Below are 60,948 nucleotides of genomic sequence, written 5' to 3'. Positions count from 1 at the left end.
ATTGGCTAAATTAGATTTTTGTATTTTGCTATTTGATGTTTTATAGCTGACATGTAGGTAAAAAAAGTGAGCTTTTACCAAAGAGACATTATTTTTCCAGTTTAATGAATAAACCATTTACTATTTGCCAGATTTTGGTTTTTACTTTTTATTTATTTATCTATTCATTTTTTCATTGTTCAATTGTTTGCCAATTATGGTTGTTTGTGTTTGTTTACTGGTTTTTATGAAAACGCTGAATAAAACGAAAGGCCTCAAAATAATAGAAACTGAAAGCAGTTTTGTTTTTCTTTTGTGTCCTCTCTACAATGGGGTGACCTCACTTGATTGTGAATGGTTGAGGGCGGCCGCTGTTCGCCAGAATCAACAGGTCTCCTCGCAGCCTGACTGTGCCCTCCAGTGGACGCGCGGAGCCTGATGCCGCCGGGAGATCAGCCATGTTCCTCTGGCGTCACTGTGGGGATTAAAACCACGTTTTTGTTTCTTTGATCGGGAAGCTTTGTGGAGGGAAATAATACAACTGCAGGGGGTTGAGCTCACTTCGATGCGACATGCGTGGAAGCAGCCGCGATCAGCTCTCCAGGATGAGGACACAGCGAGGCGGCGGCGCGTCTTGAGCCGCGGAAGACACGAGGATTAAGCGCAGATCTGAAGTTTGGAGGGATTTCTTCTTCAGCGTTGAGAGGGTTTGTATCTGTTTTTCTTGTTTGTTTGTTTTTCAAATCACAGATGTGTGAGCAAAAAGTTGAGTGAATCTTACGCGCGTTTGGATAATGGATGAAAGTTTGGCACAGAGTGACCGACATTTGGACGCGCACAAACAAAGATGTAATGTTTATTTGTACCAGTTTAGGTGTTATCAAAATGACAATTTCAACGTTTTCCTCTTGTTTGGTCGCTTTTCTGAACTCAAAGGTGATCCCACATTTTAGTTTTTATCAGCTGGGGGACACATGTAGTGTCCAAACTCGGCTTCCGTGTAATTTAACCCTAATATTAAATATATTTCCTGCCAAGTAAATAGTGTTGTGATCTGCATGTAAACACTCCAAAAAAACCTTTAAGTCAATCACCTCTGGACTCTGTAGTCGCTTCCTCAGCTTGTGTGGAGCACCAACTTAGTGGATGTTCTGTGCGCATGCGTGTAGGTGAGCTGGACCTGAGGCACCTGCAGGGCCACATCACTGCAGAATGGGCAACTTTTCAAGCAAGGACAACCACGGACCTGTAGGTAAGTGAGCAGCACACCCACATCATCCTGAGTAGTATTCATTTAGAGTCATTTCTGCTGAAATCCAGTGTAACTAGTTTTTTTTTAGAACAAAGTTTGGGTCTTTCTGTTTTGAGGTAAGTTCTTTACCGCTGCATCCGAATAGTCAAGAGAGTGAAATCCAACCCAGGAGTAAAGGAGTAATTGTGAAACTGAAAGCAACACAGGAGAAATCAGCTGGTGTGTGTGTGTGGCTGCAGGAGTCTTGGCATCCCTCCTCAGTGACTGGTCATTCTCCTCGCGTCCCTGTGCGAGCTGTTCTTGGCCCCGCCTGGCCAGCTGTGATGAATCGGCAGAATTCCCCAGCTGAGTACAAGGGCAGCAGATTAATCATACGAAGCAGTCTGACACACACTCGCAGAGGCCATATAGACACACACATACTTATTCTTTCTGGTTAAGTTTATTGGCCACCCATGCAGATCTCTGGAAGAACACTTGGGGGTTTGGAGTGGAGAAAAGTGGGGGAAAGAGTAAGGAATAGCATTCGAGCAAGAGGAAGAGTTCGTTTTTTAGGGCCTTGAAGCGAGTGATGCATCGTTCTGTCATGTTCGACTGTTGCTCAAACATCACTCATAAGAAATTATGAAAAAAAAAAAAAGAGCTTCAGGGATTTTGACCAAACAAGGAAACGAAAAGAAGGAGACAACATTCCCATTGGTTCCTTGATGTTTAAAATTATTGCTGGTGCCACACTGTGGTAGGTGGGGGTGGGGGGGGGGGGGGGGTGTTAAGCCCAAAAGGTATAAATCAGTTGTGTAACTTTGTTATTATTTTAGAAATTTAACACATATATTCATGCAGCTTAGTTGAATTATCTGCCTGGACTTGGGAAAGAAATGTTGGAGGAACACAATGGATGAGCAGTTCAGGAGGAATGTCTGTATGACGGCATTCATCTTCAGAGGCCTGGACGGTCAGATGGTCAGTGTAATTCTGGCCGCCCCACGGCATGGTGTGGTTAGTGAGAACACACCAGACTGCTGAGGCCAGAACGTTGTGCTTCACTGTGTTTACCCATCGGTTTACAGTCTCTCTTTGAGGCTCACTCAAACAGGACATTTCAGTTGAGTTGTGTTGTTTGCCTTCAAATATGTCTTTTTTGTGTGTGTGTGTGTGTGCTCCTCATCACAAAAGGATGCTCGATAACATCTGCACAGCATCACTGTTGATAAATATTAAAAAGATAATCATCGGCAGTTTAGTTTTACCAGCATAGTTCTGCTTTGTCCATGCAGCCCAATGGCTGGGATTCAGTGAGCGCGCCTGTACCAGAGTTCAATGTGTTGGCCATGTGGGCGTCTTTGGAAATGTCAAAGACAGACAATGCTTGTAAACAGAAGAGACTTACTGGGCTGCATGATGTGAGGACAACTTGTGATGTGCGATTTCAGTGTTCAATATTGCAATGAGGATATTAGTTGCGATACCTAAACAAATAGAATGTTGTTTACACCCGATACTATGCCTTGGTGTGAAATGTAAAAAAGCGGTGCAAATGTTGCACCCTGCTTTTTCTTTCCCAGCTCTTTTCCAAAATATGAAAAACTTTGTGTCATAAATCTGGAATCGCAATTGTAAATCTTTCCTCCATGATCAATCGTCAAATGGATGGCATTTCCATAAATTAAAGTGGTCGCCATCCATCCGTCAAATCCAAGTCCCTGATTGGTCAAAGATCAACTTGATTTAATTTTCAACGCACGTTTGATGGATGTGCGTTTAATACGTATGTCCTGAAAACAGTTGTGGAAACTATCAAAACTATGAATGTGAAAGTTTTCAACGTGGAAGCCAGCATTTACACAGACGTTTTATTGGAAGTGGTCTCTTGTACGCATGATTCCTTGAGGCGGTGTGGACATATAAATGCTGAAGCTGAAGTATGAGGTTGGGTTTTCTGATGGAACTATGAACAAAGAAGGAAAATAAATGAATTTAAAGGCAAAGTTCAAGATGTACATAGTGCCGGTCCTTTGACCATCACTGTTTACACTTTCTCACAACATTTTCTAATATTTTTTCTTGATGTGCTTCTTTGGAATTACGGAATTACTTGGGAATACTCTGCCTCTTTTACGTTTTGCCTTTCTGAGAATTTAACCTTAATACACTGTGGTGAATAGCACCAGGGTTCACTTGCAAAGACCCTGTGGTGAATAGTTGAACCAGGGTTGTTTTTTTTTTTTGGACCAATCAACACCTGCTAATGGAAAGGGACTGATTGAGGACAGACAGGCGATCTCCTAATTCCGTCACTACTCTCTTACCTCTAAAAGACTATGTGGTGGCTTGGATCTTAACTCAATTCAGACAAGTACTACTTGGAAAAAAAATGGATGCCAATTATGAATTTGGTCCATTTTCCAAAGTAAAAAACGAATAGATATAGACATTTTACGAAGACTGTTTATGAATCCACTGTGATCTGTTGATGAAAACTTAGATGTTTTTTACAAAAGTAAATTTAAATACATTGTTTTTCAAATGAAAAGTCATTCAATGCATTGCGGTCAATATTCGCCAATCTAGTGAGCATCAATGCAAACAGGCTTTTGCTTGAGGGATATTTCCAGGGAACTGGATTTTGGAATAGTAGATTCAGACACGCCAACTAAAGGGTTAATGCACTATATAGTAGTGAGTAAATGAGGGAACTCAGACAAGATTAATTTATATTTCTGTTGTTCCCTTTTTGTGAACATTGCTTTAATACACATGTAGGGGTAGAAAATAATTAAGAAATGATTAAAAACCATTTTTGGTTTAACGCATTTCTTTCGTCTGCAGGCTCCCATCTGGAGAACTTCCACACACCACCTTCTTCTCCGCTGAGTGATGGGACTGGATCCAGCCCCAGTCCTGCCCAGCTTCAAGGGTCCCCTACGGTTCAAGCTTCATCCTCCCCTGCATCACCAGTCGCTACGACAAGCGGGAAGAAGGCACAACTCAGCCCCCCAGTCTCTCCCAGGATTCCCATTCCACCCCCCGACTGGAGTCCCCCTCCACCAGCTAGTCCTGGAGTTACCCCCTTGCACAAGAGATCAGGATGCACTTTTGGAGGCAGAGGTCGATCTTCTTTGGGGAGGAACGGGGCTCCTCCGAGCTCCACACCAAGAACTTTGCCCTCTCCTATAAAGAGTGTGGACATTAGCCCAATAAAGAGCCCTTCCTCGGTGTCCGCTGCTGCACCTGTTACCTGCTCTGTGGGGCAGAGCTTAAAGGAAAGAGACGGTGGTGAGGGGCAGCCTGTGGCACAGACCCCTGAGGATACACAAAGCCAGGATCGGGAGCTAGTGGAGCTGTTGAAAGAGTGTGCATCGACGCTGGGAGTCACTTCAAGCCAGGACGGGACTCCAAAAGCAAAAGGCAAGGCAGCAACACATTTATCAGCATCAAATGAAATGTATCAATATCATTTCAAAACCCTTTTATTCAATTTATTTTCAATTACATTTTTCAGCACTGATAGTGTCTTTTCATATTTCTACCTTTTTTAGAGATACTCAAACATCTGCTGACAGAGGTGAACAGTTTAAAGACTACTTTAAAGGTGAGCTGAGCTTGATGCTTTTATTTATCAATAATGCACCATGCACTGTGGTGTAGTGGTTAGCACTCTCGCTTCACATTGTGAGAACTATTTTAAATTCCGTCCGGGATCCTTCTGTGTGGAGTTTGCATGCTCTCCTCATGCATGTTTAGGTTTTCTATGTGGATGAAAGAGGATCATCTTAAAATGAATGAAAAACCACCAACCTCTAAATTTTGAAAAACAAACAAACATTGAAAGTAGGAAAACAGTTTTAATCTCAAAAGTACATATTGGAAACTTGAGATATTAAAAGTTAGGGGGGAAAAATTGAAGAAAGAAAATACAAATTTGAAACATAAATAAAAAATGTAAACCTAAAACTGTTTCCAAATGAAAAATCATGTTTATTATTTTCCTTTTTTTTCAGTCCTCAGTTTACAGTTTCATTTCAGACTTTTCAAGTTTTGACTGTTGAGCCTAATTTTACGTGGGGGCGGGGCTTGTTTCAGATTTACAATTTTTATTTCAAATGTTTCTTTTAAGATTAAAATTGATTTTATTTCAAATTTAAATTTTTATTTTTCATATTTTTAATCATTCCTGTAATGTTAAAAGGCACTTCTAATAAAGAGTCATACAAAGTGCATGTAATTATATTTATAAAAACAGTTTTTAAAGCTGAGCAGAGAGCTGGGAAAAATAAAATCTACTTTTTCCAAAAAATAAATCCTCTAAAACAGGGGTGGCGAACAAGTTTGACACAAAGAGCCGAAATTCTTTACTGTGAGAGTCAAAGAGCCACACCACGCACTGACCTGCCAATAATAATAATATTAATAATAATAATGGCTTAGATCTATCTGCGCTTTTTCTTGGTGCTCAATGCGCTTACAATGTCTCCATTATTCATTCATACTTGGTGATGGTAACTACTAATGTAGCCTCAGCTGCCCTGGGGCAGACTGACAGAGGCGTGGCTAACAGTTCACGCCTACGGTCCCTCTGACCATCACCGGGACATTCATACACTTTCACCCACCAGTGGAGCCACACTGGAGGCAGGGAGGGTGAAGTGTCTTGCCCAGGGACACAACGACAGCTGGCTGGAGGGAGCAGGGATCGACCTGTTCTACCGCCTGAGCCATACTGCCGACAAGATGTACACACACATACACGCAATTAAAGCCATATTATATCCCATAACACACTCCTCTCCTTACAGTAAACAGCAAGTATTGCACCTGTGTTTATTTCAAGGAAAGTGTCCACCCTCAATACACACATCAAATGCAGCTTAGCCAGAGTTAACAGGGTTAACCCTGATTCATTTTAGTTACTATGCTTATGAAGCAGGGTTTAACCTGAGCTTCATAAGCATGTCTCTTTGCAGGCGGCATTTTCAGGGTTTCCAAGACGATGTTGTTCTGCATAATGCTCATTCCTGCACTTTTGTACTATTCGGGGGGTGAGGGTGTCTTCTTTCATGTCCTCACATCACTCCTTAGCGTTCTTATGCTGTCCTCTCCTAGGTCCTCTTTACTGAAGTCATACAACAACACATTAGGTGCACCGCACCACAGTCGTATGGTCGTGAAAATACGGTATATAGAAAATATGGTAAGAGGCAAAGAGGCGCATTCTTACTGGCCGAGAGCCGATGCAGCTCACGAGCCGTGTGTTCGCCACCCCTGATCTAAAACAACAAATTCGAATGAATCGATTAATTGCCCCACCCAACAATCTTGTTTTTCATTCACTTTAAGATGACCCTAATTTGACCCCACAGTGTAAATTCATGCTTCTTAGGCTAATTGGTGTTTCTAACTTACCTCCAGGTCTGCATGTGAGTGGGATTTTGTGGCCCTGAAACAGACTGGTGACCTGTTCAGGGATCTACTCTGCCTTCGCCCAACAGTAGTAGCAGCAACCCCATGACCCCGAAAGAGATTCAGGGGTTCAAAAGATTGATTGATGGACGGATGGATGGATAGCTATAGTTTTTCAAATCGTTTCCTTACCAAAAGTGAAGTATTTTAACATAATCTTACTTGTTCCAAAATGGGTCACACCATTTAACTTAATGGATATGCACACTAAAGGAAGCTATCCATGACTTTTGGCAGATCTCATGACCTTTCAGCCACAAGATTACACCATTCTGTGTGTGTGTGTTTGTGTGTGTGTCCATCACAACAGAGCCTGGCCAGGCCCTGCTCGGCCCCATAGGAGCTCAGCTTTACTAATTAAAGTCTTTCCTGCGTTCTGCCTCTCCTGAGAGGCCCCAGAGGAGGAGAATCATAGAGCATCTTCTGTAAGATAGTGTTGACAGTTATAGCTCCCTTTGAAAGTAAAGTAGATTGGATCTCATAGTAGGAAAGCACCTAATAAGGGAAGACTTGAAAGACAAATCTCTTCCTCGAGCTGCAGTAAAAAGAGATTCCTCTCTGCAGCTTTTATGTTGCATAAGACGGTAGAAGCTGAATAAAATTCAGCCCTCTTCTTCTTGACTCTCCTTATTCTTCAGAATATGATACAGTATTTGGTCATTTCCTGTTGGTCGTCCTGTTCGTGACACTCCCTTATGAGGGTTGTTGCTGGAGGCTCCCAGTTTCCTTTGTGTCTGTCATAGATTACAGCAGCTGGAACAACCCAAACCAAAAGGCCTCCTTTTCCATCTGCAGGTTTTTTACAGTCCTCACTTTGGAATTGTTTTAGAGTCCGCTTTCTGGCAAATCTGAACATTTTTTCATACTTTTCCTCATCCATTCCATGCCCTTATAAGGTGCACAGAAATTTAATCCTAGATGCAGGTCAGCTAACCTCAGAGAGACTGTGGCAAGGCCCTCTGTTATGGAAATAGGAGCAATTCAACACCGTGTTTACATGGGCTCTCAGTAGGGCGATATGAGCTAGTGAAGCTGGACGTAATGAGCCCTCTTGGTCTGTTCTGCCATTCCAAATCTGTGTTTGTAGAGAATGGAATTGCAGAATGGAGGTGGGGGTTCATATTCAGCTGTTCAGGACACAAAACCTGTTTTGTGTTGTGCTGTGCGATAAGGCGGTGTGGGCTGGAGGCTGCGACTTTACTGATTCGCCAAGAGTTTTTGTGGCACTTTTAAAGACCCACTCCGATAAAAATCCCATTATTGCTGTTTGACACGTTCTTGTGGCATGTTCTCATCATGGAGAACATATATTTAGGAATTTAAGCTAAAAATAGCATTTCTGAGTTTTTCTTTATTCAGAATGTTGTGAATCAGGAGAGGACGGAAGAAATTCCTACACCAACAGTCCCCCCCACAACTTAGAATTGAATTTCTAGTAAACTACTGCCGCTCTGCAGAAACTATGTTTTAGAAAACAACACAGTTTTTTCTTATTTTGGCTAAAAAAAGAAAACCCGACATATTCATATTTTTAACTTTTAAAATAGATCAGAAGATGATTGGAGTGGGACTTTAAGACTTGTAAACAGATGCAAAATCTTCCCCTTTTTTTCTTTTTGCCTGGTTCCCCAGCTTTCGTTGTAAAACATTTCCCCTCTTTTAGCATAGAAACAGTTATTAACCTTCCTCTTTCTTTAGCCTTTTCTCCGTTTGTCTGCTTCTACTTGGTTCGTCATCCTTTCATTTGTGGACACTTTGTTTCACTTTTCGGATCTGACCCTGTGTTTTCTCTGTTTGTGTAAATAAAGTTACCATGACCTCTAAAGACACTCCGATCATCTTTTAAGCTCTTTTTAAGACCAGTCGAAAGAAGTACATGGATCTATTTGTCTACAAGTGGATGCATCAGAATGGAGCAGAGCAGGGAGCTTGTGGCTTGCCGTAGTAACCTCTATGTCACTCCTTTAAGCTTTTTATATCCGCATTTTTGCCTTTGAGACTGATTCAAAACTACTTAAATAAAGAAATACTCAGAATTGCAATTCTGAGTGTAATTTTCTTTATATATGTCCTCCATCATAAGAAAAATGCTACAAGAACATGTCAGAAATCACAAAAACATGATTTTCATAGGAATGCGTCTCATTCCTTTACCTTTTTCTTATCTGATGCCTTCTGTTTTTGCAAAAGTCTGCAACTTCCTCCATGTTCACTCAGCATCTGTCTGTGCTTACGTGCTTGACCAGCCTTCAGCTTCTTAAGTCAGAGAAAACAGTCCAATTGGAGCAGAGGGGAGTTGTTGGTGTGTGTGTGTGTGTGTGTGTGGGGCTGGTCAGATTTGGGCTCCCGACCATTGATTTCAAAGCCCTGCCTTAAAATCAGATCCAGGTGACTGCCTCATGAGTCTCTCTCTGGCCCGGGTTCTTCTTGCTACACTAACTTTCCTCAGAGAGAGCTTGTATCTGGATGTCACACAGGCTAGTTACATGTCCAAAGAAGACTTACTGTAGTTTGGAAGGATCGGCGCTAGATTGCACGCTGTTGAGTTTTCGTGTGCTAGTTCTTGTGAATCTAATTTCCAACCTCTAAATAGGAACCTTGCGTGCTCTCTAACTAATTTTGCCGTGTCACATGAGGATTTTCTGACTTGAGTGGCTGCTAAGGTCAGAACAAAGCGTGTCTTGCTGGGTCTAGCAGTACATTCTCACACTTTTTCAGCACAGACTACAGACTGTAAAAAAGTGAAGGCCTGTTGTAGAGTTGGGATGTTTCCCTTGACTATAGTGCGAGTGGGTGTGGAGGTAAACTTGGGACAAACGCTTGGAAAAGACTTTTTCTAGTATTTCTAAACGTTCCCAGGAATTCTTAGGATTTGGGAGTAAAGAAAGTTTTGCGCCTGTCGAGGCTCAATGCTGCAGCTGGTCCTGCAGAGAGGCGTGAGGTCAAACGCCAAGGGACTGAGTGTGTGTAGAAGGAAAAAAAAAGACAATCCACGCCCTTATCTCATCGTTAACCAAGGAGTGCCCCTTCCTGTTTTCCTGAGCTAACGCGCTCCAGTTGGAGTGTCAACATCCAGATAAGAAAGACACCAAGAAAACAACTTCCTGCCAGACCCCAATGGGTATTTTAGAGCCTTTTTATTCCATGTGGGTCAAACAGTCGGGAGCCACCGTTCATTTCATGTTGTCAGGCAGATCACAACAATGTGGTGCAAGAATCAAAGGGGGGGGTTGTGGGAGTGGAGGAAAGGAATATGAAATGTGTGTGTGTGTGTGTGTGTGTGTGCGTCCAGAGTAATCAGGTCCAGCTGCGGTCTTGAGTCACTGGTCAGATGAGGGAGCGACTTGGCGCAGACTTGTCCTCCTCCTCCTCCACATCTCTATCCATTCTTCATCTAATTACCAACATTTCCAGCCCCTCTGCTCCTCTGCATTCCATCCCAGCCTCTGACTTGCATTACTTGCAGCCTCTAGACTGTCTCCTTTCTGCCAATGTGTGATTTCATCCACTTTAACACATTTACACTTTAAAAAAAAATATTTGCCTTTTTAATTTGAATAAATCTGTTTGTCTTTTAATATCTTTGGTTTGAGGGAACCCTTCTGATGTGTGGTGGGAATGTTTGCTCATGTCTGAAAACTAATATACCGAAAGACAAGCAAAAACATTTTTCCTCATGTGCAAAAGTATAAAAACAGATCATTAGCTCACAGGGCTACAGTTTCACCGAAGAGTTTCGCAATGTTTTCTTGGCCCGGCCTCAGAGTGTTGTTTTAATTGTTTTTTTCTTCCTTTTTCTCTGGATGCCTCCAAACTTGTCTGGGTTTGGATTTTTTCCAAAAGAATTAGGAAATATAAAAGCATAAACCTATCAGAATTCATGATTCAGATATGATTTATTAGGGTTGATCTGCCAAGTGCGCTACGCCTAAGCATGTTTTAGGGTTTCAACTTAGGTTTGCTTCCTTTTTTATTCCCCCATTTCACATTAAGTAATGTTACCGTTGGCTAAATGTACTTTAATTGTTTCAAACGAGGCAAAAAAAAATATTATTTTATTTATTTTTTTCATAAAAAGTCAATTATTTCTTAGATAAAAAAATCTAGTGTGATTTATGTAACTCAATAAAAATTGTTTTGCTATTGAACTTCTAAAGATCCACTCCAATGAAAATTGGGTTTTTGCTGTTCTTAATATGTTCTTGTGGCATTTGTCTCATGATGGAGGACATATATGAAGAAAATAAGCGTCAAATTGTATTTCTAAGTATTTCTTTATTCGAATTTTTAATGTACAAAAATCCTAGAAAACTATGTTTTCTTCATTTTATCTTAAAATGTCATCATCATAATTAACACACTACTGGGAACACTTTTAAAATCGATTAAAAGACGATCGGAGTGTGGCTATAATTGTTTTAATTTCTTATCCAGACGGAGCGTGAAGAATGGCTGCAGTTCCAAGCGGACCTCCAGGTGGCGGTGGCGGTGGCGGACCGTTTGAGAGCTGAGATGGAGGAAGAGCTGGTTGCTCTCCGAAAAGCCCACAAAGACACAGAGAGGGAGCTGGCGGCTGCCCTGCAGAGGCAGAAGGAGGCTGACATGCAGCTGGTCTCCCTGCAAGGAGAGCTGAAGGAGAGCAGGCAAAGACTGACCATTTTGACCAGGGCCCCCGAGAAAGGTGAGGCCCGGGATCCGCATCAGACGCCAGACAGGTCCGGTGCAGAATCTAAGTCTGAACACAAAGACGGGAGTGAAAGAGGCAGGGGCATGGGAAGTAAAAGTCCAAGTGATGCCGGTGAAGGTGCAAGAACGGATTGTAAAGGTGGGACTAAAGGGTATCTGAGAAATGTGACCAATGAGGACAGAGATGGGAAGGATGTGCAGCCCAGTGAGCCTCGAAGAGCTGTGACCTCAGAGAGGTCAAGGTGAGATTCAGTGTCTGCTATTGAAATTTCCTAAAGCTTTTTTGTGTTGTATTTGTCTGCCATTTTAGTCCTTAATGTTTATTCTTCATGGGCTATCTGTAGCTGTCCTTCAGCAGCTTACTCAGGGACGGTGTAATCATCACCTGCTTTGTCATCATTTTTTCTCTTTCTGCTGCAGAAGTCTGTCCAGATTACCTGCCTCCCCTGACTCCCCCACCACGCAGAATGGACCAACTCAACCCAAGGCTGCTTTAACACTTGAAGCCACCAAGGTGATATGCTTCCTTTTTAGGGGAGCTAACCCAGCCCTGTCACCATTCACCTCATTTAAACACGTTTGGTGCTTTATTTTTCAAGAACTTTGGACAGCAGAGAGCACGGAGAAGTTTGGATTGGCAGGACAGCCAGTTGAACAGCGATGCAGGTACGTGCAAAGCTGGGACGCAACATGTTTAGGCCTGAGATTATTCTGCATCTCAGAGACTTTGAAGTATTTTTGAGTAGTGGACAGACGTTTGTCCAGGTTGCCGTCTTTACTTAGTGCACTAAATAAGGCGTAACCCATTTTGTAAAGCACACCGAATCTACAAGTGATTCCGTAATTTGAACTGTTTTTTTTTTGTTATTATTGACTTTAATTTTTTGTTTTTAGAAATTTTCAGATAAGACCAGCATTGAAAACACCAAATGAATATTTTGTATATAGTACAGAGTACATAAATGAAAATAGGTATGAGATATAAGAAAAACTCTTGAATAGATGAGACATGAAAAGAGGAATATATTGGCTTTTATCTATGTCAGCATTAAATTCTCTGTTTTTAACAAGCATCACATTATCGTCATATTGTGAAAAATGTTTTTATTTGTTCATTTTAGACACTTGTTTCATGTTTATGATCATTCTGACTTTATTTTGAATTATAATCGTATATAGTAAGACTATTCTACAAATTGTTTTCCTTTCAAGGTGATGCTAAATTTGGTGGAGTCGTGGATTTAGTGGTTCACTGCAGATTAGTATTATTTATATTTCCTCAATTTGATTGTTTTGATTCTGTTTTTTTCTCAATTTTAATTTTTGGAAACTGAGTAGAATAAAAAATGATAAAGAATGTTGTACCGTTGCTAACTATCAGATGGATCTTACTAAATGTTATTTTACAAAAATCAATGTTTTTTAAATGTTGACAAAAGAAACGAGTGTTTTAAATGAGCTTCTTTGACTTTATAAAGAAATACAGATCTACAGATAATAGAAATAAACTATGAATGGCATCTCTAACTGTTGCTTCACATTGCAGGAAAGCGTGAGGAGTCCCTGAATAAGCATAACTCGGCTCTCACTGAGCTGCCGCACACAAAGTGAGTTCTCACACGCACACTCTCCCGTTATAACAGTCAGGGTTCTGTCCAATCCATAGAAAAAAGGATTTTATACCCCATTAGTAATTGTCTTGCTGTTAGATCCCAGGATGGTCTGAGTGTCCTGCTGCGTCGTCACGGAGGCTCAAAGAGAAACTCTCTGCTCCGCTGGTGTCAGAACCGAACCCAGGGCTACAAGGTGACCGATCCTTTCATGTCAAATACGTACACACATTTTTTGGAATGCAGTTTGGAGCAGCTCTCTAATGCAACAGCATGTCCTCCTCCTGCAGAACATTGACATCACTAATTTCAGCAGCAGCTGGGCAGACGGCCTGGCCTTCTGTGCCGTCTACCACACCTACGTCCCCTCTCACATCCCCTTCAGCACCCTCTCTCCAGAGAACAAGGTAGACGCACTGCATGCAGCCTGTGATGCAGACAAAAAAAAAAAAAAAACCTCGCCTCACTAGCCTTTTGTTTGCAGAAAGAGAATCTCAGCCTGGCATTCAAGACCGGAGAGGGTGTGGGGATTACACAAACTCTGGTAAGAATCACAGGTGTCCAACACAAAAAGTGAGTTTCTTCACAAGTTTGACCGAAGTCTCTATTTGACAGACAATAGAGGAGATGCTGCGAGCAGGTGGACCGGACTGGCAGAGGGTACTGAGCTACGTGGAGAGCATGTACCGCCACTTTGAGATGTGACTAGCAAAGTTAGGAAGATACAAGTATTTAAAGCAATGGTACCTCTAATGCTACCTTCTCTTGGATATAGAAATTCTATTATTTTTTCGATGCAGATCACCTTTGGAAACAAATAAAAGTTTGCGTTTAGCTCAACGGCAAGAGGGCAAGAACTTCTAAATCCCATAAAGACCAAAACAACATCATCTAAAAAAAAGTATCTTATTAAGCTGAAGTAAAATTCATAAATTCTTATGATTAGAAAAAAAATGAACTTTCAAACTTTCTGACCCCTTTTGATAAAAGAAAATGTTTAGTTGCTGTACATGTGTCTACACTGGTACTCAACGCTTAGAAAGTACTGTAGTGCATAAAAGCTTTAGCTTTACATGGTTTAAGCTGCCAAAATATTTGTCTTTTAGCTTTTGTATGTTTTCCTTTCCAGTTTTTTTACCCACTCTGTAGACGAGCACTTCTGCTTTGTGCTGTGATTGCATCAGTTCTTTGTTTCAAGCTTTAAAAAAGCAAGAATTAGTATGAGAAAGTCCAAAAGATTCGATTTTTCTTCCCTTTTACACTGTCAAAAGTGCCTCAGTGTTCTATCTGCGTGTGTCCTTGGTTGTGCTTTGCAAAAAATAATAAAGCAAAAGCGAATGCAGGCCCATACAAGCATGCCCTATTCATTTCCACATCACCTGAAGTTTCTCATGCATCCACACTCTCACACACACCTGGAACTGCTTTGACAACTTTGAAGGCAGGTCTGTTGCCAAAGCTGTACACGTCAAACTGGAAAAAACGTGCCTTTGATTGTGAAATGTATGTATCTAGTGTTAAAAAAATGCAAAAGCAATAAAGAGTTAAAAATATTCCTGTCAGTGTTGAGTGTACATTTGGGGAAATGAAAGGACGTGAACGTCTGGTCACTGGTTTTTAATTTAAGTCGAGGAATTACCAACTGTGTTCTAAGTCATGTCTTTTACTGCCCTCTAATGGTCAAAAAGAGGATGTGCAGGCACTTTTTTTTGACACCACCTAGTGCAGGGCTCTGCAACCTGTGGCTCTCTAGATAAAGAAAAATAAAACGTTTTGAATTGTAAAATTTAACTAAAGTAAAATAAAATACCTCAAACTTCATTCCAGTCATTCAAAAACAGAAGGACATACATATCACAAGTCGTACTAAGGCTTTTTGACAGATTTTTGTACCACAGACATCAATTGGAGGGCAGTACACAAAAGCCAGAATAAAGGCACACAAAATTCTATTTTTAACACATTTAAAGATTTTAAGTCCACCTTATGGTGCGAAAAATGCCGTAATTAGCTCTGACTTAATTTTAATGAAATTTACAAATTTCTTGCCCAGATTCACTACAATCACTGCTGACATTTTACTACCCATTACTGAATTACTGAACTTCTGTCAAAAGTTATAAACTTTTTTGTATTTGGGAGGGAAAAAAAGCTATTTTCTCTTTATGTATGTGTTTATGTAAGCCAAAAAACTGCATAAAACCTGTTTGTTATATTTATCATATTAGTAACATACATACAAATTATTTTTCTAGAGTAAAGTCAGATTTTGCGGCTCCTAATGGTTGTGGTCAGTGAGAAACTGACCCTAGTGGATCTTTAAGTGTTGAAAGCTGCAGACCCCTGATCTCAGGGTTTCAAAGATCCTTTATTTTCTCTTTAACTTGCTTTATTATCTTTTAAAGAAATAAAATTTTTAATATATTTTGAACTTTAGGGATGACTGGCATAAAAGGTGAAAGCATTTCCTTTTCCTAAGGTTTAATTAAATTAAATTTGGAGACTCCTTGTCACGTTTTAATATCCATTTTGGGACATAAGGTTCATAAAATGTTGAAAAGAAAAGATTCTTTAGAACATGACTGATCTGTAAAGCAGCAAAATTGCATCTCCCTGTGATTACTTTGTCCCCAATTTCATAAACTGAGTCACCATCATGGGGTAAAAAGTCTTTTTAGCTTTCACTATGAATGAATGAGAACGGCTGGACAGGAGCAGGAATTGTCAGAGTGACAGTTGAGACTCATCCCCCTCAAGGCAAAGATGTAAAGAATATGAGGAAAAATTCCAAAGGAACGGAATAACAATGTGTTTTGGGTTTATTGGCACAAAAGCAGGGGGTGGAGTTGTCATTTGTTGCTTTATTAACATGAAGCAGAAATGTGTCAGGTGATTTGAAAGCAAACGTGTAACCGAGGAGGTCGCTGGACAACATGAAGCAGGTCTGGATCCTCATTTTGATTTTCTCTGCTTCGGGTTTGAGCTCATCCAAGTAAGTCCTGTTGTTTATGTGAAGGTAGATGTCGTTTTTTTTTTGCCTCCACGCCCTCAGTCATGGCAGGACTGATCTTTAAAAGTCCTCTTTCCCTGCTGTTCTAGTACAACAACGTTTCTGATCTCAGCTCCAGAGATGCTGCATGCCGGTGCACCCACTCCACTGGCTGTCACCCTCTTCTCTGACTTTTCTGCGAGCGTGACAGCTGAGTTGGTGCATGGCAACACCAAAGTAGCTCTGACACAGAACTTCCAAGGAGGTGACACTTCAATTATACTCAGATTTGATTTTCTTGTGGCGGTCAAAACAAACTAAAACATATTTTTGTTTTTAAGGTTCAACCAGTGTTGTTTTTCTTCCTCCTGTGAGTCAAAGTCTCTCATTTTTCAGTAAGTAAATACAATAAGGAAAAAATTCTTTACATTTAATATGTTTCTTATCTTCATTCCAGCTTCCTGGCTCCATACCAGACAACTCCCTCTTGAAGTTGAACGTTTGGGGCTACAAGGACAACCGGATCATCTTTGCCAACACGACCGACATCACCTTCAGCCACAGGAATGTCTCTTCCTTCATTCAAACGGACAGATCGTCTTACAGACCGGGCAGCACCATCAAAATCAGAGTTGTGTTTATCCAGCTGGATAACCGTCCCTACAGAGGGAAACTGAACATTTCTCTGCAGGTGAGTCACATTCTCTGAATTTGGTGCATTTTGAGTATCCCGTTCCCAAAAAATTTACCACAATAAAAAAGTGAACATTGGATCAGACGAGGGACCAGATAAGTCTCTCAAAAAATATGTTAGGCATCCCAACAATGATTAGAAATTAATTTGTGACTATCTTTGTTTTAAATTCAGCCCCTGATGGGACAATCTGACTTCTGTATGATTATAATAAAACTTATGTCTTCCAGTTTCTTGGTAATCACCTGTCCCTTGTGTAATACAACCCTTTATTAGTATATTTCATTTGATTCTAAATTATTTTAGTCTAAGTTCAACTTTGAGCCCTGTAGCAACAGTGTTTTCTTTTTGTTATGGGGTTATAGATTTTAACTAAATCTACACTAACTACAATATGGAGCATCATGTGGAATGAGGAAAACAAGTAATCCATATTCTAAGACATAATTATTTTCCCTGAACAACAGTAAATATAGTTTTTGCATGTAACAGAGTTGAAAGGTTGAGCTTGACTGTGTCAATCTGAAAATAAAGGATAGTGTGAGTGGGAAAAACATTTAGTGATGTCAGCTCCTTAAGAAGTTGGACTAAATAAAAATAAAATAATAAAAAAGGGAGGTTTGATGGGTTTGTATGGGGTTGAACAAAACTGAGCGACATAAGAAGATGGTGGCACATAATAAATAATTTATGTTTTTTTTTTACATATTACTTTTATTTAGGTGAAAGCAGAAAACAAATGATTACTTTAGAGAAAAAAAGCTATTATTATTTTTTTATATCATTTTCAATAAAGATTTGTGTGAAATAATGTAGAGATACATTGATCTTTTTTTAAACAAAGTTTGGGGTTTACTTTAATATAAAATGATTTGAGGTAAGGTGAGTATCTTTACTTTTTTTTGCTTAAAAGCAAATAGAAACATTAGATTCCAAAGTGTTGTCAGGTTGGAAGCATGGATGATTTTTGTCCTGCAGGATCCTAGTGGAGAAACTGCTGCTAAATGGGAGTCCACAGGGAATCTGGGAATTTTCGTACAACAATTTGCTTTGCCACCGAAGTGTCCTCTTGGAAAATGGATGATAACAACAGCAGAAAATGTAGGTTTTTAAAAAAAGAAAAGAAACAAGCTCTGCTTTGAATGCTGTTTCAAATGAAAACTATCACCTTTATGCCTCCTTTCTCCTTTTTTTTAGGACGCAACTGACAAGAAAGCGTTCACTGTGGAAGAGCCTGGTAACTGGTTTATTATTTCTAAATATGTAGATATGTGTTATACACTGTTTAATTTTTTCTATGAAGATGAAATTTCTTAAACCAGTGGGGTAACCTTCAAACTTTTACTTTGCATTGATATAGAATGACAGGTATGTAGTTATCTATTAGCATTTCCATAGAAATCAATAAAAATGATTATAGGATTTTTAAAAAACTGTTTTTCTTTTATAACAAAATAGCAAGAAAAACAGACCCCTACCTCTTTTATTTTTTTAATCATTTGGTGTCAATTAAGAGAATGAAAATGTTGTGAAAGCGTCACTCAACAGATTTTCACCATCCTGCTACGTGGTGAAGGCCAAGCTCATAGTTACTCCAAAAGAAGAAACCCTTGAAATGCCAAGAACTTTATTCATTTATTTATTTATTATCTTGTGGTCACAAAATAAAAGCTTTTTCACTTCCTGGCACTGCAAGGGTTTCATCCAAAACCACTAAATACTCTCTAAAAACTTCCAAAAGTGGCCATTCCATCATTTTTGATAATATTTTGCAGATATACCCACCAAAACTTTTTGGATATTTTGTAACATTTCATACATAATATTGTAAATAATTTGTTTGGACCTGAACATTTTTTTTGTATTTTTCCTAACTAAAACGTCTTTGAGTCTCCAAATGTTTCTTGGGACATTGTGTCATTGGTTAGAGTTTCATGATCCAAAAATGTACAAATTTGATACATGTATTAAAAAAGAAATGGTATTTTTTCATGAATCCTGCTGCTTGCAGTTGCTGAGGCTCCTCGGTTCGAAGTGTTGGTCAAGACGTCTCCATGGGTCCTCGCCGGAGACGACATTCCTGGATCAGTTCGAGCACTGTTAGTTACATTTTGAAGAGTTAAACATGGCTTATGGAAAAGTATCCCTAATCTATAGTTTGTTTTTCTTTAGTTATCGCAGTGGACAACCTGTACAAGGGACATTAGAGGTTAATCTAACCTATAATATAGCTACCAGCAGTCCCCCCTCTTTCTTGCAGGTCAAACAAACCAAGAAGGTGAGCTTTTTATTTCTCTGTTGCTCTTCGTATCCTCATTTAATCAATTGTATGTAAAAATGGATCCTAAAGGAGTTAATTGTGTAACCTGTTACAGATTTATGGATCAGCGCAATTTATATTTAGCAAAGACCAACTTCAGGGTCTGCAATCTACGGCGGGCAGCAGGGATTCGGTTGTGGTGCACATCTCTGCCCGTGTTCATGACCCCTCCACAGGTACGCTCTGTCAATGCTGCTAGATATATATATACTGTATGTGTGTGTGTGTATAGTTTATATTTATATTTTCTTTTTGCTATTTGCTGAATCAAATGTTCTGCTGTTCCTCCAGGATATGAAGTGAACAAATCTGCTGAAGTCCACATCACTCACAGCCCCTACCAGCTTCAGTTCCTCCATTTTTCTCAACCTCTAAAACCTTCGTTAGACTTCTCTGCAAGAGTGAGGGAATTTTTTATTTAGAAACATTTTTATTTAATGGAACGTTTTATTTTAAATGTCTTTTCCACAGCTTCAGATATCTAGATATGACAAAAGGCCTCTTGGCTTAGAGGAGCTGCTGAACTCTGCAGTGGTTGAAGTCACTCAGACTGACTCCTCCAGGAACGCCAAAAACACAACTCTGATGCTTCCTGTGGCCGAGAACGGGACTGCCAAAGTTCAATTCAAACTCCAGGAGCACATTGCGGCACTTTTTATTACAGTGAGTAATTTACCTGGGGAAATCACCAAACAGTCCTTTAGGGGAAAAGATGCACCAGTTTTGTTGCACGTAAGATGAGTAGTTTCAATGTGATTTTCAGGGATATTCTATAAAAACATGACTGTAGGACATTTGAATCATGGAAGATGGAATTTCAGAACGCATGCTCTGGATCTTAGATAACACAAAAGGAATGGGAACACATTTTTTAGAGGATTTATTCTCTACACTTACAAAAAATGTAGATTTTCATCTTTGTTTTCAGGCCAAATTCAGAGCCAGTCAGCAGAGTCTGACGCTCTACAACAACTACTCCTCCCCGAGCGGCTCCTATGTTCAGATCTCACATGACAGTGAAACACCTGCACAGGTGACACAAATTTAAATGATAATATTATAATATGACTAATATATCTAAGCTAATGTATTACTGAATATATGCCTCCAATTTTTTACTTTCAGATTGGATCACCCCTTCAACTTAATGTAGAGAGTACATTTAAACTGGGGAGTCTTCAGTATGTGGTAGGATAGTTTCCATTGTAAATGTCCTTAAAATGCATATTTTTTAATAGATCATATGTAAAAACTAACTGTTTCCTATGTTTTATTAGCTCTAATTCGGTTGTTTTTTAAACAACTGAGTTGTGGAATAAAAAGTGGGTTTTTTTGTCCCCCCCCCCCCCCCCCCCCAAAAAAAAGGCTGCTCAGTTGATGTCAGATCTTCTGTATAAGTGCTGCTGAATTTTGAGGTTGTGTCTTGGCAGACCTGTTACCAAGACACACAAGAAATCTGTAAATTTCCATGTCTGTTATGAACAGCGAACCCCTATATTAGCAATTCTGCCTTTTCTTGGTTCAGTCATGACATGGTGAGAGTGACCTGACTGTGGATAGAAAAAAATCTGTCTTTTTTCCACCTCTTTAGACCCTGCGCGGGGTCATGGGGGTTGTTGGAAACTATCCTAGCTGCTTTTAGGGTGAAGGCAGGAGTGTTTAAGGTGAAGTACAATGCTGATCTTAATATTGTTTCATTTTAAGGTGAGCTCCAAGGGTCAGGTGGTGGCAGCTGGAACCAAAAACTCCTCGTCTTTCTCCCTGACTCCAGACCTTTCCTGGTCCCCCCAGGCCTGCGTCACTGTCTACTGCCTGCTTTCTGATGGAGAGCTTATCAGTGATTCTGTGTTTATACCTATCCAAAAACACAATCTTGTACGATCATCTTTAGTTAAACAATTGGTTTCTTTATTAGGTACACCTCACTTGTATCCTTCAATAGGTATTCTACAGTTACAGCAAATGTGTCATGATTAACACATTGAGCAGCCAATGGGAGGTAGATACGCTGTACTCATACAAGGATCATCATGGTCAACAGCAGCTTTATGGTTGTCTGGGAAGTTGAAACCATTCTCAATTTGTACAGAGCGGCAAAAAAAATCTCCCCCATCCCATGACACCACCACCGTTGGCCTAATTTAACCAAGTAAAAGATACCTTACACCCACCGGGGTGGGTGTAAGTTATCTTTACGGGCGTTACGGGTGATACGGGTGTTTTCCACATTTGACCCTTGCCCTGAGGGAGGGTTGAGCTACAGACCATGCTCAGGAACCATTTGGTGGTTTAATTCCCCCAATGCCATACCTTCATGCTGAGTGTCTTTGGTATGACCCAACTGAGGATATGAACTCACAACTTTCCACTCTGAGGGAGGACACTCTACCCCAATGCTATTGGGTTTGATAGAAGTATAAATAGTTAAATGATTTTCCATTGTTTGTGCCAAATTCTAAACCAGCCACACAATTCCAGCTAACATTAAGACTCATGAGACAGGGCAGCGGATTTTTCAAAACTTTGCATGGTTGTATTGTCTACTCTTAGTGAGCCTATGGGAGTTGCCGTTTTTGTTGGGATTTTTGGCTGCCAGTTTCCCAACTAAACCACATCTAGAACCAAAGCTCATCTGTGTCATGATTGTCTCTGATGTCCTTCCATCACCTCATCTGTCCATTCTCATTTGATCTTTGACACAAGCAGAAGATTTCTGTCCTCACAACTTCTCGGTCACTTGATATTCTCTTTATCAAACCATTTTCTTCAAATCTTTGAATTTTTTTTTTCTAAAAATTCACAAAGAATCAGCAATTTTTAAAACACTGAGACCATATTTCTCTATCACCAACAATTATTTCCTGTGTTCCTCATTTGGACGCTCCATTTGAGCTGGGTCAACCACTGGTCATGTGTTTGCGAGATGAGGTTTTTGCGATACGTAGTGTAAGGGTTGTACCTAATAAAGTTACTGTTAGGTTTATTTACATGCATTTACATTTCTGTTGCTGGTAATTGTTAGCTTGCTTCCCCTCAGGTAACTCTAAATTGGAGCAAAGAGAAGGCTCAGCCAGGTGAGCAGGTGTCCCTCACTGTAGCTGCAGCTGAATCCAAAGTTCAGGTTGGAATTGTGGTAATGGGGGCAGACAGTTCAATGCTTCAGTCTGCTCCGGATTTCAAGCTCGAACAGGTATGTTGGTCGGCAAAAATTGTCTAGCATAACTTTTCATACAAGTGATGATGACTTCAAGGTTCAAAACGATGATCCACTAACAGACATATTTTGTTACGTAGGACTTGAGAAATCGGTGACAAACAAAAGAATAGGAATTTAAACTCTGTAACATAAACTCCTGAGAATTGGATCCAGTCCCAGTATTCCCCCCTGCCAGTAGGACACCATGAGAACACTAGCATAGTCCTTAAAACCGGCCGGACAGGATGAAAAGAATCTGTCCGCTTTGTTTGGAGGTGACTCCTTTCTCCAGGAAGAGGAGGCTCTGCAGACTTTTGGAGAAAAAACTTGAAGAATTATTGAAGTCCTTGAATGAAGAAAACACTAGTTCCCCACCTGTATTGTTCTGCAGATATCTGGTGGCTTGTATTGTGTAGGAGACTGGATTATCTAAACGCAACATCCTTCAGGCAAACAGTCACCTGACTTTATTGTATATGCTGTTCCTACTAGTATTGCTAACTATTGCAATAGAGCTCCTTAAGGTGTGATAGAAAAAGATTGAGAAAAATATTGACTAATTTTTGTTTTTCCAAAACAGATTTACAACCTAAAGACGATGAGCAATGTGAGAGTGAATAACAACATGTTGCCTAGAAATGGTATGTTTTTCATCACTGGTTATGGTCAATTTTTTTCTTTTCAAAGCTCCAATGTGGGTTTTTTATGCCTTTTAGAGAATGATCTTTTCAATAATCTGGATAACGATCTTACGGTTGAGAAGCACTGGAGATACTGGATGGACGGAACTGACTCTGTGTCCTGGTTTGACACTTTTGTAAGGTAAGAGCTGAAAGAAATGCTAAGAAATGTTGGAGGATTTCTTTTTTACTCTTGCTTCCTATATTTTTTTTAGTGATAAATCGTGGACCAGTGAGAAAATCACAGTTCCTGATGGTGTGACTTTTCTGGGAGCTGTTGTTCTCGTCATGTCAGAGAATCTGGGTTTGGGTTTCACTCCGGTGCCACAAAAGGTAAGGATTCTGCTTCTTTGAAAGCATCAAGATGTCCATGGTCTGATTGACTAATGACACAAAGAGAATAGAATATTAAAAGCAAAAAAAAAAAGAGTGATGCAGCTGACTGTACCTGTTTATTCTCCTGAATGAGTAGCTTTTTCAGTTTTATGCAGCTTTCTTGGTAGTTGCCATTTTTAATCAACAAATTGACAAACGGTAGATTTGAAAATTGGTCTCTTCCATTTATTTTTAATCCTTTCAGCAAAGATAGAAGTTCCTTCACACAAAGCAGGAGATGTGGTTCCAGTGTAAAAATAATTAATTTTAGGATTTACCAAAAACACAGGCAAGAAAGCCTGAATACAGCTGTTGTGTAAGGAAATGAAGAAAAAAAAGAAACCATATCTGCCTGAAGAGTATTGATGAAGACTATGTTAGGAACAATGAAGTGAACACAAACAAAAAGGCAGATAATTCCACTCATGTGACAATCTCATTCATTCGCCTGTGACGGAGGGAACTTCAAATCCTTAGGGACACAGCGGATAAGAAAGATAAAATTCCACCTTGCCAATTGGTAGACACTGTGGGTTCCCAGGACCTGGTGAGACTGCAGCTGCTGCACCCTTGGATCAGCTGACGGTCCTGTGAATCAGGTGACAGGCCTAAATGTGGCAATGACAACATCTAAGTTGGAGCCCAAACAGCACGGAGCACAGAAAGAAAAAAAACCTAGAACTAGACCTAGAATGGATTTCCATTCAGAAGTTCTAGGTCTTTATTGAACATCCTTCAAATAATCCTGTTATAAGAAATCTCGCCTTTGAGTGAATGCAGTTTACCTGAAAGGCAAGGCACTGTTGCAAATGGAGCATAGTTTGTACAAAAAAACAATTTTTTACATCCCCACTTTGATCCTTTATTAATAATGGCCAATTTGACAGACTGTAGTTCACCTCCCAACACCAGAAGAGTCGGGGTTTTTTTTTGTGTGTTTTTTTTTTACATTGGATTGGTTGTCAGATCTTTGCAGAAGACACAATTTCCAAGAAACACTTTTTACTTTTAGTTTGTCTGTAATAAATCGGCTTTCCTCCAGAGACGATCAGTTATGTTGTGCATCTTGTCATTAACAGTTGACGGTATCCAAAGACTTCTCCTTGTCTCTTGTGGCCCCTCCACACATCATCAGAGGAGAGGAGATTGTCCTAGAAGCAAACATCTTCAACTATTTAGAGCACAACCTTGAGGTGTGTTGGACAGAACCTTTCCTCTGCCTTCATAGACATAAATCAAAGAAACTACCACTTGATTGATGATGTTTCTGTTTGCAGGTCATTGTGTTGCTTGCTCAGAGTGAAGCTTTCAAATTTGTGTTGAGCAATCAAAGAGACATGTCTGTGATAAACGCCAAGCAGTTGACCATAGGGAGTCATGCTTCTGCCTCAGCCTTGTTCCCTATAGAGCCTTTGGTTCTGGGCGAGATGGAAATATCAGTAGAAGCTGTATCTATGGAAGCTTCCGACAGCGTTGTTTGGAAGTTACTGGTGAAGGTAAAATAGAAGAGAAAATGTCCAATGTGAACCTGAATTTGCAGATTTCCCTACAACTTCTAAGTTTCTGCACGGCTTTTGAGTTGACCCTGAGTTATTGTCATGTGTTCTGTAGCCTGAAGGAATCGAGCAGTCGTCCTCTCAGACTCTTTTCCTGGAGCTGGCGCCGCAGTCAGACAGCTACTCCAGATCCGTCTCTTTCTCCTTTCCACCACACGTGGTACCGGGCAGCCAGATGGCTCGTGTGGCTTTGGGCGGTATGTTTAACATTTCCCTCTGTCTTGTACCGATAGCCTTTCCATTTAAAAACATTTAATGTTTAGTGGAGGTTCTGCAGGAAATGGTGAGGAGCAGTATGAACCAGTTGCTCATGAAGGTCGATGTGATGGAGGATCCTGACAGTTATGAGTGCATTCAAACAAAAAACTCAAACGTTTGAAGGTTTAGAGTTGTTACTTGAAAATAAGCTGTTGTTTTATTTTTTACTTAATGTAACGACTAAAAAATACGAGGGGGTATGAGGACCACGCACAAAAATAAATTAAAACATAAATAAATTTACAGGAACATAAACCTAAAATTATGAGAAAAAAGTTGTAATTTTAAGAAATTAAAGTCGTAAATTTATTAGGAAAAGTTATGATTTTATAAAGATAAATTCCTAAAATTATGAGAAAAAACTTGTAACTTTACCACATTTTTCCACATTAAGTGTCAGCTAAATCCATTAATGCAGCCATTTATAGTGACCAAAAGGCTTTCTGTATACCATAATGCATTTGGACCTCTGCGACTAAATGTTTCCTGAAAATATTTTTCAATGTCCTAATGCTTATAATAAAATCTTGTTGACTCACTAAAAGACTTAGCATTATTAATCTGTAAAATCCCATATTGGTTCTGTTTTTGTTGTTTATCTGTGACTAAGTAAACAAACTTTTGCCTCATAAATTTATGACTTTATTCTCATCATTTTTCAGCTTCAAACTTATGTAAGGTTAAAACTTTATTGTCATAAAAAATGACTTTTATACTCATGATTCTACGAGTTTACCCTGGTAAAATGTTAACCTTTTTCTCATAATTTTATGACTTTATTCTCGTAAATGTATTTATTTATTATTTTTATGGTGACCCTTATACTACGTCATAGAAAATGGTAAATTGCAAAAATGAAAGGTATCTAAAACGGGTCTTGGTAAGAATTTCCAGTGAAGGGGCAGTCACGTCTCCTTCATCTGTTTAGATTATATTTTTTAATGCATTTTGATGAGAGAGTAATCTCTAAAATGAAACACCCACAAATACATGAGATGTATGATTACTTGATACATTTATAAAACGAAAATGCATTTCCTGAACTTCAAGGGAAAAAGTCCCACACACTTATTCCAAACCTCACTTGTATATTGGCAAAGGCACATTGCACTTTAGTTTCTTGCACATTGACTGTCAATTTGATATCATCTGCTATGTTTTTGGTTTGAGATTCTAGGTGTTTCAAATTCCTCCACCTCTACATTTCTGAACTCTGACCTCCACCGTAAATGAGTTCGGGAATTAATACTTTTTTAAATAATTACATAGTTTTTTTTCAATTATGTTCTGATTGAATGTTTTATTCTTTATGAGTAGAAAATGGTAACATATTATACTGATAATTGAAAAGGGAGCCTTTATCTCCTGGTTTGACTCTGTTGTGGTCCTTCGCTGCCTTTTGTAGGTGATATCTTAGCGTTGTCCATCAACAACTTGGATTCACTGGTCCAGGTCCCAATTGGATGTGGGGAGCAGAACATGATCCACTTAGCTCCAAGTCTTTATGTCCTTCAGTATCTGGACAAGTCAGGCCAGGACGATGCAGAGATCAGAAGCAGAGCTTTGGGTTACCTGACTAAAGGTGAACGGTCTTTGCATCACTTCCCTTCTTCACAAACACGTAGTAACTTTCTCCAAACTTTAAATAAAAAATATAAAATCTTGGATTTACTTCTGTAGGATATAAGACGCAGCTGTCTTACCAACGAGATGATGGTTCTTTCAGTGCTTTTGGGGAAAGTGATGCATCTGGTAGCACTTGGTGGGTCACAAATCTTCTGACTTTGAAACAGCACACACCTAGGATTTAAAAATAATGATGTTACCATGTTATATACAATTCTTTTACAAGGTGACCGAACTCCATGTTAATCCCAGACATGGAACGGCTCAGTAGATCTGAGAACATATTTTTATATGGTGGCAGCTGAAACACAGTTGACAGTATTATTGTTTTAACTGTTGTAATTGAAAATCAATTTGGACAAAGTGCTTACAAAAACCAACATATTTATTTTTATTTTTATAAAGATGTCCCTTTGAAATTCATTTGTTCATAATGCTTCTTATCCCCACCACTGCTGTCCAGGCTGACAGCCTTTGTGCTGCGGTGCTTTCTCCAAGCTCAGACCTACATCCAGGTGGACCAAGAGGTCCTGATCCAAGCCCTGATGTGGCTCCTGAAGCATCAGGGCCAGCAGGGGGAGTTCTTGGAGGTGGGCAGGCTCATCCACACAGAAATGCAGGGAGGAATGGATGATAGCTCAGTGGCTCTCACTGCATTTGTGCTGGTGGCCTTCCTGGAAGATGACTCTTATAAGGTGAGTTTGCACCGCAGTTTTAACTTTTGCCTTTGTGGCATCAGGAGAAACGTTAGCTTTTTAGATTCCATTGATGAAAAATGATTCCTTTTTTTTTTTTTTTTTACTTTGTTAGGAAAAGTATGCAAGCAACGTGTCTCTAGCCCTGAACTACCTGGAGAACAAACTGTCCACCGGTGTGGTCAGTAACTACAGCCTGAGTCTGGTGGCTTATGCATTAGCTCGAGGGAACCGTCCTCTAGCAAGCAGAGCGCTCACTGAACTGAAGAACAGAGCTGATAATATTGGTAATTTAAAATGTAAAAGATTTCACAACAAATGTATGTTATTAAAAAAATTTTTATTTAAACAAGGCAACGTAAACACAAAAGATAAAGGATGAAAAAGAATATTGACACACATTACAAAGAGTCACACAGAAAAGCAAATGTTCATAACTGCCAATTCATATATTACCAGACTTTTATATCCCTAAATCTGAAAATAAACTTGTCAGAAAAGAACAAAAACAAACAAATTGTGCATTTACCCTGAAACATCATTTTAAAGGTCATTTCAAATAAATATATCCCCCTTATTGGACATTGTTTTCTGTATTTCAGTACCATTCCCCCTCTCACATGTAATATTACGGGATCCGCAGATAATTTGGCGTCAAATTTGTTTGGATTCAGACATTAAACTGTTGTTTCTTCCTGTTTGGGGTAAAACTTGAGACTGGAAGAGTTTCTAAAAGTTTCTCTCCCACCAATGTTTGGCGAAAATACGTAGCTGCTATAAGTGTATCCAAACCCATAATAAACATGTCATTTCCTTAAACTCAGACTATTTAATCAACCACGATTTATAGGTTTATAAATAAACTTCCAGTGCAGAAACATGATTTCCCCATATTGTTTGGCTCAAAACATTGACAGTTATCTGCAGATTCATTGACAACATTGGTTGTTTGAATTCAGTCTTTGTTTTTTTTTCAAAGGTGGAGTCATGATGTGGACTTCCTCTGCTGGCCTGAACTCACATGACCTCAGCAGGGTACAGTCAGCACAGATTGAAATGGCTGCTTACGTGCTGCTGGCTCTGTTTGTGCGTGGCAGTTTCATCGAAGGCATTGAGCTGATGAAGTGGTTAAGTATTCAGACGAACCATCTGGGGGGCTTTGGGACAACTCAGGTGAGAATAGACTTTTCCATCCACCTGAAAATCTGATTATATTGAGTCTTATTTAAGATTTAGGAGGAAAAAAAGTCAGTTTGGATGCACATTTTATTGTTGTCTCATGTTCTGTATGTCCAGATTATAGACCGGGACAGCACAGACAGGTGTGGCATCCACACTGACATCATCCATATTGTCTTCCTGCTTGTGTTTTCTGCAGGATACAGTTATTGCACTACAGGCTTTGGCTTATTATGCAGCATTCAGCGGCGCTAATGCTATAAACCTGAAAATTGACATGTCTTCATCGACGTCTTCGTTTAAGATGTCATTTAACATCAACTCTACCAACTACCGGATGTGTCAAAACCAAAAGGTAATGGCAGGAAGCACAATCTGAGCCTTAATTTCAATTCTAAAAAAAATATTTTGCATACAAAGGAAAAAAAAAAGGTAAAAATACATTTTTTTTTAATTCACAGATTAATGCTGAAAAAGATTTGCCTTTGAACATGTACATACAAGGACAGGGATTTGCTCTGGTTCAGGTAACATCTAAGTTTTTCCTAACTGTTTTTCATGAATGCATGCTGCAGCCTCTGTTCATCCTGTTTGGTCGAGCAGCCTGGTGACAGATGGTTTAACCACACGAGCACGTTCAGAATAAACCGATGATAGCATCTCTGCATGACAGCAGAATGTTCCGTTTCCCTGTAAACAGCAAACGCAAATGTAGCGTGACAATGGGGTCCCAGTTCCAACATCTGGAATGCAGACTTTTAGCTGTCACTTTTTGGTGCATCATGGTAACATCCAGAGAAAAAAGAAATATAGAAATCTTATATTGTTAAGTGTTTGATCTGATAATCTGCTCAAAATCACTTGCAACAGTTTTTTATAAATTCATCCAGCTTAATGCCTTTTACAACGTGGAGAACCAGACATTTCTGCAAAGCCCCCAGCAGGTTTCAGATGAGGAAGCATTCTCATTGAATATTCATCTTGCTGAAGCCAGTAACCACAGCAACATGATCTTGACTATATGCACAAGGTAAGTTCTGCAACGTCAATGCAGTGTACTGGATATCAGTTTTAAAATTAGTCATGATATCTTTTTACACCCTTCTAGACTGAAAGACAATCAGATAATACCCAACACTGGAATGGTTATTGTGGATGTGGGCATGCTGAGTGGGCTTGGTCTACTTCCTGAAGCAACCTTCCCCTCAGATTTGGTTAGGAAGGTGGAAAGTACGCCTGAAAAAGTCCACCTGTACCTGGACTCAGTAAGAATCTCATGTTTCTTTATGATGTAGATGGTTCTGGTTCTGTTCCATCCTTTTATGCACATTTTGTTCAGCAGATTCAACTCAATGCCTGGAGAGGGAAATATCATGTAAAGTGACACAGGAAACACTGTTATCCAAAGTAACTATCAGATAAACTGTTACAGTTGGCAATATTAGTGTGATGAAATGACAGCCAAACCAAGGATTTGGCCATGGGTTACAATCTCAAAGGGCATCCTACATATTTTCCAATTAAACTGCCAATGAAGCTCCTTACTGGCTAAACACACCTGATCCATGTAATCAGCAGCAGAAAAGGCAGGATTTTTCTTAGAAACTTGCAGGATGCTGGCTATCAAGGTCTGGTGTCTGACAATCCTGACCAATTAGCAGACAACCAATGAGTTCCAGCCACGTTTGGAGTTACTATGGAAACTCATTGAGCTTTTATTAGTCTACTTTGTTGATTATGCATTTGAGATGTTTACCATTTAAAAGTAAGATTTTAGCATTACTGCTTACGGGAGCATTTGATTTATGTTAATAGAATTATATACAAATATGGTGTAAAGGAATTTTACTTTTAATTAAACTTACATTTCCGACCTTTCAGAAAGCACATAAGCAAAAGGTAGGAGGAGGGATGTTGGTAGGGGGGTCGTTGGACGATGGAAGAGGGGGGGGGGGGGTAAAGTCATAGAACATTATAAAGCAACAAGTGGCTAGAAGTTTATAATCATTTATAATCATTACTGTCAGGTGTAAATGTACAATAAATCTAAAAGGGGTGGGGCCTGACCAGACACACACTCAAATGTTACAGGCATGCCTGTCGTCTCCAAAAATCTTCACATATAAACAAGTCAACATGTAGACGATACAACTACTGTTCATACATGCATACTTATGCATTCAGACTAACACATGTGAAACATTTCATTCAGTCAAATGAATTATTTGTGCAAAGGTAAGCAAACACCTGTGCTCCAGTAAGTGTTTATGGATGATGGAGTGTAAAAACAAAAGAGGAAGAGTGCCCAGTCATCCCCACACCACACTGCTGCTTCGACCCCTGCCGAAGCAGCAGTGGTAGCCAGGACCCCCAACACCTGCACGGTATAGCAGATAGAGAGAAACCACCCGATGGGCAATCACTTCTGCCACCCAGGCCACGGTCAGCTGGACCGCCACTGGGGCCCCCAATGCCAGAGAGCAGGGAGGCACAGGGGAGCAGAGAGTGCAATCTCCAGCCCGACCAGAAGAATAGCCCTCCCCAGAACCCTGCCCCATGAGAGAACCCCCAGACAAGCAGCCCACCACCACCCATGATGTCTGAGCATCCCCCCACCCCAACCCCAGGCACAAGCCAGGCTCCCCAAGGGAGAACTGGTCCAAGCTCCAGGCAACCACCCACCCAGCCTACAGGAGGTGCAGGAGAGAGCAAGGCAGGCCCACTCCTGCCAAGGGGGAAGTGGGGGGTCCCGAAGATGTGTTAAAAACATGGCCCGACCAGGCTCACCCACTGTTGGAGAAGGCCAGTGCTCAAGGGCAAGGACCAGAACCCGCACCACAGGGACACGGACACCCCCAGGCTCAGATGTGATGTAATCCCCCAGGCTCCGGACCCTTCACCTCACACAAAGAGAGAGGAGCCAAGAAAGAGCCATTCCAAGGAGCAAGCCTAGGCCCCCGCCCCCAAGAGTCGACCCTGGGAGAGCTCTGGTCTGGCACAGATGGGACAGAACTAGCCGACCAGTTAGGGCAACCACCGATTTGACATTGCTTCAAGGGAGACCCCAACCCGCCAAACCTCCAAGGTCCCGTACCGATAGTGGTACCACCCCTTGATGCCTATTATTGCAAATATGCATCATACCACTTTGGCTCCAAAATGACATGAATTTAGCATCTACTTTAAAGCAAAACCATTGAGTACATTTTTTGTCACAGCTGGAAATAAAATCAGGCATCTAGGGTTTTTAAAAAAAGACACTAGAAAAATGTAGATTCAAGGTTCTACTACTTTAAAATTTTAAATGAGATTCTAGGAGCACCTTATTAATTTGTTTTATAATTTGCAGCTCAATAAGACTGAGGTTTGCATGAGACTTCCCATCATCAGAAACTACAAAGTGGCTCGGGTTCGGGATGCCATGGTGTTGGTTTATGACTACTATGAACCCAGTAAGTGTCATTTCTCACATTCCTTTTTGAATCAGCATCATCAAATCATGTGAGTAACCAACAATCCTTTCCATTGTGCCTTCTTTTTATCGATATTAGCCAGGAGAGCAAAAAGAACCTACAACTCCGAGAGTCTTTATAGCAGGGAGTCCTGCTCCTTCTGTGGAGAAAACTGTAACCTCTGCCAATCTGGAATCCACATCTCAATGAGCAACTCACAAGCAGCTGATGACAGAACCTTCCGCTTGAGCTTTTTGTTTCTCGGAGCTGCCCTTGTTAGTCTTTTTGCAGTTTGATCGGTAAAATGTGTTTGTTTTAACTGAAAAATTTAGGGTGAGGGGAGTTTTTGCATGCTGCTTTAATGTCATTTACTGTGAGCCGAGAGATAAAGCATGACTTTTTTTTTTTTTTAGCAAACATCAATAAAAACAGTGAATCTTTGTAGTCGGCTACTGTTTTACCTCAATGAAGCAATAAAATGTACATTTGTGTACCTCTTTTGGTTTGCATTCCTCTATGTGTCCACATGATTTGACTGAAATACAAATGCTGAATAAAGAACCGCCAAGGGTGAAATTAAAGGAGACTAAACCCCAGATATTTCTTGTTGTCACTGTTTTGGCAGAAAATGCAGACAAACTGAGATTAAATAAATAAATAACTGCAACCCACAATCTGGTTTCCAGCTATTAGCTCGAGTTTGGTGGTTTTTGCTTCTGCTGATGCATCAGAGTTTTTTGTCTGAAGTTAACCAAACCAGGAGTTTGTCTGCTAATGTGGCAGAAAAGAAACGAAGGTAGTCTTGTATGGGGTTAGGTTAATGTCAAAATGAAATGTATACTCATAGACAAACGTGTACACTTTGAAAAGAAAGAGCAAAATATGAATTCATTTGGTGTTATGTTTGATATGTCTGGACTTTTCTTTGCCTTGAATACAAAAGTTACTATTACGTTACTGACAAAAAAAGGTTACAAACATCAATTCACTAAGTGCATGAGCACGGTTTCATTATCCTCTTATTATCAACCCTCTTTACACCTAATGTTTGAAGTGGCATGTCTGCTACTCCTATCCCGACCATTTTCCAGCCATTGTGGGTCTGTGACAGTCTGCAGGTGCATTGTTTACACAATTAGCTGTTGTCGCTTAGCAACAACAAATCGAACAGTAACGGAAAACACTCTTTTATGATGTGTTATTTTAACTGAGTTATAGGAAGTAGTACGTAAAATTTAAATAAATAAAATTATAATAAATATAAATAATAATTAAAAATATAAATTAACAAATAAATAAAAATCATGATCAAATAATTAGAAATTCTAATTAAATAATGAACAATACATTTCCCCTTGTGGCATCAATAAAGTTCCATATTTTTTCTGTTTCATATTCAAGACAAAAAAAGTCATATTCAAAACAAAGACAAATCATATTTACAATAGACATGTTAAACGTAAAACTAAATTTTGGATTCATATGTTTTTTGCAACGTTGTGCATAACTTTGTCCATATTGAGAGCTATCTTACCCCATAGTCTTGGCGTTTGGAAGAATCTGAAGTGAGATAAAGTCCTTCCTCTGTATCTCATCACATGACTGAGCCATAGAAATGTGCGTTGAATGACCTGCAGACAGCGAACACACATGGAAATCATCCGCACAGAGCAATCAGGTTTGAAATCCTGACTTGATTATGAAATGCAAATGTTATTGTTGGAGTTCTACTTGCTTGCTGTCTGGGGTATTTTATAAAACCCAAACAGTTTGAGCTTTTTTCTTAAATTTTACTTGAGAGTGAAGCTACAAACTCACTGATACAGATTAAGCAACATGAGGTTTTTCTAAGTTCATCTGTGTGGTGTTAATGGAAACAAATTTAACCTCTAAGGAGCTGGCATTCATATGTTTGGGAACATCACATTTAGGGTTCGATTACCACGGTTAGCCCAAATATTAGCTTGGGTCTTATGTATACACCAGGCATGTGATCTGCGTGTAAGAACATGCTGAGGAGGCATTCTTAAATGCGTTTTTAATATACAACGTTAACACTGGATGGTCAGTACCTAATGCAAGTTTTCTTCTCACACAGCTCTTTTCCCATATATGAAAGACTCGGTGTCATAGAATTCTGCCCGGGCAAAAACAGCAATTTTTAATTCCTTCTCTATTTTAAAATGGTTGGCCCTTTTGTGAATTAAAATGGGCACTATTACAAATCACTACCAAATCCGTCTCTGATTGGTGAAAGTTGAACTGGTTTACTTTCAATGTGCGTTTTGTACGTAGAGCCCAAAAACAAACTTAAAAACTTGTGTAGCGATGCACAAATGCAAAAGTTTTAAATGCAGAACCCATAATTGCATAATTACAGTCTGTATTGTTTCACCAAAAATATTATTATTTATGTCAGAAAGTTTTTATCATATGCTCCTTTAAAAAAATTATTTCCAGAGGTGGTAAAACATTAAATATTAATTACAGGATATTTACTAGCAAAAGAAGTGATGTGAAGGGAAACATTTATTATACAATAAATACATTTTTTTACAAATGTGTGTCATATTTTTTGGCGCATATCATTTGAGATTTATTTTCACTTGTACAGGTAAATTAAAAATTGGGCCCCTGTAATGCTGTTAGTAGAATCCTGTAATTCACATTGTCTGCACATACTGCAGATGAAAGATGGCCTCATGCAAGAAAAGCATGTTTCCTTAGACGGTTACTGCAAAACAGAAACTCAGGAGTGATTTAAGACGGAGTCTGGACATGCCAACTGCCCTGAGGCTGTTACATTCAGGTCCCATTACATGCCCCAACCAAGCTGCAGTGACCCGCTCACAAACACTAGATGGCAAGCTTGGATTTGGAAAAAAAAAGTCCCACTTTGGATGTCTAAGTGTAATATCCATGCAAGGAAATGGATGATCTCACGTTAAAAAAAAACTTTCACACTTTGTCTGCCTTTTAAACTTTTCTGTAACTAATAAATCCAACTAATACTTCCTCGGTGTGGGTTAGAAAAGCTTTCCTGATTCATAGAACAAATATAGAGACTAAGCTGCATGTGTTTCTGATTAAAGTGTTGGTTGGTCATAATTGTGTGTGTGGGGGTCTTCTTTTTATTGCCTCTCTAGGACCTTCCCGTTTAAACACTACTCTTATTTTTGTTACCTCTGGAAGTTCCTCTTCTCGTCAAGACAAGTAGTTTTTCTTTTAGATCAAAGTGGGTTCTGGCTCTAATGAGGCAATTAAAAAAATAATGAAAAAAAGCAAAAAGTACAATCTAAAATTAGATCCAGCTAATGTTGAATTTTTGGGTCTCTATGTAGAAATAAGGGAGGATTGCAGGTAGATGCTAAGTTCATGACAAATGAACCCTGCAAACCTTTGTGGAGGGTCAGGCTACAAAAACAGAGTCAATTAATGGCATGTGAGGGACATGATGTCATGCAGTTACTATGTGAAAAGGGCCAATATGGAACCTAAGGGCCTCGACTAACAGACACCTCGTGTACTCTCAGCCTTCCTCACCGAAAAAGTGTACATAAAAAAATAATCTTTCATGAACATTATAATATGTATATATAAAATAATAAATAAAAAAGTCATAAAAGTCCCAGTCAGCTTTCAGACCAGAGCAATGGAGTCAGATCTGAATTTGGCCCCCCCACTGAGTTTGATGGAACAGTTTGACAGATTACATCATAAAATGCTGCAAGGCGTACCATAAAATTATTCATTAAATCATGAAATCTTTAAATAAAACATGACAAATAAATGTTTCTTAAATCATTTAAAATGGAATTTTAATTAATTATTGACAATTTTAATTATTTATTTCCACTTTTAAATAATTAATGACACATTTATTTAAGAATTTCATATGAAATATATGTGTTTCAATTTGTCCTTTACAGCCCACACTGGACCATGAAATATTTAAATATGTCGTGACATATTCAAATGTTCTTTTTAATGTTTATTTTTAATACTTTAATACCAAATTTATTTTAACACTAAGTTATTGATTTCCAATTTTATTTCTTTAATGACAATTTTAAATAATGCCACATTTATTGAATAAGTTAATATATAAGCATACGATTGCATATATTTGTTTTTCTTTATTCAATTCGTTGTGGATCAGGAGCCGATGAAAGATTACATTTGAAAAAGATTTGTTTTAATAGAAAATTCTTGTAGACGACCACATGTACGTCAATTTTTTCCTCGTCTGAGCTGGCATCTGGCTCAAAAAAGTGCGGCTGGACAGCTCCAAAAACATTTTTGTTGGTTGGGGATGTCACGGGATGTAAGCTAGCTGTGGATCATGTAAATAGAGAGCTCTCACCTACGGGAAGAGGGTAACAAAGGGTCCTGCCCACCACTACAGCTAAAAATGGCATCATCAAAAAGACCAATTTGGATGCTTTTAAAACAGGTCCAATGGGTCTTTAAATTCATCATGTCATTTCTAACTTTACAAACCTAATTATTGAAGTAAAGCTTTGAGAACTGTCAAAGCTGATGCAAAGGAAAACAGCAAATATGAAAATATTTGAAAATATCAAAAACTTGAAACTGGAAAACATCATATAAAAAAACTGAATGCTCTTCTTGCATTAACTATGACAAAAGAGGTTAGTCATCTGTTTAGCAGAAAACACTGTCCGATGTTTTTTTTTAAAGTTTATTAATTGTAAAAAGGTTAAGGAACTCTGCATTGATTGTGATGCAACAAGGCTGTAATGATTAATTCCACAATAACTGTTTGCTTCTCGAGTTCTACATGTTTAAATGGTTCCTTTAAGATGTGATTTCCTCCCTGTTTGTCCACTTTGGATTACATCATTGGGAAAGAATTGCCATACATCCTATGGAAGCCCAGAAGTGGCAGGGTCATGGAGCTGCAACAACAACAAAGATGAATTGAAGAGGATTCTTTTAGCCCCCCTGGTGATGCTACCGAACGACTCCCTCTGGCGATTAAGACGAGGATAACTAATTTTGTTTGGCAAGACATACTTCATTCACAAGAGCAAGTCATGGAAAACCTTTGAGCTTCCATCCCACCCAGAGTGAGAGTATATTTAAACAACCCTCCAGTGACCTGGTGCTGGAAAGGCCAGACAGACAAATCCCCTCTTGACAGAAGGGTCTCCACATGAAGGCAGCAGAGCCGACAGTCCTGTCAGTCAGTCTTCTTCAAGCAGGCAAAGCCTGATTTTATCACCAAACTATCAGACGTTCAGGTACAGACAGACTTTGGCTCATTTGTTCGTCACCCATCAGTTATTGTGAGGAGCGTCTGTGTGCATGCACAGGTGAGCACTGCAGGTGAGTCACCAGTCATTTGTTTTGTCTGCATACATTTAGGGCAAGAGTGAGCAGCTGTTGCCAGCACATGACGTGATAAACACACATCAAAGGAACAAGATTTGTTTTCACAAAGCTGAACATTTTTAGAATCGGATTGCACAAGAAAAATCCATTCACTTTTTTAGAGACTTCCATTCTTAACATTTTCAAATATACAAATATATTTGACTTTAACCCTTCTGCTATCCAAGGCTCTTTAACTTTGGGAGTTGGGTCATCTGGACCCCACAAGACAGTGCTCTGAACCTTTTTTCTTCAATGATTTGTGGTCTTCACTGGTATCGTGGATTATATGAAATCCTCTTCACCTTTATCCACCTTTGTCATGGTAGGGATAACATGTCAATGTAAAGGCGGGGTCATTTTGACCCCACAAGATAGCGCAAGGGTTAGGGCTATCTCACGCAGCCACTACGTACATTTTGTGCATATTGCATTAATTACAATCGATTATTCTTACGTGAAAACCACGGAAGACAATAAAAAATAAAATGATCAAATGAATAATAAAATGAAAATAATCTGCACAGATTTTAAATAACTGATCTGCATGTGATATGTTGATTTCCAAAATAGATGTGTGTCTACTTTTACATGATAATTAATTCATCTTTTTGTCATGTGATTTTCTGATACTTGATGATTCTTAATTCTGTCTGAAGTTATGAACCAGATAATGATAAATCATGTAATAAAATGGTTACGGTACAACAGGGGTGGGATTGTATTCCTTCCACTCCCTCTAAAACAATCTTTGATTTGATGTCTAATTATCCTAATTTTGATGCGTCTTTGTATGAATGTTAACTGCTGATTGTATTGTTTTGTGCATTATTCTTGCTTGATTGCTTGAAATAAACCATTTCAAATCAAATCAAATGGTACACTCATGAAAAGTTTGTTAGACATGCGTTGAACGGTCATGGTTAGCCACAAATTTGCAAATGCGTCTAGCAAAAGTCACCCACCATCGCTTAAGATTTACGTAGTTATTGCGTGTAAATTACATAAAGTACATGTAAACCGCGTAAACCCCAACCGACCAAAAATTTTGAACATCTCAAAACCCAATTCACGTAAAGACCCATTGCCTAAAACATTGAGGGACATCTGCACTCTTTAACCCTTGTGCTGTCTTAGATGACCCCACCCTTACATTGACGTGTTCTCCCTACCATGACAAAGGTGGATAAAGGTGGAAAGTTTCATGTAATCCATGGACACCAGTGAAGATCACAAATCATTGAAGAAAAAAGGTGCAGCGCACTGTTTAGTGGGTCTAGATGACCCAAATCCCAATGTTAAAGTGCCTAGGATAGCACAAGGGTTACAGAATAACAAACACAAGAAAAACTTGTGAATAACTTATATCTTTATTTATTTATTGTTTTTAACTTGTCCTGTCCAACAGCTGAGCAAACAGATGAGAGCTAAAGGCCTCTGGTGTTGGATATTTTTTACTGTTACAATGTTGATTGACATTGTTGATAGCTAGTGTTTTTTTGACTGTTGCAAATTTAACCCATTAATTATGTTTTTGGTTTAGAACCAATCATCTTTATTCTCTTATTTAGAAAGACCCACAAAAAAGACATTCAAAGCTGTCATTTTAGCCTCTTAGTTGTTGGAAAGGGTAGTTTAGATGACCCAAATACAGAAGAAAAGACTTATGGCATAAACTCAGAAGCTTTACTTCAAAAAATCTTAAAAAAACTTAAATGATGAATTACCTCAAACAAGAAAAAAGCATAAAATTTTAAAACTGAGAACCTGACAAACACAAAACCAGATTCTTAAAGACACTCAAACAACAATTGTTTTGTTTTTTTTAATAAGTTCATGTAGTACTTTTCTCATGATGGAGGGCATAAATCAAAGAATTTAAGATTAAAACTGCATTTCTAAGTTATTTTATTCAAATCATTGTGAATCAGGATCAGAGGAAAACATTTCATTCAAAAAAGCTCTTAGTTGTGAAGAAAAGATTCTGATGTGGTGGGCAAAAGTCTCCCTGCTCTGCTTTATTCCAATACATCCGCTTGCAGATAATGGATCCATCTACATCTTTGTTTCCCTCGTCTGACCAGGTATCTGGCTCGAAACTGTACGGCTGGATAGCTTCAATATTCCTCGCCATTTTTGATGGTCCTGCCCACAACTCAGAGGCAAACATTTGATGATCTACTGCCACTCTGCTCAAATTTTGTTCTAGAAAAGGTCACAGATATTTTAATTTTGCTTAAGATCGGCATAATCATAATTAAATGACCATTGGGAACGCTTTTGCAACAGATCATCAGATGATTGGAGTGGGACTTTAAAGAGGCCAAGAGCTACTTCACTGACAGAAAGAGTTGTGGATTATTGGCAAATGAAGCTTAAAGTGAAAAAGGTCTGGAGAAACGAAACCTAACAGAAAACTACTTGAACACAAACATGACTTCAACTAAGACTAAAAAAAAGAAAGCATAAAACCCAACCTGCTGTGAAAGAAAACGTCTTTCAGATCATCATAAAGTAAAGACATGATTGTTTTTCCTACAACAGCTTCAAATGTTATCACTCCAGATGATGTAGCTCTGTTATAGTGTTTCCATTTTTTTTCATGAGAGAAAGTCTGATTAGTATCAGTGATGTTAAGCTTTTTCTTTTTAGAAACCTTTGTACAATTAAAAACAAAAATATGATTAACACATTAACCCATCCTACAGTTGGTTTTGTCTGGTATGCTTCAGATGGATCTCTGCACATCTTCACGTCCATACTTCATCCGGATCCGCCTGTGTACCCGTCTCATGGTTCAGTCTGATTAAGAACTGTCCTTCAAATGTTCTTTGTCTTCGTTTCCTTTTAATTATGTGTCCTTCAAGGGTGGGTCGCTCAGACTTTTTGAAATACAGGACCTGCAGTCTTGGAACACATAGAGAATGATAAAGAACTCAATTTTCCAGACCTCACCTGCTTCAACTATTGCCCTCCAGAAGACGTGCAGGTAAATCACAACATGAACCACAGGAGTCTCAAACTGTTTCAACCCTCAGGCTATCCCTGTACTGTACTCCGAAAGCACGCCACCCAACCCAACCAAGTGGCAATGCAAACCACTAATGGAATGCACATTTAGTGAATATCAATGTGCTCTTATAATCTATACTAAATTTGTTTCTTGCTGCACATGTGCCAAAGGGAACATATGTTTGTTTTAGACTTTGATAGTGAAATAATTAAATTCTAATTTGACCAACAGTTTGCATTGTTTTTTTTATTGATTGAAGTTTACGCACAGGAAAATATGGAGACGATAATTACTCCAACTTAAAAATAAAAAAGTAGCATTTAATTCAAAACATGAAGCAAAAGGGAAATGTTGACAAAACCAGCTCCTGTGGAGTGATTGATTATTTCAGTCTGGCTTACTTTGTCTTCATGCGCTTCTTTCATTCACCTTCTCCCTTTCTGGCATCCATTATTAAGTCAAGTCAGTCTGGCAGTGGGCTTTGGTTAACGCTTTGTGTGTGTGTGTGTGTGTGTGTGTGTGTCCCAGTCAGAAACAGACTAAACTTAAGCATTTTTCCAAACACAGAGGCAGGAAACCCTGCTAGCATGACCTCTCACTGAAGCGCTCCCCTTCTTTTTCCACTCATTTTTTTTGCTACCATGGATTCAGCTGTCAAACATTTCCTCCAATCACTTTCCAATCACAATAATCAGAAACAGGTGGAAATTTGTGCACGCCAGCGCCATGCTGTTTACATGTGAGTGTGTTTGTATATGCAAATATTAGACAAAGTCAACAAAAGTAGCAGTGCAAGGTCAGTTCAGGTTGTGTGGAAAGCTTCTGATGGGTGAACCAAAGCAGCTTTAGCACAGACATTTTTGACTGACACAGGATTATTTTATGTCCAAACCACAGAAAGAGTGGGTGTCCCTGCAGTTTGATGAAGACCAAAACACTGTCTCAGTCATATGTGTGTGTGCGATCAACTTCTCTCCGAATATTTGTCAAAGGGAGAAGGCCCGCAGACGGCGCACCCCTGTGCTTGTGCCTCACTCGGTAGCAGGGATCATTGGACTGATTAATGAAGGGAGCTGAGAAAATAAATGTTCCAAATGTGTTATTCCACTGACGTATGTCTGGATGGTAACCAGGTAAAGGGTGCAGTGGAGGCTGCTGCAAAGGAGAAAAGTTTCTCCAAAAGCTTGTATTTAGTTTCAGCATTTTATCAGAGGTAAGCAAACAGCAAATCAGCTTTCACTGAGTTGTATATTTGGTTTGGCAGAGATTTTTACGCTGGATCCCCTTCCTGACACAACCCAATATTTTATCCGGGCTGGGGACCGCCACAGGGGGACCCAGACTTGGCGCCCTGGTGGCTACATTAGGTAGTAGCGTGAAAGCTTTTGGATTTTTACTATTCACTAAAATATTTGTATATATATTTAAAAACTTTTCTTGTCGCTTTTAACGAGATTTTGTAGATTCATTCTAAATCAAAGAGAACCTGTGGTTTGATTTTTTATAGGGTGAAACGCCACAGTTTTGTTAGCAATAGCGTTTGTATTAAAACACACTACTGATTAAGGTTTTTATTTCCATTAATTCAACCCCTAAGTACAAATCACTAAATTGTTCAAAGGGCCAACATTGCAGTTTTTCCACAAAACAATGACAAGTTTTCAAATAAACAATTTTGCATAAACATGAACTAAAATGTTACTGTATCTCCTCATTTAGTTTGAATTAACCGTTCTTTAATATGAAACAGTTTTTAAAGTACAGGTAATTATGATGTAGTTTTTAAAGTTAAAGTCTTTTAATCTACCCAACTTGGTATGAGTTTAAAACAGTGGTTCAAAACGATTCAAATAGCAAGTGTGCAATTTTTTGTAGTTACAAAAAAAAAAACATGGAATGTGGAATTCCTGATGTTTTTGTTTAGATGCCCCCTGCCCCTCCTGCTTTTAAATTACCTGAATCATTAAAAATTATGGAAAAATACAGTAAAACATTTTGCACAATAATTTCTGTCAAGAGAAGGGGGCTGAAGCTGAAGTCTTGCCTGGTCATTACATTGTCAAATAGTCCATTTATAGAAAGATGAAGAAATGTAAAGCAATACCTCTAAATGATCAGAGGAATTCACGTGCCCATGACTAGTTTTTTTCTTCTGTGAAATGTTTCCATTCTTTATAATCATTTAACTTTTCAATTTTCTTTGTGTGACTATATCGTTATACCTATTGTGCACAACTTCCCAAAGTTCTCCTATTGGATGTTTGCTACAAACAGAACTCATTAGTTTTGCTTCTATATTTTTTTAAATTTTATTTAAAATTTTTCCATATGTCTAAAGGTGCATCCATCCAATATCAACACTTCTTGTGTCCTAAGCGGTTTGTAGTCTGGAGCCTCTATTCAGATATCACAGTGCACAGATAGAGAACCCATGGTAACCAATCTGCTGAAAAGCCACAAGATCCCACACATTCACTCCTAGTGGGCAACTGAAGCATGTGAAGAAAGCCAGAGTACCTTAACCCTTGTGCTGTGTCTTGTGGGGTCCAGATGACCCCACCCTTACATTGGCGTGTCATCCCTACCATGACAAAAATGGATAAAGGTGGAGGGGATTTTGTGTAATCCATGGACACCAGTGAAGATCACAAATCATTAAAGAAAAAAAAGGTTCAATGCCAAGGGGTCCAGATGACCCCACTCCCATCTTCAGGTGCAGCATTGGCCTTATGAGAATGCCAAACAAAACCAACGTGGAAGAAATACTCTTCAAATCATATAACATACTTACTTTACATTTCATATGGACTTTCAACTAAAAGTAAATCTATTCAAGATCTTGGAGAAGGAAATAGGAACGCAAATGACAAGGCGCTTATAATTGAATGACAAAAATGTAATTATATCAGCAAGGTGTTTTTTATTTTTGGTCTGGCAGCAATTCAAAGGAACATAACGTGTAAGGCTACAGGCACACAGCACATGTGACGCATGTTCATGTATAGTTCACCAGGCTGCATCTGTTCCAACTGAAGGTGGCGGAGGCTTGGTGCGAAATGTCGAAGCAGTGGAAATCTCATGAATCTTGCTTCATTTTTTTTTGTTTGTTGCTCTATTCGATTATCTACTCCTGAGAACCAGCCCAATAAATTCATGTACTCAGTTGTCTCCACTTTGTCTTCTCCTGAATTCAACACTCCATAGATCCCATCCAAACACATGAAATGTCAATGGAAAGGCCATGATGTCCTGTTTTAGGCACATCAGAACTTAGTAGAGTACTTTGACTGAGTCAAATGACCAAATACTAAAGCAAGTCTTCCCTAAAGAGGACATGAACTAATGGCTTGGTTCTCATGAATATTATGACTGTTGGGCAAAAACTGCAATAATTAGTTTGTTCTCCATGTTCAATTTTCAAAGGGTTGTTTTTTCTGTGAATAAAAAGGGACGCCATCCATACGTCACTACCAAATCTAAGTCCTTCATTGGTCAAAGTTCGACTTGGTTTAACTTTCAACACGTGTTCTATGGTTGCACGTTTTGTACATAGACCGGAAACGTCATAGAAACTTTTGTAGCTAGGCATGAGCGCGAGGGTTTTGAACATGGAAGCTCAAAACGCACATTTACACGTTTACACAGACCTTTCAGGAGTGCCCGCTTAAAAGTTTGTTGCCCAGAGCGGTGTGAACCTAGCTATGCTGTTAGCTGTTTAGGAAACGTGGAACCAAAAATATTCCGTTCTGCTGCTCTCGTAAAGAACAAAAGAAAAAAAATGTACTTCTCTGTATAAATAATTATATGGTGGTGAATTTTCTGCAAAACTTAACAGCACAACTAATGAGGATAGCCAGTTCTGAGCAAGTAGTACACAGAGTAACTGAATGTAATTCACAGAAAAGAATATATATAATATACAAAAAAACAGCAGGAAACACAAGACAACATGATTTCAATACCAGACAAAGCCTTGATGTTTCTAGAGTCTGCAGGAACAGAATGTTTAGCAGCCTTAGTAAGATAATGGCTAAAGACAGATTCTCATGATTTTTGGTTCCTGTTTTCAGTTCTGTGCAATACTTTCCTTTTGTCTGTTCGCAGTTCAGTCAATGCCCTTGAGTCCTATGATTTCAACAATGTTGATCTCGCTGTCTAAACATTTCCTGTTACAGCAAGTTTAAAGCAGGCGAGTCGATGCAGTAAAACTTGGAGTCTTAGCATCAATGATCCAAATACACAGGGTGACAGGGTTATAGAGAAGCACCCTGGGAAGAATCAACCAAGAGAAACTGATCCGAGTATTCCAAGTGTGAAAGGCTGTCTCTTCATTGCCGTTAAGGTACATGGATGCGTTTTACATTCAACTTGTTACCAGATAAACACTTGGAATTGGCATTTAGACATGAGTTTGTGTCAGCACCTCATAAATCCTTGTTGTAAATTGGCACACCGGTGTATGTTGCGGATTACCGACAGAGGATCTTAAATTCAGCCTCCGATCTCTCCAGTTTGAAAATGATGGATCCACAGAAGCAACAGAAAGTACAGAAAACATCTCCAGAAAGTATATTTTGTTTGGCATCTTTGAACCAGACTTTTATTTAATTTAGTCTTTGTGACATTTATGGAGCTTGTGATGAATTTTTCCATCCACTCATCTCATCCCTCATGTTCCATTAAAGTGTTTTTGGAGAAAACAGGCTCCTGGTGATTTTAGTTGCCAAATTCTTGCTGTAATGACATTCCAGATCTGCTGCAAGGATCTTTCCCTACATTCGGATGCTTACGCATTCTTTGGGAATGCTCTGGAATTTGAATTTGGTGCATTATAAACATTTTTCTTCTTATCTATGGTGCTAGTGTGCAACTCCAGACAATACTAATACACACCATGGTAAACAGTTCTATAAAAAAACTGTTTGCTTTTTCATGTCCCCTTTAAATAATCATAAATTTTACATTTACAAACACACTGACATTTATATAGTTTGCATATGTGTGCATTTGTATGTAAATATATTGTACATGGTTAATTATCCCCCTTAAAATGTGTAAAGATTTGATATGAGAGAGAAGCTGCCTCAAACTGCAACACTCCCCACACCAAACATTGTCATTCTGCAGCAATCAGGACCCAGTGTTGACCCTAAAATCTACCTGCTATGGGTTAAAGCAAGACTCCTCCTTCAGCATAATGTTCCTCCACATGTTCAGCTGACTGGCTGAACATGTGCATGTTACACACACCAAAGCGAACAAGCCTGATCATGGTGGTCGGCCATGCCAGGCCTCTTGGCAACTGGCTGTGTGTTTTCCATTTTGGATCGTCTGGGCAGAGAACAGTTTGTCACATTTGTCCTGTGAACAGCAAACCTGAGTGCAGAAAAGGCAAAGAAACAATCTTGCAGAACAATAACCTCTAGGAATTCCACATAACTGATAATTGGATCTTGTTACAGTTGTGCTCACAACAAACTTAATATCAATTTTGAATGTGTTATTGGCATTAAAATTCTTCTTATAGGTAACGTTTTTCCAATAGTAGTCATAGTAATGTTGGTAGTCAAATTGTGATTGTGAAATTACATTTATATGAAGTGGGGGGGGGGGGTAGGAAAAATAAAATATTGTATAAAAATGAAAATTAGTGACACACATGCAAAATAAAACATATAAAAGCTCTTATAGGGTAAAGAAATGTCATTTTCACCTGTCTTTTTATTTAACGGACTTCTTTTTATTAACCAGGTTCTTCCCACAAATCTGACTTATGTGAATGATTGACCAATGGGATTATCTCAAGTGACACTTCAAAAAACGTCATTGGCCTTTTAAAGGTTTTGTTTTTCCATTTACTCCTTTGTGAAGGTCCTTCAAGCCAGGAATAAATGAGGAAAAAACCCACAAACGTGTTTTTTTGTGTAAGCATTCGAGTAGACTCCTGCATCATCAAATATACATGACTGTCTTAACTGCTTCATTTGACATGTAAACAAAATAAAATGTTTTCTAAAGATAAACATAAGTCAAAAAGTCCAGCATTCAAGGAACAAAATAACAATTTTGGGGGTAAAACAATTTATTTAATTGGAAAACTAGTAATACTTATAAAACAAATCATCTTATGGAAAGAAAAACTGTCAACAAGATAACCAATTAATTTATAGTTTAGATACATTAAATGTAGAAATAAGTATGGCAGTGACTGTTTTCTCTTATTATTTCTAAAGGGAAGGTTTCCTCATGAGGATGTAACATCTGAAATGAACTTCAGGAAGATGTTACAAAACCTAAAATTAAAGGTGACCGAACTTCTTTGACCTTTTCAGCTAAAGAAAAAAAAAAGTTCCAGTTTCCTTTCTGTGTTGTGTTAACGTCTCCCTGTTACCTGAAATGTCTGCTTCCTACATCAAGCAGAAACATCCACAAGAAGAGGAAGACACGTGGAGTCAAGACACTCCCAAACTCCTAATCTGCTGAAGTGAGGAACAAGGGTTGAAACGTTATAGCTTGACCCAAATAGATTTTACAGCTGCTCTCTTTTAGCTCCAGGAGCTGACATATGCAGAAAACATTAGAAAGAGGTGAGCAGCAAGACATCATCTCGCACCATCCTTTGCATAGTCTGACATGAAATATGGTGAAGTAAGGATCGATGCCATGCATGTGCATGCTGCAGCGTGTAGAAGGCAGGTGGGAACATTGAAATCCATGCAGGTGAAATCTTGCTTAACTGAAACCGAAGTCCAGCTCTATTTGTCTTGTGTTTTGCCATCTATCAAGACAAACTTCTGTACTAAAAAAGTGATGCAAACACACACACAAAACTCCAAACCAAATGAAATTTGTTCTAAAAAGGTTTGTAACGGATCGATTTTTTTGCTTATCCATCTAGACTTTTCTGGACTCATGGAAAACATACACATTCTTTAGACGGCATCATGTCTTATTTTTAGATGCCTTGCCAGTAGACACTGTGGAGCCTCTATGGTGAAGCTGCAGGGATTAAGTCATGGAAAACACAGACCTCAAAACTTGTAATTGTTTAAATTCATCGTCCAATTATTTCTCGAGTCTTTCCTTCCCGCTGTGGCGACAAGCACTGACGAGAACCTAAGCCAGAAACTTTTCTGAGAAGCTGGTATGTGTTCATGTGCCTGTACATGCATCCTTGTTGGAGGTGTTCCGAAGTCTGTCTTTGCTTAGGTTTGAGTGCTGTGGGAAGGTGAGCTGACTGATTGTCAGCTGTTTTACAGTCTGATAACCACAAAAATTCTATTAAAAAAAACTCATTTTTGTTTGTCTTTAGTGAAGCTGTTTCTTTTAGTTGGAAGACACGTTCACACCACCCTCGCCAACGCATGTTCTAGTGGCTACTTCCAATGAAAAGTCCACGTAAAGGCGTATTTTGGGCTTCCACGCCTTAAAATACTCACATGCAAGTTTCTAGGACTGTTTTCAGGCTCTACGTAAACAAATCCAGCCACTGAGCGCATGTTAAAAGTTAAATCACGTTTGACTTTGACCGATCAGGTACTCGGATTTGGAAGTGACGTATGGATGGTGTCCGTTTTAACAAAAGTGCCAACCGTTTGAAAATTTATAATTGCGTTTTTTTACTTGTCGGAATTCTATGACACCAAGTTTTTCGTTGATCTGAATAGAGCTGGGAAAGAAAAAGCCAGAAGCAAGATTAACAAGATTTGCATCGCTTGGACACACCAAGACACTTCCAACTGTAGGTAGCAGACTATTAAAAAGTAAAAAAAAGGAAAAGAAGTCTCCCCCTGCTTTTGCTGTGTGAACATAATGGGCTAAACGCATGATCAAGAATGCGCAAATAGCACGTTCTTGATCACGTGTTACATGCCCAGCAAGTCTGTAGCTTTAGGGGTCAAAGTATTAAAACGTATGTTTTAACAAATCTATCCTAAGGTCATTGTGTCCCTTAGTACAATTATTTCTTCTCTACTTCTATAATTTGAATATATCATTGCAGTGAACATTAGGAAAATATAGGTTCACACATCTATCCACTTTTGTAGCACAAGAGAACCAAAATAAAAGCAAACTTAAATACAGGATAACTTGTTTCTGCGGAACTCAATTGTCTGAGGATATGCTTACTTTCTTTTGGGAGTGTGTCAGAGCCTCCACCTTAATTCCATTTTTCTATTCAGATAATAATCAGCATGTCTTAACTGTCCTGACTTTGACTCTGCAGGTCCCATTAAACCATAAAATCTCTTAAGGCAGTCTGGCTGCAAATGAGCAACACCTACTCCACCTCCAAGCTAAAGGTTAAAGCTCTTGAACAGATGCACGCCAAAGGAAAGGATTTCTGCTCCTCCTCAGTTTTAACCATCCATCTCAGCACGCCTGCAGGGTCATGTGATGTTTCACTGCTTTAAGTCCTTTTAGAGCTTCTGAATCTCATATGAGTTTAAAAACACCAAAATGTTTGTTTTACACCTGCAGATTTTGCATCTCAAGACTCCAAAGATTTGACAGAAATTTCCATTTTAATTTTGAATATAAATTATTACCACTGTTAACATATCGTTGTGTTGAGCTTAATACAACAAGGGGAAAAAAAGTCTCCCAAGACATGGACGGATTAAATAAATAAGGGGGAAAAAACCAAGTTGCACAAGACAGGTGGATCAAAAAGAAAACAACCTTTTCATTCACCGTCAGCTTCAGGGATGTCAGGGAGGCTCCTGGCGGCTGTGATGTGGGCGTGGTAGGACAGTCAGTCTGAGAAGAATCTGTGGCAACAACGGCCTGAACATACCATACCTGCTTTCATATCCAGCCTGAAAAGGAAAGGTGAGATGGCAAAACCAAAAACTGGAATGTTTGAAGTTTTATCAGGGATAATTAAAAAACTGAACATAAGCAAACTTAGTGTAGTGTTATTTTTTTGCCCATTCATTGTTTTTATCGTATTAGTTTAGCTCTAACAAGGCATCAATAATTAATCGACAGCTGTAATTCTGTTTGGAAAAAGTAAACTACAGCCACTGTTATCTGTTATAAATATTGTTTAGAAACGACTAATAGCTGCACTTTGGTGCAGTGGTTAGCGCTCTTGCCTCACAGCAAGAAGGCCCTTGGTTGAAGTCCTGGCTGGGGGACCTGAAACAGAATGGGGGGTCTTTCTGTGTGTAGTTTGCATGTTTTCTCCATGCATGGGACTCCGGCTTCCTCCCACCATCCAAAAACATGCTTCATAGGTCAATTGGTTACTCCAAATTGTTCATAGGTATGAATGTGAGAGTGCATGGGTGTGCGATATGTGGGACCCTGCGACAGACTGGCGACCCCCTGCAGGGTGCCCCCTGCCTTCGCCCATAAGTGGCCGGGACAGGCTCCGACAGCCCTGTGACCCTGAAAGGGAAAAACGGAAGAAAATGAATGAATGAATGAACGACAAATACCTAGGTGTTTTTCAAAGACACTTCTCAAACAAACTACCGGTAAATGAAGAATGTTTTGGGTTCATACTGAAATTGCCAGGGATTTGCAACAACAGGTCCTTTAAGGTCCCACTCCGATCATCTTTGATCCATTGTAAAAGTGTTTTTAGCCGAAGTCAAAATTCCTGTCTTTGTCTAGGACATAGTTTCTGCAATGTTTCATCATAGATTTACCTCTGAGTTGTAGGTAGGATCGTTGGTGAAGAGTAGCTCCACCCTCCCTTCCCTTCCCCGTTGCTGATAGCTCAGAGCAGGGAGTTTGTGGCCCGTCCAGCGTATTTTCTACCCGTCACAAAAACAGGAAGACGACTGGGTTCAAATGCAGCAGGGTTTCTTAGCTCAGCTAAAAGTCCACAAAATTAAATCAGGGTCAGGCAGATGGGTCGCTAAAGAGCATGGGAGCATCAGAGAAAATACAGGAGTGGTCCGGATCCAGGCGAGATTCGGGGCAGGCGGCAGACAAACTGACTAAGAGACAAAACAGGGTCAGGGAATCATCTCATCTCATCTCATCTCATCTCATTGCTCAAAAAAGCGGGAGTAGTGGCATAAACAATACTTCGCACTGTGTGATGCTAAGTGCAGTGTTCAAGTGTACTGTGAGTGATTGCAAAAGAGAGTCAGGTGTGTGACATCCAGAACCTGTTTGCTAGGGTTGCTGGGAGATGAAGTGCATGTAGAACTCTGGAGACGGTTCCTGCCGGTGACCAGAGGGGAAGACAGAGCTCTGCTATACTGCATTTTTGTGTCTGCTCTAAATGAATGCAATACAGAAATACTCAGAAATGCAATGTTGATGCAATGTTCTTTGCAGATGACCTCCATCTTCAAAAAAAGGCCACAACAACCCTCTCGGGGCCCCCGGTCGCTCTGGGTGTCACCCGCTTCGGCTGCGGGGTCTGGGGTGGGGTGGGGTGGGGGGTTTGTCGGCCCTGTCCTGTGGGGGGGCGTTCTGGGGGGGAGGGGGGGCCCATTATTAGTACGGGTCGGGGGGGCTAGCGGGTCGGGGTCTCCGCTGAGGCAATCAGTGGTTGCCTCGGCCGGTTGGCCTCCTCGGTCCCGTCGAGGCCTGACCAAAGCTCTTCTAGGGCCGGCGTCTGGGGGTGGGGGCCTGGGCTTGCTCCGGGGGGGGGCGACGCTTTCTGGCTCCTCTCTCTCTGTGTGGGGTGGGTGGTGCCGGGCCTGGGGTGTCGGCGCCTCCGGGGGTGGGCCCCTGGGCTGGGTGGCCCTGGCCCCTTTGCTGGGGGTGGGCTGGGGGACGGCTGTTTGACCACCGGGGGACAGTCTACCAGCTGTCCCCAACTTACCCCCTTCCTTATATAACCTCATATTAGGGTGAGGGGGTGGGGGGTCTAGCCTGCGATGCGCCTTGGGGGGGGGCTACTTGGGAGTGGCCCCCCTCCTATGGTTGCCGTATGGAGTGGGCCCCCCCTCTTTCGGTTTTATTTGCACCTTAGACATGTAGGGCCTTGGTAGGGGGGGTGCTTGGACATCACTGCAAGCAAGCAGCAGATGTCCTCCTGGCACCCTACCCGCCAATTTTAACCGCACCTTAGACATTTAGGGCCCCTTGGTGTGGAGGGTGAGGGGACATCACTGTGAGTAATCAGGAGATGTCCCCTTAGTGCCCTACTCGCCAATTTTAACTGCACCCCCCTTAGTACACACACCCCTCCCCCTTCAATATATACATTCAAACATAAACACACACACATGCACACAAACACCCTCTCAAACACCCATACACGCACACACATTTTACAAGGAAGGTGGGACCTGGGTCCATCTGTCCCCTACCCCTTCCCTGGTGGGGGGTGCGGGCCCCTTGGCGATGGCGGCCGTGTCCCTTGGGTGCCGGCTCCCTGGGCCCGGCGGTGCTCTCTCCGCACGGTGGGGGGGTTCATATTACACCTGAGCCGGGGGTGTTCGTGTCCCTGGGGGGTGGGTCCTGGTCCTTGCCCCTGGGCGCTGGGCCCCGCCAAACTTCCAACATGGCCGAGCCTGGTCGGGCCATATTTATAACATCCCTTGTGGGCCGCCCTTTTTTCCCCGGGGCTCCCCCCTCCTGGGCGGGGGCGGCGGGCCCCTGCCTTGCTCCTACCTGGACCAACCGTGGGCCGGGTGGGTGGCTGCCTGGAGTGCGGAGCGGGTCTCCCTTGGGGGGTCCTGGCTCGTACCTGGGGTCGGGGCGGGGGGATGCCCGGAACTCCTGGGTGGTGGTGGGGTGCTCGTCTGGGGCTGTGGGCGTCCCTCTCCGGTGGGGCCCTGCGTTGGGCTCTTCCGGCGCGGCGGGGGGCTGCTTTCCTGGCTGGGCTGGGGCGGCGCTCTCTTTCCCTCTGCGCCTCCCTGCTCTCTGGCTCTGGGGGCCTCGCGGCGGTCCGGCTGGCCCTGGCCTGGGTGGCGGTCTTGGTCGCCCGGGGGGCGGTTGTTCCCTGCCTGTTCCCGTGTGGCGTTGGGGGAATTCCGGCTGCCGCTGCTGCTGCGGCGGGGGTATGGGTGTGGGGGTGGCTGGGCGCTCCTCCTCCTTCTTTTCACATTCCACCATCCATTTTAGAAGAACATAAACACTCACCTGAGCACAGGTGTTAGCTCACCTTTGCACTAATAGTTTGCATGATTGAATGAATGAAAGATTTCACACTAGTTGGTTTAAAGGCATAGGTATGCGTTCGTGAACACTATCTGTTTTGTGTGCATGTTGACATGTGGACATTTTTGCGGCTAGCAGGTGTGTTGATAATATTTGAGTGTGTGTGAACAGGCCCCGCCCTTTTTGTACTACATTTGAACCGTACCGTAACGATAAACAACCAGTAAACCTGTCTGCTCTATGCTGCTTCATGGTCTTACCCCCCTTCCCCTCCTATTATCACCCTCCTACCCCCCCCCTCTCTCTAACGTCCCTCTCTCTTCTTCCCCTCTTTCCTTTTCCGTCCGGTCCAACACCAAAGATTTTCAAACATGATTGAAATTAATAAATTTTGGCCAAGAAAGGAAAAAAAAAAAAAAAAAAAAAAAGGCCACAACATCTTAAAATGACCAAAAACACTTTTTTTTTTTATCAGAGTAGGTTTTTAATTCATGTTTATTCAAAACCTTCAACTCTCACCAAAGGCATTAAAGTTGTATCTAAACCAACATGTGGTTGGATCCTCTCCCTGTTTTTCATTCTCCTTTAGATTGTCCAAATAAATTGTGTGTTTTGGGCCATAAAGGAACAAAATTCTCCACTTTAGCTTCCACAGCCCAACATGCACAGAAGCTGTCACCATCATATATTTTAAGTACAGTGGAAGTTCATTTTTACATTTGAAGACTGTTTCCCATGCTGCTTAACCTGCACTTAGACAAGCTGATGTAGAGATGCTGGGAAAAAAAAGACAAAACAACCTAGTTTATGAAATTGGGAATTGATTTAAACAGAAAGCATGAGTCTGACATGATGCTCCTGGTATGTACTACTGCTTTGGTGTGACAGTGGACATACTCCCTCCAAGCAGAACAGCAGTTGCTGCCTCCCACTCCATTAAAGTGGGTAGTTATTGTGTAATGCATCTTTCTTTGATCGTTATTGATCTCAAACTGTGGATGAAATGACTGAAACATCAAACCCGCTACCTCTCCACACAGTCAAATAGTCTGGGAATGAGGTCACGTCCAAGTTGTTTATAGGTTTAATATGCTGTGAATCATTGCTGCTGCTTATCTTTAAATGCGGCCTGATGACTAAAACAATGACAATTGGATTAACATGCTACTCTTTTCCTCTCGTTGGAAAAAGTGGGGGAAAAAAACCCACAAAGACATGACATCAGTGCAGCCCTGGAGAGTTTATCCAATAACAGTCTGCGCTCCTGACACAATCCGTCTGCCTGAAGGCCGATTTACCACATGGCCAACAAGACTAGATGGAAAGTGTTGATGGGAAGAATGCAGATGATAGAACTGAAAAAAGGGATGTTGTAAAATGACTGCCGTCTTGCCATTTTTTGTGTTTGTGCAAAAACTTAGATAAAAGATAAGTGATACTGGAAATTTAACCCCCCAAGGTTTCAAGTTTTTTTTTTCTCCAAAGCCCACATGGGTTCATGATTACTTTCCAAGTTCTCACGCAAAGCAAGACTCTATGCTCAGTTTTCCACTCATTAAAAAAAAAAAAAAAAAGTTTTGTTTCAGCAACAAATCTCTCTGGTCATCAGATTTCTCCACTGAAACAATACATCTGCATGAGGACTCAGCACTTCCTCTTCATCTCAGAGTGGTTACAAGGGAAGGCCCGGTTCTCAGGTGTCAAAGTTTTATGGGCTGTTCAAGAGGAGATTCAGAAGATTTCCTTGTTACAAAAACAAACTCGGGTTACAGCACCATGTGCTCTGGGAGTTTGCTGCTGACCAGTGAGGTCAAGTTACCTGCTGTTGATCTCATTAAGTCTCCTCTTCCCCTCTTTTGGTGGTCATTTCCTCCTTGAGCCACAACGCATCCTTTGTTTGTCAGGGTGTGGCTTATGTGTTTAGAATATTCCCCAAAAATCTGATTTGAGGTTGAAATATTTATTTTTCAATGTCCCAGCTGTTAATTAGAAGATCTTACCTAAATGTAAAGTTTCTTATCAAACATTTTGAGTCTTTACATACAAGATGGCTATATTGTCACTTTGCATTTTTGCCTATTCAGTGATAATAATTATGTCACTTACTGCCATTGAGTTTTGCATTTTTGGTTAATTTTGTTGGACTTCCTGTGTTGCTTTGGACATTCCTTCCTGCTGAGTTTTTCATAGATGTGCTGTATGTTGATGGCCACAACTTTGGTTTGCCCGATGAAGGAAAATGTATCTTTTAAATGCACGAATGAAGCCTTTACAGTGAATGTTATGATGCACTGCAGACCACAAAAAAAGCCTATGAAACACTACAGCAATACAAAATAAAGCATTCAAAAACTAACTTTTACTTGTCTTTCTCTTTGTCTTCAATATTTTTCAGCTTCCAGAAAATGTTTTCCAATCTGAGGTGTAATACATTATGACAACTATCCGCAGTAAATAAAACAGCACTGGTAGCAACCTTTTATCTGTTCGGATGACTTATACAGGCTCATGCTGACGACCTGAGCTTTATTGCTGTGAAGCAGTTGCTTTCAGGAGCCAATGATGTCATACCCCACAGAAAATGCCCCACTTCTAGCAACCCTGTTGAATCCAGATGCTACATTCCCTTACTCCACAACAAAGGCATGCAAACTGTTACATTCTACAGCGTGAATATAGGAAGCAGTGATTGTCCACCAGGGGTGTGTGTGTACCCCTTGGGAAACCTGTGAAATATTGCCCATAATAGGAACATCTGGCCACTCAAATATTTTGTTGTTCCACCTATTATATTGGAAGTTTGATGCTTACATTTGTCAAAGTTTTTGCACCAATGAGAGCAGCAGAAGTTTCAGTACAGCTAGACTTGGAGAACTGGTCTGCAAACTGGGAGATTCGAAAGCTTTTCTTCAACCACAAACACTGAAGGTAAAGATTTGATGGTTTAAACATCCGATTCCTTTCATTCTGGACACAATTCTCAGTTTTTTTCTTATGACAAGTCAACTTTTATATAGTTTAAACCACTAGCTGTGCGAACGTCTTTTTTTTTTTTTCCAAATGAAACAGAATTGTTGGCCAGTAAGTTCTTATGTTATTGAATTATGCTGAATTGTAGCCAAAAACTGTGAACTTGGGACTGGAAATTGAAATCCATTCAGTAGTTTGGCAGTGACAGTCAGCCTTTGTTCTCTTACATTTGTTTTAGAACCTTCATTTAGGATTCAGTAAGACATAAATGAAAGGGCATAGTATGACAAATATGGTTTATGGAGCACAAATAACGAAAAAAAAAGAGAGACCATCTCTGATGACAATCATGTTTTGGTGTCTTCAACATGTTTCTTTATTCAAATTATTGTGAATCATGAACAGACTAAAATAATCCCATTTGAAAAATATATGTAGAAATTATGCAGGCTCGCTCAAGAGCGAACTCCCTGCTCGACTCTGCAATGGGGAGGGGAAGAGGGGCGGCGTTGCCCTGTGTCCCCTTTGTGACGGTCCCAACCACAACTCTCAAGTGAGTTTCTGATGACCTCTTGCCGCTCTGCAGAAATTATATCCTAAAAAACAGGGTTTTTTTTCAGATAAAAAATTATGAAAAGACTCCTGGGAACGTTAAAATAGATCAATAGATGATTGGAGTCGGTCTCAATAGTAAGAAATGTATTCTGCTAACTTGGTAAAATAATTTACAATCGCTTTATTTATAATAGTTTTTTTGTTGTTGCTTTTTTATACATTTTATATTTTATAATAAGTACTGTAGCACTTGAACCAAAATATTTTTAGAAAACTTTTATAAATTTAATTAAATTTTATCTGAAAATACTGTAATCATCCAAGTCTTTACTGTAGAAGTCAACACTTAGAAAAATCCATATTTTTATTTCTTTTTGAAGATATTGACTGCTAGGTTAACCAGCCATCACTGGTCTGAATCTTAACTGACTTTGGCAGAAGGATGGCTTCCAACATCCAGTATTAAACCCTGGCTAGACTGCTTTACAGTTGTTTGACTTTTTATTCGCCAAATGCAAAGTAAAAGGGATGACAGTGGAGTGTCTCCTGGTGGATTTTATGTCAGGACCAAAATGATGGCGCTGAACAGACCTCAAAGACAAAATCTGCATGCAAGTGGAACCTAGAACTGCAGAAAAGAGTCTCCGTATTTTTAGTGAAGTGTAAAAAAGCGGAACAGGAATGAGCTGATCATGCAGATTTAGCTTTTACTTCTTGCTCTGGTGTGTGGGGGCTTCTCAATTACTTGCTTTTTACTGTTCTGGCACAATTTTCTGGACATTTAATATTTAATCAAACATAAATGTATAAAAAAAAATGTATGTCAGCCTGAAAACACATTGACTACATTTACATTGATATTCTGATCTAAATCCAGGTTAAACCATTATAGAATTAATAGCTGGGACTAAACTCCCGGGTCAGATATAACATGTGGAAAGTGCTTATTTTTGTTTAGTTTTTTGGAATATATTAAAATGTAAACATTCATCAGAAAAGGTGCAAGAAATTTGTCTCTTGAATGATACTTTTTCTCTCAAGTGTGCAGTTGAGAACTTTATGATTTTTTTATCCAACTGGGACTTAAATGATAAACTACCAAGCATCATGGCTACACTTGATAGTAAGAGTTTTAAGCTGCACAGTAACTAAAATATACAATGCAGCCAAATTGGGATCAGGATTGTGGCCATAATGAAAATCTAACAAAAATGTATGATGTTTCTGAATTTCTGCATTACCATAACCAATAAATCACTTTAGTTTCAGTGTTCGAACAAAGACAATATGCCTCAACCTGTACTTAGCATTTCCCACTTTTATTTGGTTGTTTATGCTTTACATTGTGGAAAAATCTAAAAACTTGTTCTATGGATTTAGGAGAGTAGAAGCAATTAAAAAATATTTATAAAATAATACCTAAAAATTAGGCTAATTTTATGTCTTCTTATTTAATAAAATCTTAGTAAAATGTAGTCAACTATAAAACAGAAATCAATGTATTCATAATACTTTGTGTTCACTACATGGGAAATAAACACCGGCTGCACAACCTAAAGCCATTTGTTTAAGTATTTACATTTTTGTCCAATTCCTGTGGATCAGATTATTTGTAACTTTGTCCTTTTATTTATCTTTTCCCTTTTTTTTTGCTAAGGCAAATCAAGACAAACTAACGTTTTAATGTATTTTTGCTGCAGATCTTAAGTCAAACCAGAGGCTGGAACTGAGATGCTGACCTGTGGTAAAAACTATGCTGGAAAAAAGAAATACTATGCCAAAGGTAAGATTTCAAGCTTCAAAAAACAACTGTTCGTTTCATAAGTGATGGTTTCTAGTTCAAAAAATGTCAGTAACCTTTTAAATTTAAATACTGTACTTGTTATTAAGATTATGTAGCATTGATGCTTGGCTCACAAAGTAATTTATTTACCACTTCAAGTGTTTAACTGCTGTTGCAAAGCCTGGTAGCATAATTCTTTGGACATCCATAAGCTCAGAACTACATTGCTTTTAGAGATTTTGTCCTCAAACACTCAAGATAACCCAACTGCTGGAAAAAGGCTGCAAAATAATCTTAAATCTCTTTTGCAGGACACAGCTTGCTTGAGCTGATACTGCCTCTAAAAACCACAGTGGCACAGGCTGTTTTTTTTTAAAACCTCAACTGCATTTCCAATGACTGAATTCAAAGGCTCCGCTCTCTCCACATCACTGAAAAGATTGAGGATAAAACAAAAGAACATGCTGGATGAACCGTTAGGGTTATCTGGACATGTTTGTTCTTCTTATAGAGCTGCACAGCTGGATTTAATCATCTGGAACGTTCTAATGGTTTTTAGCCAGTTCTTATACACAATGCAGTGGTAACCTTGAACTGAAGGGTTTCCATTGGCTGCCTCCACAGGGCCAACAGGACGATGGGGGCAGAAAAAATCAAAGGGAAAAATATAATTAAAATACTTCTGCACAAGTTAAAAAGCATTTTGAAGGAATAAAAAAAGGGGGTTCTGAGAAACAAAATTAAATTAAATTAAGTGCTAATACTTATCTTTAGAACTATTAACTGAAGAAACCAATAAGTAATCATTTGACAAGAAATATGTGTAGCTGTTCGAGTAATGCTTTACTGTGACTACTCAACTTCAAAGCATCATGGGTATCTTGATTTTATGACAGTTGAGTTGCCAAGGTAATAAACCCCAGCTGAGTTTAAAATGCCAGCAATGCTTCAGCACATTTCCAACAATAACTTTACATTATACACCTTTTCCCCCCATCTGTCGAAGTGTCCTTGGGTAAGATCATTGACTGTGTAATTATGCGTGTGACGTCACCCATAGAAAACTTCCAGTTCCAAGCAAATGAAGTCAATTCAGTCGCCATATATTTCTGCGATCTGTCAGTGGCCATGTTGGAACCAGGCGTCCTCAGTAAGCGAAAGACTCGGCTGAATCGGTCAAACTCTTCAAACGTTTAACACAAGTCATCTACTTTTGAGGGATCTGATTGGCTAGATGTCTCAACGATAGTAGGTGGCCTTGCACTGAGGTCACCTGGCATTTAGGCATCTGATTGGTCAGTTTTTAACTTTTATAACTTGTGCTGCAGCAAGAATATCATTAAAAAATTAGGATAAGCAAGAAAATGTTGTTGGTTATTCTTACAAAACTGAATAATTGCAGTTTATTTTTTAATAGAAGTCTATTTCTAGACTTCAGCTTTCTGAACTTTTGACTTCCTATTTGGAACGTGAGGGGGCAGGGGTTGCTCAGTCTAGTTCTCATTTACTGTCAATGGGTAAGAGGCTCAAACCCCCATTGCTCCCTGTGGTTAGAGGTTGGTGCCAGTGGGAAGTTCATACCACCATGCAACGTGCATTCAAGAGACCATTTTCAAATTGAAAGTCTCTGTAAACTCTTCCGCATTCAAAACTCTTGTGTTCACACATAGCTATGCAAGTTTCTTTGTCCATTTTCGGGTTTGACTTACAAAACTTGCAGCAAGTTAAACCAGTTGAACTTTGACCAATAAGGGACTTGGACGTGTGGATGGGGTTTCTTTTCTTTTTTTGTTGTTGAAGAAATACATATCAGAAAAAAAAACATAGCGTAAGATTCCTGAGATTTATACCGCCTCGACATTTCATACCAAGCCTCTTCCTCTAACTGTAGGTGGTGGACATGTGCTGATAAACAGTAGAAAAAGACGAAGAAAAAGGGAAAAGCCGCTCCCTGCTGTGAACACCGTATGCTAAACAAACATTCAAGAACACACTATCAGTGCCTTCTAAAACCTGCATCACATACAAGGTGTGAACATAGCTTGAGGCAGTGAAGCTGCCATCAGTTTGTGATTGTGTGTGCCATTGGGCCTTAAAGCAAGGTAGTGAAGTGTTATGTTATTTTTTACCATTTTCACATAATTACAATCTCAACATGACTGCTGCTGCGGGCCATGTTAAATGACTGAAATGTGATCAAATTTACATAAATCTTGTGATTTAAACATATTTGCATTTAGGGCTGAAACGATTCCTCGAGTTACTCGAGTTACTTGATTACAAAAATTCCTCGAGGCAAAAGCTCTGCCTCGAAGCCTCGTTAAATTCCTATGACGCGCACTATACGCGCGGCGCAGGGATTTGATTGTGTCACACGGACCGTTTATTCACACGGACCTTTTGAATTTAGTTGGCGCGATGGCAGAGAATAGATCTATAAATAAACGGCAGAAATTGTCTAAAGTGTGGGATCATTACACACTTAACAAAGAAGAGAACAAGGTGCAGTGTCTCTACTGCAAAATAGAGCTGGCATACCCGCGCGTGCCGCCGGCAGCGAGCGAGGGGCGGCCTCAGCCGCTCCGCGCCCCCTCCGCGGCGACCAGCGCGGGCCGCGGAAGGGGCGCCGAGAGGCAGGGGCTGGGACAGGCGGTAGCTCGCCTTTCGGCGGACCGCGAGGCTTCTTTAAGCATTGCAAAAATAACAAAAGCATTATTTTTACACGAAATATAAACAATGATAATGATCAAATATGTTTTTCTGATTCTTTTATTTTTAATGGCCTTCCATTTTGGTGTTGTGCCACCCTTTCAAAGTCTTCTGTCCCCCCCCCATACAAAATGTTCTAGCTCCGCCACTTCTCAAGACCAACTTAAAAACACCAAAAGTAACATTTGCATCAGAGCGGATCTTTAAAATCAAATGCTTGTTCATTTTACAACCACATCATTTTTGTTATGCAAGATTTGTTTTGGTTGTTCAAAAACACACACAAATCGTTTTATCCGATTACTCGATTAATAACGATTAAGTGCTAGATTAATCGATTACAAAAAGAATCGATAGCTGCAGCCCTATTTGCATTGAAAACCTGTTGGCTACACTTTAGTACCCTATGCAGTGTGTTTGGAGTTGTCTTTTTTTGTAATTCACC

The 60,948-nt window shown here is 39.9% G+C and overlaps 2 protein-coding genes across 3 annotated transcripts; both read left to right on the top strand.

The window, feature by feature from the left end:
- Window positions 1–331: 331 nt before the first annotated feature.
- On the top strand, window positions 332–14,540 carry si:ch211-195o20.7 (uncharacterized). 2 transcript variants are annotated; one of them, XM_004082626.5, is made up of 12 exons: window positions 332–686; window positions 1,149–1,231; window positions 4,061–4,639; window positions 4,771–4,823; window positions 11,126–11,619; window positions 11,798–11,891; window positions 11,977–12,043; window positions 12,924–12,984; window positions 13,087–13,183; window positions 13,278–13,394; window positions 13,472–13,531; window positions 13,603–14,540. In XM_004082626.5, the coding sequence occupies exons 2-12, from the start codon at window positions 1,192–1,194 to the stop codon at window positions 13,690–13,692; spliced, it is 1,752 nt and encodes a 583-aa protein (XP_004082674.1). In that variant the 5' UTR covers window positions 332–686; window positions 1,149–1,191; the 3' UTR covers window positions 13,693–14,540. The 2 variants fall into 2 exon arrangements, with proteins under 2 accessions (XP_004082674.1, XP_023807651.1); XM_023951883.2 differs by having other exon boundaries at window positions 13,069–13,183.
- Window positions 14,541–15,868: 1,328 nt separating this feature from the next.
- On the top strand, window positions 15,869–32,500 carry LOC101158400 (CD109 antigen-like). Its single transcript, XM_023951975.2, has 32 exons — window positions 15,869–15,979; window positions 16,087–16,241; window positions 16,318–16,346; window positions 16,434–16,667; window positions 17,649–17,771; window positions 17,868–17,907; window positions 18,682–18,769; window positions 18,843–18,948; window positions 19,046–19,166; window positions 19,282–19,391; window positions 19,462–19,653; window positions 19,919–20,023; window positions 20,116–20,178; window positions 20,695–20,865; window positions 22,028–22,180; window positions 22,767–22,827; window positions 22,903–23,008; window positions 23,082–23,199; window positions 24,321–24,434; window positions 24,519–24,737; window positions 24,853–24,994; window positions 26,461–26,637; window positions 26,736–26,817; window positions 27,145–27,376; window positions 27,492–27,663; window positions 28,356–28,549; window positions 28,755–28,910; window positions 29,017–29,082; window positions 29,446–29,585; window positions 29,664–29,820; window positions 31,905–32,007; window positions 32,107–32,500. The coding sequence occupies exons 1-32, from the start codon at window positions 15,921–15,923 to the stop codon at window positions 32,301–32,303; spliced, it is 4,185 nt and encodes a 1,394-aa protein (XP_023807743.2). The 5' UTR covers window positions 15,869–15,920; the 3' UTR covers window positions 32,304–32,500.
- The last annotated feature ends 28,448 nt before the right edge of the window (window positions 32,501–60,948 follow it).

This window comes from Oryzias latipes, chromosome 22, assembly GCF_053564925.1.
Source record: "Oryzias latipes strain Hd-rR chromosome 22, Olatipes_Hd-rR_3.1".
Lineage (NCBI taxonomy): Eukaryota > Metazoa > Chordata > Actinopteri > Beloniformes > Adrianichthyidae > Oryzias > Oryzias latipes.
Note: the sequence above shows the minus strand (reverse complement) of the source record. Positions and strands in the feature narration are given on the sequence as shown.

Coding starts and splice junctions, on each gene's coding strand:
- si:ch211-195o20.7 (XM_023951883.2), top strand. CDS start 1,192: ATGGGCAACTTTTCAAGCAAGGACAACCACGGACCTGTAG. Junction 4,640..4,770: donor CGGGACTCCAAAAGCAAAAG/GCAAGGCAGCAA, acceptor TACCTTTTTTAG/AGATACTCAAACATCTGCTG. Junction 11,620..11,797: donor GTGACCTCAGAGAGGTCAAG/GTGAGATTCAGT, acceptor TTTCTGCTGCAG/AAGTCTGTCCAGATTACCTG.
- LOC101158400 (XM_023951975.2), top strand. CDS start 15,921: ATGAAGCAGGTCTGGATCCTCATTTTGATTTTCTCTGCTTCGGGTTTG. Junction 17,908..18,681: donor GTTCACTGTGGAAGAGCCTG/GTAACTGGTTTA, acceptor TGCTGCTTGCAG/TTGCTGAGGCTCCTCGGTTC. Junction 28,911..29,016: donor GGATGTGTCAAAACCAAAAG/GTAATGGCAGGA, acceptor TTTAATTCACAG/ATTAATGCTGAAAAAGATTT.